General features: G+C 44.3%; 1 long non-coding RNA gene across 1 annotated transcript; it reads right to left on the bottom strand.

Moving 5' to 3' along the window:
* Positions 1-11195: 11195 nt before the first annotated feature.
* On the bottom strand, positions 11196-19167 carry LOC147664997 (uncharacterized). The gene is made up of 3 exons (XR_015305070.1): positions 19083-19167; positions 13153-13206; positions 11196-11210 (listed from the first exon to the last, which is right to left on the bottom strand). It is a non-coding gene; the product is annotated as an uncharacterized LOC147664997 (long non-coding RNA).
* Positions 19168-72089: the final 52922 nt, after the last annotated feature.

Below are 72089 nucleotides of genomic sequence, written 5' to 3' on the forward strand. Positions count from 1 at the left end.
GGGCATCAGATGGGGAAGGATGCGTTTGGATAATACAGGCGGACCAGCAGCACGGGTCTAACACACCTGGTTGGCCATCTTCCTGGGCTGTGCCTCATATCAAACTTTACTATGGGGCCCATTAAGATGTCGGGCGGATTGCCTCCACCAGGGTAGCGGTGGCCACTGCCACCCTGGCGGAGGCAATCCGCCCGACATCCTTCCCTGCATTCCTCCCCCGCCATATTACGATGGCGGAGGGGACCGCAGCGGCGGGAAACATCGCCCGCCTGTTTTCCGCTCCAGTCGCCTTGCGGCCGGGGCGGAAAAGGGATAACATGGTGGCGGCGTCTATCAGACACCGCCAGCCATATTAGAATAGGCATTTTTCAATGCCTGTCCGTGGCAGCAATGCCGCCACGGAAAGGCATGCGGTGTGTACTCTGGGGGGCCCCTGTGGGCCTCCAGAGTGACGGCCAAAGGGGGGTGGCACATGGGGGGGTACCTGTGGTACCCCCCTGCATTTGCATAATCGCAGTGGCAGGCAACATGCGGTGCCTGCCGCTGCGATTATGCAAATGTGTGCATTTGTTTTTAACATAGTGGCGGGCGGTGCAGTGAGCACCGCCAGCCACAATGTTAATTTGAGGAATGCGCCCGCTACTGTGGCGGGCTCATCCTAATGCCAATGTCGGGACCCCCGCCCTTTAGGTGGGCGGTCCCGATCTCCGTTAGGGTGGTGGGGGGACTTTTTCCGCCCGCCATCCTAATGGACCCCTATTTTGAACTATTTTAAATTAATTTAATTTAACATTATTTAATATGGGGTTTTTATGTCCCTATTGCCATTATTTTCTGTGGGAGTGTGCTACAATGTCAGTGGTAGGCCATGATTGGTGCTGGACTAACAACTGATTGGTTTTGCCTGTATGAACTGGTGCAAGGACAGCATATCGAGTAATAAATATCAAATTGCACATATATTGTATAAAAAATATCTTGGGTCAGGAATATCGATAGACAAATTCTCGTGGTCAAGGATATTGATTTAAAAAATATTAGTGTTTCATATCATTTGCAAAATTGAAGTTGTTAAAAATTTTGATTTTTTTATTCATGTTATGTATTTTAGTCTATATTTTATATATGTGTGATGTATGTTTTTTTGTATAAGAATTGTTTGTATGATTATTATATGTGTTAACATTTTAGTAGATATTCATTTTTTTTATTTGAATTTTGCATTTTTAGTTCCGTAGTGGGTTGTGGGCTTATAGGGAAATAGGATGTGACGTAATTTAATTATATAAAATGTATTGATCATTTTTAGTAGTTAATTTTGTTTGTGTTTTTTTTTAGAATTTTGTGCTTTTAGTTCTGTAGCAGGTTGTGGGTTTATAGGGGAATAGAGTGGGATGTAATTTAATTATATTACATTTATTGAATGATTTGTATTTATTACTATCTATTCAATGGAGATGTTATAGCATTAAAGGTGTACATTAATGTATTATTCATTATTTAATAATTAATTGTTAATTGATTTCAATTAATCAATTAGCAAATAATGATTGTAATTGTGTAATTAATTTTAGGTGTGTGTTGCAGTGTTTAAAGGTAAAACTGGTGGGAAGGTTGGGAAGTAATATATTTTTAATTGATTAAGGAATAATTATTTGTTAATTTAAATTAATTAGTAATTAATAATGGTAATTGTGTAATAATTTTAGGTGTGTGTTGTGGTTTATATAGGTGTAAATGGTGGGAATGGTGTGAAGTAATTTTTTTAATTCAGTTTATTTTTATATTTAGTTAAATTGCATATTACATTTAATTTATTTTGCTAAAGAGAATCATATTTTATATATTTAATATATATTATTTTATTTATATTTTTAAATCGATTTTTTACATCTATATTTTTAACTTCTATATTTTAGAGTCAATATTTTTGTACTTACCTGTTTAAGTATATGGAGTCAATATGTTTGCATTCTATAATTCTTCATCTATGTTTTTGCTTTTGATATTTTGTCAGTGAACCGTAATAACTCGTACTCATAAATTTTGCTCCACTCCCTGTTTTAGGGTTTAGGGACCTCTAAGTCAAAACTTTTGTGTAATTTTAACCCTGTTAATATTTAAACTCTATGAAATCTGAATTATCATAAATCATTTACCATACTAATATATTCTCTGTGAAACAAATATTCTCATTGGATGACCGTTAAATATAATATTGACCAGAGTTGCATCTAGCCCTATATACTGCTTGTCAAACTGTGGACATATGGTGGTCGATTCCGATCCTGGAAAAAAAATGTCCGTAAGGTTTTCATCCTGAGCCATCGCCGTACGATTCGTACCCGTCTGTCCGAGTCTCGTAGTACAATCCGTATTCCGTCAATCCGTCCGAATCATCGGGATCCGTACGTATTGCAAGGCTGAAACAGTGAACCGTACGACTCGTACACATGCCGTACAACCCAACGAGTACGATTCGGACCGGGGTATGAGGACGCGATTCGTACGGTCCACGTCAGGTAAGGGCGATTCGTACGGAAAAGCACACAATCACTTACACACCATACGGTGCCTACAACCCATGATCTTTAGGAAGGTGAGTAACCCAATATACCCTTGCGGGCTCGGGCAGAGTTTAGTAAAATATGAATTGGCCAGCAAGGGATTTCATTCATATGAGTTTTCAGCACTAGTTTAGGACTTGTTGAAAAGCAAACAAAGTACCTAAAATTGAGTTCAATCAGCGGCTGTTCGAAAACATTTAAAAGTTTCTAACAATGAGAAAACACAGGATGTTACCACACTAACATCATAACTACAGTTAATGAATAATAAAACATGAAACCAGGATAGTTTTTTTGTCTGAGGAGTTATTATTTTTGAAATCAAGACAAAGAATAGTTCTGTACACAAAATCAACAGTAACATAAATCAGGGTACATACAAAGATATATAATGGATATTTAAGGTATTGGTTACTTTTCCTATAGTATATCCAAGAAAAACTGTCCAGACTGCTAAAAAGGTAACAACTTGATTTCTACTATCAATCAGGAGAAAATCAATAGTCGGTGTAAATCATACAGTGCAGAATTGGACTAAGTAGGTCGACGTTTCGGTCTTATCTTGATCATTTACAAGACCATCATCAGGACGGAATATTGATATATACAAGGTTGACCCTCAGAGGGTCAACCTTGTATATTCGACCTACTTAGTCCAATTCTGCACTGTATGATTTACACCGACTATTGATTTTCTCCTGATTGATAGTAGAAATCAAGTTGTTACCTTTTTAGCAGTCTGGACAGTTTTCCTTGGATATACTATAGGAAAAGTAACCAATACCTTAAATATCCATTATATATCTTTGTATGTACCCTGATTTATGTTACTGTTGATTTTGTGTACAGAACTATTCTTTGTCTTGATTTCAAAAATAATAACTCCTCAGACAAAAAAACTATCCTGGTTTCATGTTTTATTATTCATTAACTGTAGTTATGATGTTAGTGTGGTAACATCCTGTGTTTTCTCATTGTTAGAAACTTTTAAATGTTTTCGAACAGCCGCTGATTGAACTCAATTTTAGGTACTTTGTTTGCTTTTCAACAAGTCCTAAACTAGTGCTGAAAACTCATATGAATGAAATCCCTTGCTGGCCAATTCATATTTTACTACAACCCATGATAGCAGGGTTATGGTGCGTACCCCTGCGATCTTGGGGTGTATGCACCGTACACCCAGCGAACATGGGGTACGGTGTGTACACTCCAAGATCGCGGGGTATGGTGCATACACCCCGTGATCGCAGGGGTACGGTGCGTACACCCCGTGATCGCAGGGGTACACACTGTACCCCTGCAATCATGGAGTGTTTGCACCGTACCCGGGGGGGGGGGCGTTCCGTACCTGTTTCGGGGCGAACTCTGCTTTTATGGCTGTTTTCAGCTCCCTTAGAAAAAGGGTTGTACGGTGCGTACCCGACACGAATCGTACTTGCCGGTTTGGAAAAAGCAGCCGCGAACCATACAGATGTCACGTACAGCGGGTTTCGAGGGAGATTTATATGAGGATTTGATTCGTACTGTCTCTGTACGATTCGTACGGAGTCCAGCTCCTGGAACGAATCGCACTTCGTCGTAAGTACGGGGGGCGTTGCAGGGTACGATTCGAACCAGAAAAAACGCTCCGAATGGCTATTCGGAGCGTTTTTTCCCAGATTCGGAATCGACCCCCTTGTAGGGCCATAAAAGAGTTATCAACCATCGTTTCATAAGGTCAGCGAATTTAGGACAGAGTGTGGATAATTAATTTATTTTTCCTGGGTAGAATTGTTACTATCACACTGTATTCACCATTCTCCAACCTAAGGGTGGGCCTATGCATCTAAATTTACAACTCAATTCTGCTCTAGATCTTAATATTTCTTCTAATTAACATTGTCTATTACATAAAGTTTTACACTAGAAATAGATAACTTTCACAGCTCTTTGACACCAGTAAAAGGGAATGTGTCCACAGCCATTCTGAGAAGAGAAGTGTCAACCTGCATATCACTTTCTTATGTAGATCAGTTGTCCTTCTCAGGTCAGAGAATTTAAGTTAGGCATAAGATATTTCAAGTGGCACATGGCAGGTATTCAGGGTTTACCAATATATTACCGCTTCTTGAATAACAGAGTTCTCTCTCGTTTTCTAGGCTGAGCCATATCCGAAAAACATGACTGGTTTAAAAGCTTTCCAATTATATGTGCCCCTTAACCCAAGTTATGCATCCAAAGGTATGCTTGGAGTTTCTTGAAGAATGCTTGAAAGCATTCTGAAATCTCAACATTCAATCACTGCCAGAACAGAGACACCCCATGCCCCTCCCTAAAGCTCAGCTGCATAAAGTGCAGCTGGAATTAAATTTGCTTTGTGTGTCTCAGTAATGCAGATATAAATGTCCTACTGAAAAACGCTAATTCTCTGGTGTTATGAATCAGCACTCTTCTCTTCAGCTGCTGTGCCTGATTTACAAAGAAATTCCCAAATTGATGTAATGGAGAAACTGTTTCATTCTCATGCCAGCCAGCTCATGGTTCATCTGTAAAAGTTGGCGTAGATTTGGATCAATTAATTAAAAGTCTTATTTCAGCCTGGCCTGACAGTGCTTCTGTCTGCACTACCTAGGGGCCGTCCGCCCGCCATCCCGACGTAAAATGGAACCGCCGCCATAAAGCCGGCGGTCCTCTGGGTCCATTAGGATGCGCCCGCCACACTGGCGGGCACATCCTGCATTTTTAACATTTCAGCACCGCCTGCTGCAATGCTAAAAATGCACATTGTGCACTTCAATGCACAATGTGACAGGCACTGCGTGGTGCCTGCCACGTTGTACAGTGAAGGATTGCCCGACATCCTAATGGGGCCCCTAGTGTTATTGAGGGGGTCATTAGGAAGTCCGCCCGCCATCCTTACGTGGAATGGGATCGCCCGCCATTGGTGTGTGGCTCCCGTTGGTGATATTAGGATGCGCCCGCCAATCTGGCGGCCGCATCCTGCATTTTTGTCATTGCGGCGGGCGGTGCTCTCAGCACCACCCGCCGTAATGCCAAAAAGGTATGTTGTGCAGTTCCATGCACAACGTGGCAGGCACCTTGCGATGCCTGCCATGTTGTGCATAGAACTGTAGCGGAGTACCATTGGTACCCCCCATGTGCACCTCTCACCCCCCAGAATCCCTGCGGGCCCGCTACGGGCCCCAATTGCAAGAACTGCCTGCCTTTCCGTGGCGGAAAGGGATGTCCCCACAGATATGCTAATATGGTTGGCGGTGTCTCCCAGACACCGCCACCATGTTAACAACTTTTCTGCTCTGGTAGACTCTTCGACTGGGTGGAAAACTTGCAGACAGTCTTTCCTTCCAGCGGGGTCCCCCCCACCATGGTAATGTGGCGGGGGAAATCTCTTTGCTGGTGGTGGTTTTTGGCGGGCGGATCGCCACCCCCATACTGGCGGTGGCGATCCGCTCGGTATTTTAATGGCCCCCTAAGTCTTTATGAATATACATGGGTTTTGGCTCTGCCCATAGAAATACTTCTTTCTCACCTCCTACTATGGGCCGCGTGATAAATTATTCCACCTCGTTTGTAGTTATTGCATGGCAATGCACGATGGAATTTTTTACATATCAAAAGTACCCTGAATCATAACACACAATTGTATTGTATAGGAAAATGCATTTGCTTTTGGTTTTGTGATATTTTTGCCAAAACTCAGAATGCAAACCAGATCTATTGGCTTTTTTATAGTCTAGTCTGCATACTTGCCATAATGACTACATCATGTACCTAAAACAGAACTGGAAATTGAATTCTATACAGTGCGGGTAAATTGGCTGTAATATCATGTTAAAAGTTTAGTACTTATTATTATGAAATGTATACATTGAGGGGAGGGCAATAGCAACCTGGCAAACCCTCTTGGGTTACAATATAGTTCAGTCAGCCCCCCTCCTCCATCAAAGCTCACATGAGAATTAACATCAGTGACAGTGTCATATTGAATATATATTCTTATGGAAAGTAGGGCGGCCTGAATGAGATCAATTCTCACTCTTACAGGGTGCATCTGTTTAAACATTGTCTTGAAATCCAAGCAGGGCAGAAGGAAGAATCTTGTAATACTATTAAATTGTTTTTATAAATACTTCATCTTACAGGAAAGATTTGCTCTGCAGTTCCTTTGGAATCAAGAGGAAAGAAGTCACCTCCGGCCATGCTATTAATCTATGGAAGCAATCAACTAAATAGTTTTTCTCAGTCACAACCTAATTGGTTGCCATAGCCATCATATCGAACTTCTTCAATTACTGCGACAATAAGGCTTTACATTCTGAGTTTGGAACTTCATTTGATATTGGCAGAATAAAAGGTGCCCTTTTTTGGAAACTTAGGTAGAAAACCAAGCCAGGCAGGAAACAAATCCAATTACTAATACATAGTATCACAAATATTCTGGTATAGCCCACTTTGCTGTGAAACAGTTACCACCTGTGGGCTCAAAACCAAACCCACCATCTCCCCACACCTGCTCACATTCAGATCTTCGTGAGTCTCCCCTTCTGCGCTTTTTCAATTCACCAGACCATATAGACGGCTTGCAGGGCTAAGCGTAGTAGCTGCTTTTCAGCAGCATGTTGTGCTACCTCAAAAGATGAACAATGAAATGATGGACACAGTAGGTCATGAAGTGAGAAGTTTAACAGAAAACACAAAGGTGATGGTTGCAATTCTGAGGGCTTGATTCCAGGCCATTATTTTTCAACCCCTACGCAAATTCAGACACAGATCAGTTGTAAGCTAGTCATCCTTGATCTAGTTCCAGTAGGAACAGTTCAGCCCAAACTGAAAGGCGAGGTCCCGTCCAAATGGGAACACAAGCAAACCCAAATTGTTTTTGGCAATACTTAGGCCTCCCTAGTGAGGTATAATCTGAGTGCGGGCCATTTTCCAGGATATCTTTTCTTGTCCACTCTGTCACTCCAGACATTGACTAGCTATAAATAAATCAGTTTTAGTCATGCTCCAATCAGATACACCTTCCATCCCAGTAAAATACATGGCATTAGGTTTTACTGACGATGTTCGCCAGCTACACAACCTCCCTTTGTCTGGAGATTACACACTTCTCTTTTCTCCTCAACATTGCTCTTTTTCCCACCATCACATATTGTATTGTTTATTCAGATGTGATATTAAGTGTCCACAACATGGTGGAAGGTCATAAGGCAACAATTCAGAGGGTCTTAAATTTGCTACAAATGTGGGAACAATAGGCAGATAAGTGGTTAAACTTCAACTATTTGGCATCAAATAAAATGCTTGCACCAAAAGTGTTATAATAATCACTCATTGAAACTCTTTTTTTCACAATTGCAACTGTACAGTTTGGCTTGAAAGATATAATAAAAACATTGAAAATTAGATTAGGCACTTACCCCTTTGGCTTAATATATATCTCAACTGAAAAAGAACACAATTCCTGTTAGTTGCAGAATGACATCTTCTTTGTTGCAACAGCTATTGTTAGTGTGGTGAGGCAAGATTTTTGTTCCTGCTAAAAGTTAGGTGCATGTTTTTTGTCTTATACATTTTGGAGGAAGCAGAAATCATTTCTGACACAGCTCACACAACACTGTTTTGGAGGAACAATTACACATCTCCTGCATAAATGAACAAACATAGGCAGAAGACAAGGAATTAGCAAGAATACTCACTCTGCACAATAAGTAAATGGAAGGTGAAAACAAAATAATCTCTGAAGCTAAAAAGTGAGTGTTTTCAAGTGTGAAATGTCTATGCAAGATGTTTTTTATTCTTTTGCAAAAAATGAAATAAACCAGATCTTTGCTGTGTGTAGATTGCTCTTTACAGTAGATGTATTCCCTTTTTACACAACACTTCACTTAAGAACAGAAGTACTTTAGGGCTGATTCCGATGTTGGACGGACTCAGGTCCATCCGACATCGATCAGGAGCCGTAACCAACCGACCTGCTGTGCTCGGTTACAGCCCGGCAAGTACGATGCGACCAAACCCTGTTCGGTCGCACTCGTATACTTCGCAATGGGAGCATGAATTCCGAGCGGAATGCATGCCTCCATTGTGAAATTCAGGGGTGCAGTTTATCCCTGCACCCTGTGGCTGGCACCCCAAGGTGCCTGCCACAGGGTGCAGGGATCAACGGAGGGGCAGCATAGGTGACTGCCTTTTTGTGCCGGACACACCGGCACAAAAAGGCAGTGAAAAACTGCCTTCGTACTCCCTTGGTCGTAAAGAGGCAACCGGGGGAGTACTGAAGGATTTCCGGAAGACAGACGGGCTCTCTGAGCCAGTCGTAAGCCATCCGGAAATCCGAGTCGGATTCTATTCCAACCAAGCCCATCAGAATGGCTTGGTCGAAAAGGAATTCGGCCGACACGTTCTGCTTCAGTCGGAAGGGCTCCGAACATGGTTCGGAGCCCTTCCGACTGGAATCGGAATCGACCTCTAAGTAAGAATCGATTTATAGAACACGGTCGGAAAATATGCACAGAATTTGTAGACCGACCTATGCACTAGGGGTGCAGTGAAAATATAAGGAGCCGTAGTGAGTCAAATTACACTGTCCCTAATGAATATTCATTAGACAGCTCACGATTTGCAGTTTACTATGATTGGCTACAATTACAGTGATGGTGTTCTTCCAGAAATTGCTTCTCACAACGATTATTTTTAAAGCATTCTGACTTCCTTTAAAGAAACAGGGCTGCTTTCCAAAATATTTTCTGTGAGTTGGTCCCTTGTTCCACCTACTTCTGTCCCCCGAATTTTGTATTCAGACTCACAAAGGGAAGGAGCTCCAAAGATGACCCCCTCCCTTTTACAAATAAGTTATCACCCCTGTTTAGGAGTCAATAACCTATGAATGATATACAACCAGATTACATTGGTTTGGAAGGGATGCTTAAAAAGACCTCTTCCACACAGTGATTCATAAACCAATTCTGATCTCATTTAAAAAACTGGTAAAACTTTTCTGAAAATTATTTGAGCAAATAGATAAAAACTTTTTGGGTGTTGCAAACCCGCACATTTTGTGAATTTGAGGATTTACCACTGTTCAAAAGCTTTGTACATCTTGCCCTGTACACGTCTATTACTTATTAACCCTGTTCAGATGAAAAACAATCTAATGAAACCCATTTTTAATCACAAACCAGTCTTGTTTTTACAGCACTCGATGTTGTGATGTCCTCGGTGATCTGCACTCCCACTTTGCACACAGTAAAACAAAAGGATTTAGATAAGAATTCACCTGCTGCATTATGTCCATCTTCATTCTATTCAGATGTTCCAGCTGGAGTATTCAAAAAGTGAGAACAGAACTTTATCAAAATGTGTTGAATATGGTTGGACTTCACACACACACACACACACACACACACACACACATGCATGCATGTATACACATAAACACACAGACGTGCGCTCATAATTAGTATTCATATACCAGCCATCCATATCAATGGAATAGGCCCTGCTAAGGATGTGATCCATAGGTCATGCCATAGCCCTCGCCATATATCTACTGGACCAGCCCTCACCTCATCAACGCTCTTCTCAGACCACAACTTATTTCAATACATCACCCTAGGAAAGTCAAACTCAAACTGAGGACAACAAAATTTTAAGAGTCCACTGTCCAACTCAAATATGCAATGTGTTCCCTAAGAGTATACTTATATATTTCCTCACCATGAATAGCTCCCAGTACATATTCAGTAAAGGCTCATGCTGTTCACCTTACAAAGAATCATAACAACTGTTTTTATGCCCTTTAATTAATATTACATCTGTGCAAAATATAGGACCTAGTGAATGAAATATTTCATAGTCATATCTTCAGTTCATGTCCAGGTTATCAACAAGAAATGCCTGTCTACAAGAGATGTGTGTACAGCTTGAACTTTCGAACAAAAAGAGCCACATTAGGTCATGTGATAAGGAATCCAGGGGCTGGCCATATGCTTCCTATCATTGCCAAATTTCATGTTTAGATGTACGTTTCTGTTCTTTTAGCAAGCCTCATCATGTAGGAAGTGTGGGCCTGCTGTTTGATACCCATTCTGGTATGGTAGGTTAAAATTCTTGGACCTTTTTCCACAGTGAGAACTCCAGAATATTTATAAGAGCCTTGTCATACACTTTTAATAAAACATTTTCAATATCTTTTGAGCTACAACCTGTTTATTTAGGAAAAATTCCTCACACATTGTCACATCTCCATTATGTAACAATGTAGGCATTAGGAGAGCAATTAGGTCTTGCTCTTCTATATACAATGTACACATAGAGAGTCTGAGCACAGTATGCACAGTCGCTCTGTCCAGCAGACAATATAAGCACAAAACAGAGCTTTATCGTATTTTGGGGGATCTTTTCCCTCCAACCTCGAGAGATCTCCGTCACTCTGCTCAGCAAACCTTCATTTAACATATGGAATGTTTGACAAGAGAAAACTTAAGGTTTAGTTGTCCTATGTGATCTATGGAAGTGGGGGAGGTATGAAACCCAGAGAAATCGCAGCGAGACCTGTACCAGATCCCACAAAACCACAAGAAATTTACAAAGACTCACCCTCTGGTCCAAATAACAGATATCTTCCTGCAGCATGCCGATCTGTAGGTGTGGAGAATGGAGAAATGCTAGACATAAACAGCGGTAGCACCAATCTAGATTTACAGAGGTATGGCATCCAAAGTAAGTCCAGGAGGTCCAGATCCATACCAGATTTTGAGGATCACCGTTGACTATATATATATCCATATCTATCTATCTATCTATCTATCTATCTATCTATCTATCTATCTATCTATCTATCTATCTATCTATCTATCTATCTATCTATCTATCTATCTATCTATCTATCTATCTATCTACATATATATATATATATATACATATATATACACATATACACACACACACACACATATATATTATATATATATATACATATATATACACATATACACACACACACACACACACACACACATATATATATATATATATATATATATATATATATATATATATATATATATATATATATATATATACACACACACACAAGCTCCCTTCAGATTCATTGGATTTAATTTGATCACATTTGTATCCATTTTGATACCTTGTAAATCTGACATGGATCCCATCAATGATTATATATGCTGGGCATCCAATTTATATTTAGGGTACGCCAGGTTAGGAGATAAATCCTAATCAATCAAAATTTGGCTTGCACTATATAATCTGTTTGTTAAGAATTCCAAATCCCTACATTTTCTTCCATGTTGGATCTAGACTTTCTTTTATAAAATTCTTCAAACAGAGATTTAGATGATGGACTATTTCACAACATCAGGCAGTCTGTGACTTTGATTGTGCTGAATTTATTTACATACTGCCTTATTCATAACAACAGGTCAAAAACATAGAGGACAACAGAGAAATAAAAAATATCTGCCTTTTCCGCAATTACATAATACAGAATTATGAAACAGATAACTGCAACTTGTGCCAAAGTTCTAAGTAGCTATGTGCCATGTGAACCTTGGAAACAATGAGTGGGCCCCCTTTGAACAAAGTCAATATTAACACTGGTGATCTGGAAATGATGCTCATTTGATTGACAAATATACCAAGAAATGAAAAGACAGATCAGAGGAGTGTAAAGAAGAACTAGAAAAGGTAAAAGGATTGACAAGGCAGGCAGACAATGCCCAGCCTTCTCCTTTTAGAAACAAAATGTATTGATATAAATGGACCACCCTCCCACTCATTGTGGCAATGAGAGGTTTAGATAGTAATTTGAGGTAGGGCAGTTGATGAGTGGGACAGAGGAGTTTTGGTGTATGGATTGGATTGAGATTCTTTCCGTATATCTGTAAGGCATATTGAAGTTGTGGAGCTGGCTGCACAGGTAGCAGGCTATGAATTTGTTCTGAAATTGGTGGGGCTATGTTTAGTTAGGTGAATAGCCACATTAGAGGAGGGTCTGATAGTCATGTATGTGTCGCTACAAATCAGGCACTTCAGGGTGACAACCATCAGGAATAGAGGGGGGAAAGAATTCATGAGTCTCAACAGACTACTGGTAGATGATGGAGAAAGTGAGCTGATAGGCCAGACACGTGATTCTATTGGGAAGAGGGCTGATGAGTCTATTGGTGAAGAGGCTGTGGAGGAGCTAGGTTGGGATATGGCAATAGTTGAATTTATATATAAGATGCTGAGGGGATTTAGGTTTGAGTTATGACAGGCTAAGGGAAGAAGGGGAAGAACTTTATCTGGACAGCAAGAGCACCATAGAAGACCATAGCAGAAATAGTGCTGTGTGGAAGAGATGCACAAGTGAAATATCAAAAAAGACCACCTAAGGAGCTGTGCTATATATAAGAGATGTGCCTGACGGAAATTCAGTGAGGATGGAAAATGTATTGAATATTTTTACAAAGAGAAGCCCGGTGTAAATACTGATCGCCTGAAACGTATGTTTTAATGGCAAAGCAGCAAATGCAAAAATATACCTCACTTCCCCAGAGTGTCATGTATAGCATACCTCACTTTCAAGCATCCTCCTTTCTTCATCCGGAGTGTACAGCTTAGGTTTTTGCTTTAAAAAAAGGAGGCAAAAGAGTTATTAAACACTGCACAACACTGAAGATTGCAACTAATTGGTGAGCTGAAAATCTAAGAAACTGTTACTCTACAGCCCAAGTTACTGTTGGGGCAGAAACAATGCTCAATTTGCCGCACCCTGCATATATTCTGAGTCCACAGGGATCAGAATTTATCAGGTGAGATAAATAGCACCCAATTGCGATTCGCTCATGAAAATGGGGCATAACATGCAGATTTCTGTGCTACTTGCACCAAAATCCTCACATTCCATTATCTATCTGGTTAAATTACAGGGGTAGGTTGCTAACTGCTGAACCTGTAGAGTTACTGGACTTATTGGAATTAGTTGGGGCATACATGTGAGCTTTCAAGCTCTACATCCCTCTGCATTTTCTCAGAGGCCCTTTGAAAAGAAAGGACAAATCAGAAAAACTCAGGTGCTGAGGTTGGCAGTAATATTAATAACCATACCAAAAATAATAAAATAATGATAATAACAATAGTAATAATCATAATAGAAGGAAGACGTACAAGAAGAAGAAGAAAAAATGTTAACTCTTACTAAAACCCGACTTAGTGGTATGATCGGTAGTCAGTCTTGCAGCCTCTCCCAGTCACCTAGTCCTCCACAATTGATGTTGGGCAAACCCAGGAGGCACTGCATCCCCAAGAAATAGCCTGACCTTTGAGAACCTTTTTTGGAATAACACTTTAGTCTCCAATCACTTCAACTGTCACAATCGCCTTTGCTTTCAAATCCCAGCTAGAAACTTGGGTTCAGCCACGACATGGCATTGAGAGAGGCCACTTACAGGGACTAAACTATTTATCTAGCACCCCTCAAACTACCTTAAACAATAATGTAATGGACTTACAGACAAAACTGTGCAAACTGATTATCACCACTCCTGCCTCCTGTCTTGATTTCAACTATTCCTCATTTGAAGATATATCTTAAATGTTCCTCCCTGAACATTAACCCTCTCTATTGCCTAATAGTTCTCTCTAACAAACAGAGCATTGATGAATCCATCATCCTCTTAGAACCCTTTCTCCCAGCTTGTTCTTTTCACTGTATGCTGATTTCAACCTGGCCAACAACTGTCATGCCCAAGATCCATCGTTTGTTGCCCTCCTACATGACCTCTCGGGTACTCGGACACTCTTTACCTGATTGCAAGAAACTTCAAGGCCCACTCATGATAATAACTCAATAGCTATTATCACCTGTTGTTATAACTCTTCCACCTCGAATACAAATGTATCTGCATCATCTGCATGAACCCAGATTTTGTATCCACTACAAAGTATAAGTCCTCCTTTCAATCTATTTCATTCTGCCCCTCTTCCTCCTGCCCATAAGCATTTAATGCAGTCAGCAGTGATCTTGTCCCCCATTCTTCATAGTCCTGGAATACTGCCACTCCCTCCACACTCTGCACCTGGCCATGGACCACCCCTCCAATCCACACTATGAAAACTAAAATCCATACCACTTTCCCCCATCCAAGATTGATGGGAATCAAGCACCACTGAGATTCTATTCAACTACAAATATTCCCTCTCCTTCCTTCCCTCTGACTGTGAACGTGCTGTATGCAAAAGGGCATCAACATGATTAAAACTGGATAAGGGAGATGAGAGACATTAATTGTTAAATAATATAACCAAAAGACCAAAAGCAGCAGACAAGGTCAAGCACAACGGATCTTAATGTTCTTTGAAGTTAAGGTGGTGCAATCACTTCCAACACCCGCTGCTGTAGGATGTGCTATTTACCAAAATGCAAAGAAACAAAATGGAAGGTGCACTCAAACAAAGTCAGTAACAAAAGTAATTTATAATTATCTTCTTCTTTATTCAAAGGGTATTCATGAAGCAAAGGCACAGCCAACGCGTTTCGTTCCCATTTGCCTTAAGGAACTTCGTCAGGGCGAGTTAATATTCCTAAGGGGCAGTATTCGTAAGTCAACCGAAAATGAGCCGGAAGTGACAGCGTGCTCACTAGGTCATGGTTAGTAACCTTGAAAGGGAAAATGCAGCCCTAGTGTGGAAGGTCACGAGTAGTTCCAGTTGGTGCGGTAAGTTCAGAATGTTGCAAATACTATTATAAGCCCCAAGTAGGAAACAATCCAAGAAGGACGGATCGTGGCATCTTAGTTCTCGTTCTAAGACGACAGCCCGATGTAAATAGTCCAAGAATAGACGCCTCTTTAGCTGACGGTACTTGGAGCCGAGACCCTATCACAGGTGCGGCATCGCTTCTTCAACTTCTGACTTGGGTCATTACCTGACCCTTAGCATTTTATTCTACGTTAGCGGGACACATACTATGAACTTCTGTTAAACTTGGACTATTTACATCGGGCTGTCGTCTTAGAACGAGAATTAAGACGCCACGATCCGTCCTTCTTGGATTGTTTCCTACTTGGGGCTTATAATAGTATTTGCAACATTCTGAACATACCGCACCAACTGGAACTACTCGTGACCTTCCACACTAGGGCTGCATTTTCCCTTTCAAGGTTACGAACCATGACCTAGTGAGCACGCTGTCACTTCGGGCTCATTTTCGGTTGACTTACGAATACTGCCCCTTATAAATATTAAATCGCCCTGACGAAGTTCCTTAAGGCAAATGGGAACGAAACGCGTTGGCTGTGCCTTTGCTTCATGAATACCCTTTGAATAAAGAAGAAGATAATTATAAATTACTTGTTAAATGATCAAAGGCAAAACATTGTACAAAAAAGGGAAAAGTAATGTAATGTCTCAGGGCTCGGTTGGTAGGAACCTAGGTGTGATTTCAAGCTGACCACAAACAGCAGGGTTGTCTCACTGGTCAGCTTATGTACTGTTAGCCTGTTCTATGACCATGAGGTGTGCCCTCAAAGAAAGAATAGGCTCGCTGTCCATGCCCTAAGTAAGTCACATAAAGAAGTGGTGGCAGCAAACTGAGTTTTGTGAATCATTAGTATGACAAGGCCTTTTTCTCTGCCTCTACACATACTCTCATGTAAGGTTCTGCTGTTGGGTTATGTGAACCCCATATTTTGTGCTGGTATTTCATTTGTGTGTCGAGTGCACATGTATGCAGTGAGTATGTAGCATATGGTATGAAGACTGTGTAGTGTAAGTCTGAGTGCTGGTTCTTGTGAGGTCTAATTTGATAGCACATGGTTTAGCCTGGTGCAAGATTGAGCACGAATACCTCTTCCCCAGACAGTGAAAGTGCATTGTCTGTGGTCCTGTCACTGGAAGATGGAGTATCAGACACAGAACGGAAGGAGGGTTGAGAAAAAGAATCCCTTAGAAATTCAATCAGTTCCTTGTTAGCAAAAGGCTGCAGATTACTTCTCCCTGAGTACTGCTATGTACCTCGAATAGGTCGGTCGTAGGCTCCAGTTTCTGCTTTCAAGATGATGAGGTTTCTTGGCCAGGCCTGCCATTTTGTCTGTCACTGATTACTGCTTCAGGAAGGCTGATTACTTTCGGGCAAAAATATAACACTTCATTCTGTCCTTATTTAAGATGCATCTGCTTGAATCCAGAATACTTTTTACGTGCTTTAACCAATAATCATACTTTTAATAAAAATAATTTGGCCTAGCGCCAAGAAACCTATCTAGGTGAATGCTGCACTTTATAAATGCCATAGCTCTAGGAATCATCACCTTGCACAAAGGATGTGTCTTAGGAGCTGTAAAAAATTACTTTTGAAAGAGAACCAACTAACATCAGTTCTGAAACTGCAGACAATAGATCCACATCCCTTGACCGAAAAATGTATATAAAAGTATAATGATATCCACTCCACTGTGTTCCAGTTCTAAGGTCTTCTTAACTAAGGGAGAGAATTCTCAGCAGTGTACATGGACTGCTGTGTGACCAGCGCTGGCGTATGCATGACAGCCAGTCTCCAGAGATGAGAACACCAGAAGTTTGCACATTCTGCTTCAATAGCTGAGGCTCTACCTAAACTTAGAAGCCCATTCGCCTGTTGAGAGAGGGGATGAGTGTGCCTCACCCTGCAGGAAGAGGGATCCTTTAGGAGAGAGGCTGAGTGTGTTCCAGTCTGAGGAACAACTACGGACAGTGAACTGCTACAAGGGAGCAAATTCATGAGCAGGAGTGCAAACCCGTGTCCAGCAGCCTCCCTGAGCTATTCTTGCCATGAACTGCACTAAGATTTTGAAGTTGCCAAGCAACATGTATTTGGCATCCTCCTGTGTGCCCGGGAGACTGACGCTTATGACAATGTCATAGATTCTTTCTCGTCAAAGAAGTAAGAGCCTTATCAGCTAGGAGACTGCAACAGTCATGCACCAACCTACTGACAACCAGCACAGAGGCTGCAAACGTTATCCAAGGATACCTTATCCAAGAATACGACCATCCACACTTTGAGTATTTTGAGTGAACTGCACCTGTGCCCAGTCAGTGCCTAGCTGATAAACACCACTAGGAAACTGCTTTAGTGGGGCAAGGGTTAACAAAAGGGTGTATTGCCTCACTGAATTTTAGAAACAGGATTTCAAGGCTCTGTCTGTTGTTTGACTGTTGTTTCCTGAGCGCTTGTGCTCCACATTACCTCACTGACAAAGCTTTGACCACTTGTCCTTGCTACCCTGGGAGGCATGTGCAGAAAACACCCGTGGTAACTAACTTTTTAGATGCCCAGAATTATAAATAGAAATAGATGAATCCCTCTGTTTCCCAAAGGCTCCATATATGGACCCTCCCTTCCCCGAAAAGGGTGTCAGGGGCACGCTGGAAGTTGGAAATACTGAATACTGTGAATATCAGGACACAGGGGAATCAAAAAGGGGGTGTAACTTCAATGCAGTAGTAAAGCTTTGGAACAAAAAGAAGAGTAAGAAACCTACTGGTATCTGATAGGTGGAAACAGAATATCTGAACATTTCTTTAATGGGACCCTACATTTTCCGCTGTGATATGACGACAATAGTAGTTCCTGTGACAGATTCTACTCTAACACACTACTGCAAGATAGGATTTAGAAATCGTTCCACAAAACAGATGAGTTTCCATTACCTCCCAATATGCCCCATTTCATGAGCAGTTTAGAGTATGAAAATGCTCAGCCAATCAGATGTATTCGGATAATATATCATTCTGATTGTGTGGTTGAATTTCAAAGTGATACACAGTCGGACAGAAAGGCGTTGTTCAAAAATGTAACTGTTTCCTCTCAGTACTGAGGTACATTGCAAGAATTGTTTTTAAATCCATTTATTGAAAACAATAATTTCCTACAAAACACTTGCTGACATTTGTGAAGTGATTGCACCACAGACTAAAAGTAAAAGCAGACCAAAGAGTGAATGCACTTCCACTGAATAAATAACTCACATGTGTCCAAAAAACACCCAAAATAATGTGCTGATATATATGCTAAAGTACCCTCAGTTATTGAGCTGTCAGGGTATTGCAACTCACTGAGGGGTTCAGTGACCATATACCAAGCCATGAGAGCACGAACCATTATAAGCTTAAGATAGTGCAGTGAAAACATATTGTGCAGAACACACATGACAGCCTTGGCAGAAATCGACTGTTGCTCTTTAGTCAGATTTCTTTTTGTGAAGTTGTTAGACTGGAGAAGTAGCCATGGGTTTCTTCTTAGGAGAGTGAGCTCCTCACACTAGCTTCAGATGTGCATCTCTTAGCTAAAGAAGACATAAATGCTACATAGACCATGTCCTGAGTCAACCCTTGGTGTCTATGTAATGAGGACTCTGGTTGCTTGTGCAGCAATAAGGAAGGTAGGTGGATCTGGCTTTAAATATTTACTAATAATGTGATAAACATTTCCTCTGAGGTCTTATCCGACATAACAACATTTACCTGGGCAAAAGCTTTCTGCAGAGGATTCCTCTTTGATGGGCTTGGGCAACCCTGCATGTTCTTTCCGTCCTTCAGATGGTCCCTGTATTTGGTGAAATGTGTAGAACAAACATGCAGATCATGTGCATTATTATTAGATAGGAATATCATCAAATCCACACATAACTCTTCCCGGTTTACTTGTGTAAATGGTCAACATTATAACCCACAGCGTTGAGGTCCTTGTGTTTCCTTTAGTGCGTGGTATGCTACCACTTGGAAGACATTGCAAAATTTCAGGATTGGGAGACCAAGCAAGGCTTCTAGAGTGGGAGAATTTACAAGGTATTCAGAGCGCTAGAATTCACAAGGCTTCCAGGGGGAGAGAACCAGTAAAGATTTTAAATTAGGAGAATTTGAAAGGTTTTAGATTGGGAGATGTTATAAAGTTTACGATTGAAAGAATGTGCAAGGCTTTCTGACTAAGAGAGTCTATGAGGTTTTCTGAATGGCAGCTCTTGTGAGGCTTCCAGAATGGTAGAAATTTGCAGGTTTTTGGATTGGGAGAATTTGCTAAACTTTCAGAAAGGGAGAACTTGTGAGGCTTTTAGATTGGCAGAACTTGTAATGCTTCCAGATTGTGAAAATTTAAAAGGATTCAGATTGTGAGAACTTAAAAGGATTCAGATTGGGAGAACTTGCAAGACTTTCAAATTGAGAGAACTCGCAAGGCTTTCACATTGGGAGTGTTTGCATGGTTTTCCAACTGGCACAGCAAATATGGCTCCTAAATTGAAAGGATATCATTAGGTCCATCAATTGAGCCATTGTTTGATTAGTAGGAAGTTGAACAGTTTCATCGTGTGCAGTGACCATTTATTTAAAGTTTGAACTGATCCTGTGATGTAATCTTTTGTGCCAACCTACTTGGGGCTTCCTTGATTCATTTTTTAAGTGGCAATGGCTCAGGTGTGTCACTGGCTGCCACATAGGAATATAGGCGTAGAGAAACAGGTTAATAATTGTAGGGACTTCAAGGCTACGCGCAGTGATTTCCCTCAGCTATGTTCCCTCCATCAAATGCAGACCATGAGAAACTTCCATCTGATATGAAAAAGGAATGTTTATCTTTAATTGGAGGAAGTGTGACACAGGAAGAAGGGTGAGGCCACTAGCATTATGGGCACAAGATTGCTAATTCTCCAAACCAGAGTGTAGACCGCGTGTCTGCCTAGTTCTCAAAGGGTCAAGACAAGTAATATGAACTGGGTAAATTATGATTAAGGCTCCAAGGTTTCCGTTTTTACTGATTTCTACCGATATATATAGACACACCCTTCTATATTTCTGTCTATTTCAATTTTAAATGCAAATTGTCTCAAATGACTGTATTGTACTGTAAATGGCTAAACCCCACTGGCTATTCAAGTACATGTAAACATTTGTTGATTAAATAAATGTGTACATATACCCATTGCAGATTCATTTTTTACACTAAGCGCAAAATAAATATCGAGAAAAAAACAAAATTGAAATGTGAAAAACGAAATTACCATATAATCAGGAGCAAATTCGATTACTTAGCAGAACTTCATGAATACAAGCCACTCCAACTACCCCAAATTACCCCAAGCATCTTCTAACATTAAACTACAACACACTGCTCCATTCACTGAACTTGCAAGCAATCACAAGTCCACATCTCTTTGAAGGTATTACATTCTAACATTTTATATAGCCTTCCTGAACACAGAACATTGACATTCCACGTCACTTCAAATCTCGATGAGAATTGCCCAATCACACCTTCCTCATAACGAACATGAAGGCACAAACGAGAAATAACAACTTCCATCATTATGACATCTTCCCTCCTAATCATGCTCGTAATATGAAGATGTGCGTGCCAGACTAATTTGCTTGTGCTAAGCAAAAAGATCTTGTTTTGTTTCCCACACAGTGAGTTTGATGAGATTGTCATTCACTTGGTGTAGCTAAGTATCAAGTCCAAGAACATTCATTGGTTTAGGGTTTTTTAAGGACTATGAGTTTTTTGGAGGACCAGAGATGCTAGCTCTTACGATTCAGCTATCACACCCATACCTACCTACCCACAGTATTTGCTCATGTCTTTGCACACAGTCCACACAAATATGACTTCCCCACCGTACCTCTTTCTTGCTGATTCAAGTGGCGGCATATTATTGTGTTTGTGTTAGATTCTTAGGGCCTATTTTATGAGGTTTTGACATAGGGCAGGGCCGGAAGACATCTTGCAAAGCTGCCCTATATCAAAACAAAAGAGCAAGAATGCACTGTATCTATGAAATACGGTGCATTCCTGTCCTTTTCCCCAGTGCTGGCTCACAATGGGCTGCCATGAGCAAACACAGGCATCCTTGGGTGCCTGCGTTTTAGGGGTGATGGTTTTAGAGCAGGAAGGACACCTTCCTGCACAAAATCAATCAGTTTAGGTAATTTCTACTTTTTGTGTGTGCTGCATAATGCAACACACATAGAAAAAGGAAAAATCGAGGAGAAATGAAAAATGTCTCTTTGTTGGGCCTCCCTAACGCCACACCAGGGGTTGCAATAGATTTGGACTCATTCCCAGGTTTTACGATTTCTCCAACAGTGTTGCGTGGGACCATACACAGCAACACCCATGGAATGCCTCTTTCATGCAGTGTTCTGGCGGTGTAAAATTGCTCATAAATGAGGCCCTTAGTTTGTGTTATTTATTGATGTGACAGCATCAACATAATAACACAAAGTATTCTCATAGGGGCCAGACATACTAAACATTTTTCAGCTCGCAAATGTCACAATTCTCAGAATTAGGACTTTTGTGACTTGAACAAAGCATATTAAATGTACAAAGCCCTATTTGCGATTCAGTAAGCTATTACCAAATCGCAAATTGGGTTTGCGAGTCGCTATTAGAAAGGAGCCTGTCAAGAGCGTCCCTTTCTAATAATGAGACACAGGGGCATTTATGCAGTTAGAGACTTGCACAATCAAATGGTTGTACATCTGGCCTCTAGAGTCCTACCTAGAGGTTTCAGTCATCCTCAAGACTATGACAGCCAAGTGTCCTTTCTTTTTATTTGCATGAGGTATTTCTATTTCATTTTAGTGTTTGTCAAATATTATCATACTGGCCCAGTCTTTCATGGTTTTGACCAGGGCTTGTAAGTTTATGTAAGCTTAGCTTGCATTTTATGACTAAGCAATCTATTTCTACCTGGATGTGGATGATAGACCTGTGCAATATCTGTGTTTTCAGAATATTTTGTTGAACCAAGCCCTTGAACCTCAGCCTCTGCTAACACTTTCACAATTGGCCGGAACATAATTCCAATTCCGCTTCCGTACAGTGTTGGCAGATTCCAGGGCTAGTTGCCCTTCGATGTCCTGCGGCCTGATTAACGCAAGGTCGCTTAGCTGCCATAAGCACGATGTATATGACCTCCTCACTGATAAACATCCCGATTTGCTGTTTATCACTGAAACATGGTTGGAGGCAAACTCCGATCCCGATATTGTTCAGGCCTTACCAGACGACTACCAGATGGTGCGCCTGGACAGACCTGTAGGCAGAGGAGGAGGAATTGCGATTGCCTTTAAACAGCAATGGGCTTGTAAACTTGAACCAATCAATCTGGCAGGATGTGAGGCGGGTGTTTTCTACCATAAAGATTCATGGGAGCATGACTATAAAGGGACTACTAGTCTACCGCCCACCAGGACCTATGTCCAGATTCAAAGGCAGTCTTTTAGAGTGCGTCACAGAAACTGCGATCAGGAGGGACAAGTTCCTGCTGCTAGGTGACTTAAATACACACCTGGAAGACTTATCAGATAAAGGAGCGGTGGAGTTCCCCGATGAACTTCACACCCTACAGTTAGAGCTGAAGGGGCAGCTTCCTACACACAATCATGGGCACTTGCTAGACCCAATATTTGCTAACTGGGAGGATGTCTTAGTTGCTCCCCCAGTGCCCCTGCCCTGGACAGATCACTTTTATGTTCCATTTATTATCTATCTGCCCAAATATAAAGCTATCGTCCCTACCCCACTCAACTATTCTCGACGCAGGTGGGCAAAATTCTCCCTGCAAGAGTTTAACAAGGCTCTTACTGTGGAAGGACCCCCAGGAGGCAATGACGTGGCGATGGCAAATAAATTGGTCAATGACCGCATCACGGCTGCCCTCGATTGCACAGCCCCATTGGGTCGGCCAACAAAAGGTGTCCACAGACAAAGAACAGCTCCCTGGTTTAGTGAGGCGCTGCGCTGCGCCAAAAGAGACTGCAAACATGCAGAAATACAGTGGAGAGTGGCGTATGATGTCCGGATGAAAGAGGTCTATCTCGCAAAGAGACGTACTTACCACAATAAGATCCGGACAGAGAAGGCCACATACTATGCCGACTGAATCCAAGAGGCAGAGAACTCCGCCAGGGAACTGTTTAGCATATATAAATCCCTGGCCACCCCAAAAACCTCCACTCAAGGTGAAGATCACTCAGTAGCAGCATGCAATCGAATTGCCAACTACTTTGGGGACAAAGTGTCGAAGATTTACTCTGCTTTTCCCAATATACCACCTGCAGTGGTAGTGCCAGCAGAGTCTTCAAGAGATGAAGCCGATCAAAATCTGTTACTCAATTTCACCACCCCCTCATCGGTGGACTTAGTTAAAATATGCAGATCTGTCAAATCTGGCTCTCCTCGAGATCCCGCCTCCCCAAAAAGGTTGGGAGACAGTCTGGAAACACTTGAACCCTACATCAGACACCTGATGGATATCTCCTTCTGCTCCAGCTCCATACCTGAGGATTGGAAACAGGCTGCGGTGCTTCCCCTCCGTAAGAAGCCCAACATTAGTTGTGAGAAGCTAGACAACCTTCGCCCCATCTCCTTGCTGCCTTATTTCTCTAAGGTAGCGTAGAAGGTGATAAATAAACAACTAATGAAATTTGTGGAAGAAAGCAACCTTCTTCATCCTACCCAATTCGGGTTCCGGCCCCGTCACTCCACGGAGTCTGCCCTTCTTAGGGCTACCGAAACCCTTAGGCAAGGGGCTGATGAGGGACAAACAATGGCCTTAATCCTCTTAGACCTCAGCGCAGCGTTCGACACTGTAGCACACTCCATCTTGCTAAAGTGTCTGAACAAAGGCGGGGTGAGAGGGGCAGCGCTGAAATGGATTTACTCATTTCTCACAGGCCGAAGTTTCCAAGTGAGGCAAGGTGATCATTATTCGGAGCGAATCTCTTTGGATCAGGGGGTGCCGCAGGGCTCGTCCCTGAGTCCGACACTTTTTAATCTTTATGTTGCCCCGATTGCCACCTTAGTAGAGAGTTACGGCCTCCGAATGGTGTCTTATGCCGACGACACGCAGTTGGTCATCTCCCTGTCGCGTGCGCCCGGTCCTTCGGCGGACATCTTCAGAGCTTGCATGCAAGATCTTGCTGCCTGGATGTCCGCCAATTGCCTCAAGCTCAATGGAGGCAAGACCGAGGTGCTGGTAGTGGGGGGAGGCCAATCGGCGTGGACGTCGGCATGGTGGCCGCCTTGCTTAGGTCCAACACCCATCCCTTGCCAGAAAGCAAAGAACTTGGGCATTTGGTTTGATTCCGACCTTACCTTTGGCCCCCAGATTAATCAGGTGGTTGGATCATGCTTCGGGACTCTCAAAAGTCTTAGGAAGGTATTGAAGTTCTTACCTATCAGAGCCCGTCAAACCCTGGTACATGCACTAGTCACGTCAAAAATGGACTACGGCAATCTTCTCTACTTAGGGACCCTGGAGAAGAATCTGAGTCGTCCACAGGTTCTACAGAATGCCGCGGCCCGACTAGTGCTCAGACTACCCAGAAGAGCTGCGTCCATAGCGGCCCTCCGGTCTTTGCACTGGCTCCCGATTAGAAGCTGGGTATAATTCAAGGCACTATGTACGTGTCACCGGATTATCCATGGGAGGTCTCCTCTCCCGCTAAAAGGGCTGCTGACATCCTACGAGCCATCCCGCTCCCTAAGATCTTCCTGCTCAGGACTCCTAGTCGTTCCTAAGGTGTCCAGAGCTCGGATGGGCGGAAGATCCTTCAGGCACCTTGCAGCTGTTAGATGGAATAGGCTACCTACGGCGTTGCGATTGGAATCATCAGAACAACTCTTTAGAGCTAAGCTCAAAACTACATTATTCGCACAGTAAGGTGTCCCGCATGTGTAAGTTCCAGTAAATTCTGCTCCTCAGCGCGGGGACACGCCGCTGTGCGTCACCAAGCGCTTTATAAAACCCCCTAAATAGAAAAAAATAGAAATAAGCTAATGTTTAGCTGTACATGTTGAACTCTTTGAACAGGCACACCTTATTCCATCCGCCTCCCGCTTCAATAACAGCTGAATGGGCAGAAGCCCAGATGTTTTATGAGGGCATTCCATTATGGACTTTGATTTCTAAGGTCTAGTTAGTGCAATACCCATGCAAGGCTGTAGTGAGCTTGTGTTTATACAAATATATGTTTACAGAGTCTTATCTCCCTTCTGTCCTCATCCCACGAATTCTTGGTAATATGCCTATCACAAAAAAGCTTATATTGCAGAAAGAAGGCAATAAAATAAGGCCGACCATAGTCCAACTCTTCTATCACAGAAATGTATCTAGGGACAGACGTACTAAGCATTTTGACAGGTGCTAGCACTGTGAATCAGAGTTTTCTACTGAATATAATTTTTCTTTTGAATGAGTTCCATTTTAGAAGCCAATAAACCTTTATTGACTTCTAAAATGCAATTGCGACCACATTCCAACTTGGTGTTTGAAAGTAGAGTGTTGAAGGTGTCCTTTCCAACAGATGAATTGGCATGATATGAATTATTGTTTTGCAAGGGAAATTCTGTCTCAGAACATTGAAAATGTTCAACCCCGAGTTGGCTCGGTAATGCAAAAGGGATACCCTCCTCTTTGGTAATACCAAAAAATATGTTAATTGGGATGGTAAGCAGTAGTCTAGGGGACAACTATAAACTCTCAAACAAACTTTTTATTTAACCGCTTAACCGCGGCAGCAATTCCGACACAGTGCGGGGGTTTAGCGGAGTGGGGGGGGGGGCTGCGTCGGCCAACAGACGTGCACAGCACTTCGGAGGATGGCCGACGAAGACAGTGAAGGGGCTAAAAGCAGCCCCATCTCCTTTCAGGACAATGAGATGCAATAAAAAAAATACTTTCTACTTTCCTTGTGATGGGCTAAGATTATCATAAGTTGCAATTTGTGAGCTACCGCATTGATATTCATGAGGCATTGGTGTATTACGACCCACGCTAATTGTGAATTTTATAAACCAACCTATTAGTTCATTTGAAACCTTCATTTCAGCTCGAGGCCATAAAAAACACAAGTAAACAATAATAAAACAATAATATTCAGAATTCTATATATACATATATTAAATACATATATTAAAAGCAAATACACCTAAAAACAGTACCAAAACTGTCATGTGTACAGAGAAAAAGGGATCAAAATAACAAATTAAGAATGTACATTTTGTAGCATTTATGCACATTAACACAATAACACCAGGTATTTAACCTTTAGTGGTACTACATTTGTCCCTGGCTTTCCACATTGTCAACCGATAGTGGGAGAGTGCAAAAACCAGTGGTTTACTAAGGTTGGTTTTTAATATCCTTAGGAAAAACCTATGCTCTCTAATCTCCAAATTCTGACAAAGTTGTAAAATCCAGCACTGCCTACTAGTTGAGTAGGCTGGGCAGAAAAACAATACATATCTCCTTAAAAGCTCTAGACGCTGGGCACAGCTGTTCATCCTCCACAGGCGATTAGGCTCATGTGGCATTAAAAGTACAGAGAGGAAAGGTCCCATTGCAAAATAACAAGAAGAAGCGCCTCGCTTGAGGGGTTCAATCTCATCCAGAAAATCTTCTCTAATGAATGAGCCTTTGACCAAAAGAAAGTTTAAAAAAAACAAGGGCGCCCAGAGAAGTCAACAACAGTGGTCCCTAGAACAAGGATTAATTTCTTAAATGAAAATAGACTCAATAGCAACTATATTTTGGGGACATGTCCAGCCGGACAGAGCTCTAATTTTTACTTGATCAATAATATTAGACTGTTTTAACAAAACAATACATAAAGTGGGACACAAGTCTGTGTCCTAGTTAGCAATATACAAACAGGGAGGGAGGGTACAAACAGGGGGTTCAGGCACAGCTGAATGTTTGTTACACAAGGAAATGCACAATGACACAACAAAGCAACAAATCGAGGGTTAAACCTTTACACTTTCAATGAACCATTGTTTTGACATGTATAAGGAACTTTTTAGGTGTCTACTGTGTTTTGATCCATCCATGAGGATATCTGGATCATCATCAGGACATGGGATACATGCCTATAATTGTATTAGCCTGTTTATTCTGAAGAGGGATAACATACAATTAGGGAAGTCACATAAAAAGTTAAAGGGTAAAGGAAAAGCTTATTTGAGCGGACTCAGAGAACATACAGTTGAGGAGGTTGCATAAAAGGTTAAGAGGTAAAGGAAACGCTTATTTGAACGGACTCAGAGGGCTACATGCTTAGGTGCATTTACAACAGCGTGTTGAACTACGGAGTATTTTACAATTGGCAGTGAGTAGGAGGGGGGCAATTAGATACTGGTGCAAGAATAGAGAGAACATGCATCGAGAATAATCATGAGGCAACATAATCAGGTTGCATGGCATAGGTCAGGCGGTTAGGGTACGTTTGAGGGGGTGAAGTGTTCATGCAGCAACGGTCGCAAGGATTAAAGGAGTACGGCTACTGGTGCAATAGAGTATGCCGTGATGTATTTTGTGAAGGATTAAACGAAAGTTGGCTCGTTGTAGAAAACCATTATCGGTGGCAAAAGGGATACGTTCTTGTTTGCAGTGGGCCTGAAGGTATTAGTCATAGTCGGTAATGAGAAGCCCGAAGAATTTTAAGCAGGGCCAATGATACATTACGATAAAAACATTCAGATAGCACAATATTATGTTCACGCTATGATTTAATTAAAACAGCTAAATAGACTATGAATTGCACCCATAGTGGGTTAAAATCACAATGCAAACATTACATCCTTAATTGGTTCATACAACAATGCGACGATTGCGGCGCAGTGAGACGGTGCCAGGGGAGACCAACATGAGAAATATTCTTGGTCATAAAGGTCAATTGGTGACATAAGGTGTAATTTCTTTTTAATTAACTGCGCAGTGTCAAGATGATACCAATAAGAGAAAGATTGGTCCAGGTCACCCATGAAAATTGATGACATAAGGTGTAAGTTACTTTTAAAACAACTGCCCAGTGTCAGATTGTGTGGAGGCAGAGAAGAAAAGGTCTTACCCAAAGATTAAGGGGTTATAGGTACGCTCATGGGCAGAAATTAAGGGGCTGTCCAGCCTAGGGAAGGTGTTCTAGGTAGATAAGAAAGGAGTGTTAGGTGAAAGAATACAAGTGAATTTCCTAGTATGTCAGTTAAGCATTGGGGTGCTCACAAGAGTAGTATACAGGGCCGATTTCCAGGGCGCAATGGCAATGGTTTAATCAACGGTGTTCCAGCTGTAGGCTTGGATAGGGCAGGTGTGGAGGGAGCCTAGAAGGGGGTAAGAGGTAAAGACAATTTGTTGTTGGTTAGACCGTCACAAAGCGGGAGGCTCAGAGGCTGGAGAGGAGTAACCCCATAAGAAATTAATCCTTGTTCTAATTATTTATTTATTTAATTTGTATAGCGTGTTATAACCACCGGGGTCTCTAAGCGCTGTTTGTCCAGATTACGTAGTGGGGTTCGGTATTTACTTGATCTTAACACAACGCCTAGAGGCTGCTCCATGCTTGCTTGAACAGTACAGTTTTTAACTTTTTTCTAAAGGATAACAGATTGCATTCCTTCCTTAGTTCTGGGGCCAGTTTGTTCCACAAAGCTGGGAGTGTGTTGGAGAAAGCACGTCCCCCCACCGTGGCCAGTTTAAAACGGGATTGGGACAAGAGGGTAGCGTCCGACGAGCGCAAAGTCCTGCTCGGTGTAGGGACCACTGTTGTTTAAAATTTTGACCAAAAGAAAGGCATCAGTCAAAGAGCATTGCCCAGCTTTGGAGTATATTAGCCCCTTCCATGCTCATGACGAGCTCAGCTCGTCATGAGGCACAGTGGAGCTGTGCTGATGACGAGCTGAGCTCGTCATGAACAGTGGAGTTCTTCATAATTCAGCACAGGAGGGGAAAATGTGTAGCAGCGATGTGGTTAAGGACTCATGGTTCTGCCAATATGCTAATTTAAACTTACTCTTGGGAATTTACCTAGTCTCTCTCGGGGCGCTCCACAATGATATTAACCCAATCTCTCCCATGGTGGCTTTAATGTACTTAATCCAGTGTATGTTACTAGAGCCCACCAGCCTGAGAATTTCTTCTAAACCATCTTGATATGATCAGAATCTACGGTGGCCTAGATCCCTCTCCAAAAGAGGATGGAAGGAAGATCTGTCTTATCTGAAATAGGTCTCAACCCAAGATCAAGCCTGAGAGGCAGCAAGAAAATGTCCAGATGACCCCACAGTTCCACACCACACGTGGCCGTCCCCAGGGCTTGGTGGTAGTAAACCTGTAGTGCCGGCTGTGCCAATCAGAAAACAGAATTGTGGGCCAGCTTTGTAATACTTCCGTCTACTTGCTCTAATCTTAGTCTGCGCCGCATAATATGTTTCAGCCATACCTCCTGCTCTGTTAATGTAATACCCAGACAAGTAAATGTCTGCACTCTCTCAAGGGGTTTCTTGGCCAGTGTTGGATTTGCCCTGATGTACGGTACTGGTTTATTACCATAATTTGGTTTTTAGCCACATTTATTTTGAGGTACCATGTTTTGCAAACATTTTCAAAGTGGTCCAGTAATTTTTAAAGGCCCATAGAAAGGAGTAGATTGTCATCGGCAAACATGAGAGAAGGGATCATCATCCTTGCCAGTTTAAGGAGCATTATTATAATCCTGTTCTAAATGCTATATGCGGCCATTGATGTATAGTGAGAATAGCTTGGGTGCAAGTACGCAACCCTGCCTAAGCCCTCTACTGACAGAATATGGGTCTGTTAGCTCATTCACCTCCCCACACCTGATCTGCGCATAGTTATTATTATGCAGCCTGACTATAATATCTTGCAGATAGTTAAGACACCCCCAACTCTTGCAGAACCTGCCATAAAGTTGTACTAGGGACTAAATCAAAGGCGGACGGAGGTCCACAAATTCGCTGTTCAGTCAACCTTCCCCCGAGAGACAACTTTCCAGATGAGCATCCAGAGTCGGAACACCTGGCCAATCCTGCAGTCTGCCAAGTAAAATACTTAGAAATAGCTGTTGAGAGCCATTGAGGAGACTAATAGGTCTGTAGTTCATAGGAAGTTCACAAGGGCCCTTTTAGTAAATAGGGGACAATTTCTACCCCATCCCACGTCGGGAACTAAGGTGCCCCTTTCAAAAAAGCTTTAAACAGCAGTGAAATGTAGGTTTTTATCCAATCCTGGTGCTTTATTAGAAACAATGTCCTTGATGGCTGCACAAGATTCCGCCACAGATATACAGACCTAAAAACAGGAATGGGTTTGCATTTATACAGCACTTGGTACCCTTGATGAGGCATGAAAGCACTTCGGCGAGCATCACGCTACTCCGGATCCGACAAAGGATGAGTGGTGAATTACTAGTGGGAAAAATTATATAAATTTGAGCCGATTAATTAGTATAGGAAAATATGAAATTAATTCGAGCACTGCATGAGTCTGTTAGCTGCATTGAGAAGGATGGTGGAGGGACAGAAGAGGGAAGGGTCTAGAATGTGTTTATTTGGAGATAATAGCAGCAGGAGGAGGTTTTGGATGAGTAGGGGGAGAGTCAGAGGGAAGGGTTTAAAAAGGCTTGTTTGGGACACACAGCTACTTGGAAAACTCACTGAGAAATACGAAAGGTTTCCGACAATGGGACCTAATAGGTATCTCAAAAGTGGGAGATATCTGGAAAAAGGGGGCAGGCATTCCATTCAACCAGCTACAAGAAACACATGGATTAGTGCAGACAGAACGGTATAGATACCTACACATAAAGCACGCACTACAGAAGATCATGCCTCGTGACACACAGCTGCCGGAAGCCTCGCCACTTGAGGATAGGCTTCTCACAGACTACTTACACAAAAAAGCTATTTCCCTAGTGTACTGGAAGATAGTAAATAACCAACAAGATCCCACAATCATTCTTAAAGAACGGTGGGAGGAGGATTTGGGGCCCCTGGAGGAGGCACACTGGCAAGAAGCATTAGCATCTCCAAGGGAGGTATCAATCCCTTCAAAGCTGCGGTTACTACAATCAAAAATCCTACATAGAACATATTATACAAATACACTCCAACATAAATTGGGAAATGCCAGCACACCACTATGCCTACGGCAATGCGGCCTCCCAGGGAAGTTTATACACACCATATAAGGGATGCCCCATCATTCAGTCCTACTGGGAAGCAATAATGTGCACAATCTCGCAGGTCACCGAGATAGAGACCCTCCAGGAACCAAAATGCAGCCTTATTATTATTTGGGAACCTACAGAGCTCAATCATTCGGACCAGGACTGTGTAACTCTCGGCCTGACAATATCAAAACCCAATATAGCTCTAAACTGGGGGTCCGGGCAGTCCTCAACCCTGCGGAAATTATGCCAAGATATGGATACTACAATTTTAATTGAGAAAGAACTATACGTCCCTAGGGGTTGCCCCAAAAAGTGGACACACATCTGGGGGAAATGGAACGCACATCGTGGAAATATATGTGAGCCCCCCGAGAGGACGCTGGATCTGATACTAGCGACTAAATAGAGTCTAAAATGGACAGATGGTAGGCTGTGTAACAAACCAATTGGGGATTGTGCTCTATTGATACTCTGATAACAAACATAATGACATTTGTAGAAGAATTGTGAGTGTGTGCAAATGTGTTGGCAGTATTAATTGTGTGATTTGATTACCAACATAACCATCTACAATGTTCTTATACGTTGCAAAATAAAATAAAAAGAATTATAAAAAAAAGAAAGGCTTGTTTGGGAGAAATGAATAATAAAAGAGGTTTGAGATGACACAAGGGAGGGGTAGAAGAGGGAAGAGTCTAGAAAGGGTTACTTTAGGGATCATAGTAAGGGTAGAGTAGGGAAGAGTATGGAAAGGGTTATTTTGGGGATCATAGTAGTCAGAGTGCGGAGGCACAGTTTCAGCTAAGGCATCCAAGTCAGGGTTTGAAAGAGGTTACAAGATTTATATATAATGCTTAGCTATTGATCATCCCCCTTTTAGTCAAGGCCCAAAAAACCATACAGCCCGACAGATCCCTCCCTAGCTTTTCGTTCATGACATCAGTGTTTTTTGTAATGTGAACTTCTCCCCGCAAAATTCTTTGTCATGCTTTTTCAATGCATTCCATCAATACCTGAGCTGTGTTTCAGGTTGTCACCCATAGCAACTAAGCAAAGCCGCCCCACTGGCAAAAGATCCATGCCACTGCAGACAAACGAAAAATGACAAACGCCACCAACTACTCACACAGGTGCCAGCTCCTAAGGTAATGAAGCACTACAAAATCAAATAAAAAAGATGTGTCCACAGATAGGAGCCTACACCTGTTTTCCCTGCAACCCGTTTCCCTTGAAATAAAGGACTCTTGTGAGGAGGTATATAGCAATGAGGGTTGCAGTGATATGCCCAGGAAACTGTGGGCACCAACCTACTCATTCAGTTCATGTCATGTGAGTCGGTGGAAGTGTGTGTGTGTGAGCGTGTGGTGACACACACACACTTCCACCGACTCACTCAAAGTGCAACAGTCCTGTGCTTTTCTATCTTTCATTAACACCTCTACTCCCAACCTTGCCCCCCTTCTGCTGGCATCCTTGATCTGACAGCGATGCTTTTGAGCAGCAAGGCTTCTGCCCCTGGGGTGAGTACGGGAAACCCTGCTCTGTTCTATGCAATAACAAAAGCAATCATCCTCTGCAGCTACTACGAACCCTGTGATGATGGAGTGGGTGCTTTTAAGGGATGTATGACAGTACATCACCAACCGTTACAGCACGCGCTCTTAGCACGCAGCCTCCTCATCGCAATGACTCTTACTTCGCACTTTTTTTCACCGCGTGGCATTTCAACGCCAATGTTGTTTAGCCTATAGCAAATTCCATTAGGACGCATACCGAAAGATCGCACGCCATCACAACGTGTAATGGTTTCTCGTTTTTGCTCGTAAACTCCCTGTAATGAGTTTGAAAGTGAACTAAACTCAGATAAGAGAAAAAAGGGCAAAATACTTCAAGCAACCGGTGTGATTAATTTGGAATCACTGAAGCCCAAACATTTATCTAAGGCGGTTTGACAGGATGACTGAAAAATACACAAGCCGGTTTTATTTCAGTGCAGCTATCAGAACTGCTAAACTTTGTGACCTCTGGATAATGGTTTACCGGTCCCAAGGGCTAAATGTTTATTTGTATAACTTTAGGACCACAAGAAGCCGACAAGCGGTACCAAAATAACAGTAGAAAAGCTGCAATTTAGTTGTCTCCTATACGGAACGTTTAGCAAAGCACAGATGTGTTCAGCAACCACACGACATTCTTATTTTTGAATTGAAATGTTTAAACGGCTTAACCAATCCATTTATCATACACAAGTGAATAATTAGTCAAAAAAACGTAACCGCATTTCATGAATAGAAATCATTTGATAATTATGCAAATTGTAATTGCTCCTAAAATTTAAGATCTGGTTTATTTGCTAATTGACATTAGAATAACTATACTGCATGTTTTGTTGACTAGTGTCTTTAAATACAGCGTTATATTTACCTGAAACCATCAACAGTAGCTATCCTTTTTGTGGGATTTGGTTTAACAGAAGATATATACTCCAGTTTAATGCAAGTTAACCAGCAAAATAAATACATGATTTATCATTGCACATTCTGACAGAATAACACATCAATAAGTGATTGGAGTTTACTTGATGAGATGGGAGTGCGATAGCTCTGCAACGCCATGTCTACAGTTAACATTTAGTTTATGGATTTATTTAACATTTTCATATTGCACTTTGACAGCCGGACATGTATTAACGTGCTTTACCCAGAACTGAAGAGTTTTACATGAACATGGGTTAGGAATGAGGGGAGAAGAGTCAGGGAGGAAGGGGAGAGCAGGGAAAGGGGTGGAACCGATGGGCAAAAAAGAGCAGCAGCTGAATGAACAGTAAACAAAAATGTGTTTACAGTTCCCTTTTAATTGCAATTTGCTCGTATTCGCCATGTGTGCATGAGGTGTGGTAATAACCCTTGTAACTAGCAATGTATATAATTTAGTGTTTTTTATTTTCTCTCAAGCTTTGCGAAGGGAATCAAAATTCGATATCTGTCCCTGATAAGCTTCCAATGCTTTATAGTCTTTCCACCCATCCATCATGAATCCATCCACCCATCCATCCACCCATCCACCATGCATCCACCCATCATGAATCCATCCACCCACCCATCCACCCATCCATTCACTAATCCACTCATCCATCCACTAATCCAGCCATCCATCATGCATCCATGCACACATCCACCATGCTCCGATCCATCCACCCACCCATCCATCCACTAATCCACCCATGCATCTACCCATCCACCATCCACCCACCCATCCACCCACCCATCCATCATGCATCCATCCATGCATCCATCCACCCATCCATCCATCAACCCCCATCCAGCACCCATCCATGCATCCATCCACCCATACACCCATCCATAGATCCAACCAGACACCCATCCGCCATCATGCACCCATCCACACTTTTATCCATCCATCCATACATCCACCTACCCATACATTCATCCATGCATCCATCCACCCATCCATCCATCCACCCCCATCCAGCCACCCACACATCATGCACCCATCCACACTTTTATCCATCCATCCATACATCCACTCACCCATACATCCATCCATGCACCCATCCACCCACACATCATGCACTCATCCATCCATCCATCCATCCACCCACCCACCCACCACACACACATCATACGGTCTCAGCATCTCAGGTTTCTGTAGCCAGTTTGCACGAGGCCTGTAAAGCTGGTTGTCGAGGACAAAGAGTTGGAAGAAAAGGTGATAGCAGTGAGCCTTCATACGTGACAGTCTGCACTTTTTGTTTGCGATGCTCTGCTGACAAGGAAGAGGTGTCTCTCCCAACGAGTAGGGCCTTTCTTTTAGATTGTAGCCAGTTTTGGTTGCGCTGATGTTTGCAGGTGACATCAAAAGCAGCTGAATAAAAAATGAAGTTAGGGAGCTTATTTTGCCGTGATACACATTTGCACGGGGCCTGTAAAGCTGCAATTAACATCGCATGCGTTGTAATTGCATGCGATGTTTATAGCATCGCACCGTTGTAGCATGGGCAGTAAAAGTATGCGATGTCAACGATCCTGTGATGTAAAAGTCGCGGTGCGATGGCACCACAATGTATTGACATCGATGTAATGGGTGTTTCCCCTTTTAAGTGACTAAACTGAAAACGTTACCTCACAAAGAGTGTAATATTCATGGCATCAAGTAGTGACCACTCCACCTCCACAGAAGGCACTATGGTAGTGGTGCATATAATTGCAGACCAAAATGAGAATTAACTTAAAATGCACATACGGAATATGACGACTGCACTGCTTTCATCCTTATGTAAATGCGCCAAGACGGTGACTTGCGCCTGCCTTCACGGTGCTGTGAGGACATCGCACTGGCAGCGTGTTTAGTTGTATTTCTCATACGTGGAAGTCTGTGAAAGGTTGCGTCCCGGTCCTAAGTTACAACTGAACGTTTAATAAGAAACTATGCACTAAACACTAATCAGTTCAAACAGACCAACACACTTCACTGCCCTTCATCTACATGTGTTCCCAATAAAGGGGGGTGATTAGGATGGCAGGCGGACTTAAGTTCGCCTGCCACGCTAGCGGTAACAGGACCACCCGCCAGCCATGCGGCGGTCTCAACACAACAATCATGATGCGACCGCTACCGCGGTGGCCGCATGAGGCTTTTCAACTATGCAACGGGTGCAACACCCACCGCAATGATTAAATGCCATGTTGTGCATTGCCATGCACAACATGGCAGGCACCGCGTGGTGCCTGCCACCTTGTGCATCGGAATGGGGGCCCGCAACGGGCCCCTAAAGTAGATCCCTGCCAGCATTTCCATGGCGGCATCGCCACCATAGAAAGGCCTTGAAAGCCACACATCCTAATATGGATGGCGGTGCTTGCTAGGCACCGCCATCATATTGAGGCTCAAGTAGGCCCAGCCAGCAATCGGAACGATTGCCGACTGGTGGAAAAGCGGTGGACGCACTTTGTATCCGCCTCGATACCCCTGCCATTATAATAGGGTGGGGTACATCGGTTTGTGATCCGGCCGCCATCCTAATCAATCCCATAGTGTTTTAAGTTTATATCAACGTGGTAGCACAGTGGAAATGCATTTAGCACACTTGGACAATAAAATGAGCTTCCAATCCCTTAGGCACACCGCCCCTCCCTCCTTCAGATTGTGTCCCTCCTCTTTGCCCTAGGCCACCGTTTTTTACAAGTGGTTTCTGAACATAAATAAACAGGGATGCAGCTGATGGAGAGACAGATGGACGTGGATTTCCACAGAGCACCCAACAAGGGCACAGAATTACAAGAGGGGTCATTTCAGTGAGATGGGGGAGAAGGCTCGGACAACATGAGAGGGGGCGGGGGAGAGAAGACACAGACAACAGGAGGGGGGTGGGCAGGGGTGAGAAGGCACAGACAACGGGAGGCGGGCAGGCGGGGGTAGAGGAAAAGGCACAGACAACAGGAGGGTGGGCAGTGGTGTGAGAAGTCACGAACAACAGGAGAGAGGGCGAGGGGAAAAGAAGGCACGACAACAGGAGGGAGGGGGGAGGAAAGAAGGCACCATAGCATTTTGGGCCTGCAGTAGGAGAACCTCATTAAAGAAAATACTGCTCACAGACTAAATAACAGCACCGTATAACAACCGAAGTAAAGGGGACAGGCGCCATAGGAGGTGACAAATGAAGAGGAGGCGGTACTAAGGAGGGACTAACAAGCCTATTGGTGAATCAAAAGGTAGCATTTAGGATGGACAATGAAAAAAGCCAATGGCAAATATGGGCAGAGAGTGGGCGGGGCTTCTATTCCCTACTCCTCTACAATAAGTCTTGCAGAGCAGCGCATGCGCGCTGGCTCTAGACTCGACCTAAAAAGTTATGCTAGGCTGTTTTGGATAGCACCCCGCAGCTGATCCATAGTAGTCTGCCAACAATTATACTCTCCCTCCATTCCCTGTTCTCCATGCATTTGTGTTTGGTTCTCCTGACTTCTTACAAGGCGTGTGCGCGAGCACGGCATGATGGCAGGGGGAGGTCTCTCCGGTCTATGATGGGGCACCATCATTTGCTCCTATTAGTAATTAGGCTGGTTCGTGAAATTCTTTACAGGTTGCAAAAATCCCAATCACAAAATCTGATTCTTACTATATCTGGACCTTAGTTCATTAGATCTGTGTCAATGGGTCTGCAGTTTTAGTAATGCTCGTAACGGGCTTTGTTGGGTTCAACACTATTACAAGGACTTTTTTTTTACATGAGCAAGACAGTTTGTAAGAGCCTTCTCTTGCCCAACATTATGAAAATCCAAGGTTGCCAAAGAAGGTATCAATGCACATTGTTGCCTTGTGAGGAGGTTTTTGTCTTAAGTTTGAAAGGTCATTATGTGATGAGGTTTGTAGTGCCTCCTAGGCAGAGGCACTGAAATTATGTGATTCTACAACCACAGTGTTTTCCACCTAATTATGGATTTGACACATTTGTTTCATAAGCCATCAGGGCAATCATTGCCGAAGGGCGTCTTGTCACTTAATGCACTTTAGCTACTACAGAGGTAAAGAAATTAGGGTCAATTGGACAGTCAGGTCTTAAGATGTCTTCTTAATTAGTGCAGTAGATGCAGTAACAACTGATCCAGTGATGTTAACATCCCACTGCACCCCAGCTATGATTATTTACTGCCCAACTGGGTACAATTTGTGCTCATTTTATTTGCTTGTACTAGGACCCATGGCACCCTAGCTACGCCACTGTGTTCCTCCAAGGTTAATGGGAAGTGTCACATATGGTAATTGACAGTTGGTTAAAGAATGAAAATGTTAGCTATGTGGCACACTATGCAAGGGGTTTCATTAGTAGAAGGGATTTTGGTATTGATATGTTTTGTGGAAGGATATATTCATTTTAAAAATGGAGATAACCTCTGTCTGGAATGCAGACTGCCGCAAGTCTAGGGAAAGCATGGTTAGTGGTTCAGTATGTCACTGACTTGGCCATTATTCTGGAAACTGCGATTTGATGTATAAACTGTGCCAGAATGTGATTATTTGGAGGCTTGATACAATCTCAGTAAATGTATTGTATTTATCTAAGGTCTTTTTTAAATTTGGCATTAGATAAGACCTTTTGATTTTACTAATATTATATGTGTAATACACTTATTTACATAGGTATTCGGAGAGCCCTCCTCATTGATTGGTTTTTTGTTGTGTGATTCACATTTTTCATCCACCCACTACAGCATACAGCTGGGGTGCAATGGGTCAGTCCACTATAGCCATTGGAAAACTTCAGTGTGAGTGGGGGGATTCAGCTCTTTTGCAAGGAGCTCATTTACAAGCCAATTATTTCTCTTCATTCCTCTATGGCAATGGGTGCTTTTGAGAAAAGAAAATATTTTAGCTTTTAGCCCATGTTTTTCTTTTTAGAGGGCATGGCGGTTTCCCCAACAAAGTTTTGGAAAAACTATGTCAAAACAAAACAAGCAATGGCAAGGCCAAATGTTTGTTCCAAACGTAAATAGTTTTATTTATGAAAACACAACATAATAAAATATTTATGTTATGTTATGTTAGGAATTTGTAGAGCGCATGGCTGCCGAGGGCTTCCTAGCGCTAAAAGTAATGTTTACAGCCTCTATCCATAAGGTGTCTACAAGGGGAACAGGAACGTTTTGAGATGTTTCCTGAAAACGGTTTCGTTGGGTAGAATTCCTTTTTTATATTGGGGGCATTCCACATCTTTGGTACCAGGTGGGAAAATGATCTGCCCCCCTCCACCTGGCTCTCATTGTCCTGAGAAGCTGTTGCTGTGCTGATCTTAGATGCCTGGCCGAGATATACCTGACATCATTTGTTTCAGTTTTGTGGGCCTTTTTTGTTCACAGCTTAGGCATAGGGACTTAAAACTTTATTCTTGTTTCAATAGGGAGCCAGTGTAGCTGTTTCACTGCTTCTTTAGTCGAAGTGCGTTTGGGGATTTTTAGAAGGAATCCTGCTGCCGAATTTTAAACTACCTGTAGTCTCTTTGCCACATATTTAGCCGCCACATAAAGTGAGTTTCTATAGTCTGAGCGCAAGATTATAAGAGACTGGATGACAGTTCTTTCAGATGTTCCGGGATCACTTCAATAATCTTTGTTACTATTTTAAGCAGAGAATACATATTCCTGACAGTTTCCTGGATTGGCAATCCATTGTGAGTGTGTTCTCCATCCAGACCCCCAAGTTTTTTATAACTAGTTTGAGTATAGGTGGGTTTCCTTCCACACCAGTTCAGACTTGGCCATGTGCAAATCAGTCTGACCCCGTGCCTCATGGGAACAGTCCAGCCCGAACTGCCAAGCCATGTCTTCCCTGGACCGGAAGCAAGCATCCTGGGACTAGTTTCTGGCTAATCAGCCGCCATCTGCCAGGCTAGCTTGAATCCAGTGGTAAAGTGAGCAAGGGGCCCACATCTGGGCATACCCTGCCAACTTAGAGCAAACAAAGCAAAACAAAAGGGGATGAAGGATGGAGTGTTGAACATTGCAAGCACTCACCCCCAGTCAACTAATCTGGGTTTAATCCATCATAATTTTTTAGCTCACTCCGCCACCCCAGTTCAGACACGGCCATATGCAAATCAGTCTGACCCTGTGCCTCCTGGGAACAGTCCAGCCTGAACTGCCAAGCCATGTCTTCCCTGGACTGGAAACAAGCATCATGGGACAGGTTTCTGGCTAATCAGCCGTCATCGGCCAGGCTAGCTTGAATCCAGTGGCAAAGTGAGCAAGGGACCCATGTCCAAGCATACCCTGCGAACTTAGGGCGAACAAAGCAAAACCAAAGGGGATGATGGACGGGTATGTTGAGCATTGCAAGCACTCACCCCAGTCAAATAATCTGGGTTTAATCCATCATCATTCTTTAGCTCACTCCACCATCTCAGTTCAGACATGGCCATATGCAAATCAGTCTGACCCTGTGCCTCATGGGAACTGTCCAGCCCGAACTGCCAAGCCATGTCTTCCCTGAATCAGAAACAAGCATCCTAGGACTGGTTTCTGGCAAATCACTTAGGCTAGCTTGAATCCAGTGGCTAAGTGAGCAAGGTACCCACGTCTGGGCATACTTTTGCCAACTTAGGGTGAACAAAGCAAAACCAAAGGGGATGATGGACGGAGTGATGAACATTGCAAGCACTCACCCCCAGTCAACTGGTCTGGGTTTAATCCATCATCATTCTTTAGATCACTGCGCCATCCCAGTTTATACATGGTCAAATGCAAATCAGTCTGAACCTGTGCCTCATGGGAACAGTCCAGCCCGAACTGCCAAGCCATGTCTTCCCCAGACCGGAAACAAGCATCCTGGGACCATTTTCTGGCTAATCAGCCATCATCAGTCAGGCTAGATTGAATCCACTGGCAAAGTGAGCAAGGAACCCACATCTGGGCATACTCTGCCAACTTAGGGCGAACAAAGCAAAACCAAAGAGGATGATGGAGGGAGTGCTGAACATTATAAGCACTCACCCCTAGTCAACTGATCTGGGTTTAATCCATCATCATTCTTTAGCGCGCTCCGTCACCCCAGTTCAGACATGGCCATATGCAAATCAGTCTCACCCTGTGCGTCATGGGAACAGTCCAGCCTGAACTGCCAAGCCATGTCTTCCCTGGACCGGAAACAAGACTCCTGGGGCCGGTTTCTGGCTAATCAGCCGTCATCACCCAGGCTAGCTTGAATTCAGTTGCAAAGTGAGCAAGGGACCCACGTCTGGGCCTACCCTGCCAACTTAGGGCAAACCAAGCAAAACCAAAGGGGATGATCGAAGGAGTGTTGGACATTGGAAGCACTCCCCCCAGTCAACTGATCTGGGTTTAATCCATCATCATTCTTTAGCTCACTCTGCCATCTCAGTTCAGACATGGCCATATGCAAATCAGTCTGACCATGTGTCTCATGGGAACAGTCCAGCCCGAACTGCCAAGCCATATCTTCCATGGACCAGAAACAAGCATCCTGGGACCAGTGTCTGCCAATCAACCGTCATCAGCCAGGCTAGCTTGATTCCAGTGGCAAAGTGAGAAAGGACCCAGGTCTAGGCATACGTCTGGGCCACGTCTGAGCATACCCTGCCAACTTAGGGAGAACAAAGCAAAACCAATGGGAATGATGGACGGAGTGTTGAACATTGCAAGCACTCACACCCAGTTCCCCATGAAGGAAGTGGCAATGAGGCACTGCACCCATCTGCAGAGGGATCTCTGAGGAGTGCTTGTTTTCAAGGGGAGCCTCATGTGTTCCACTGCCTGTGCACCACGTCTTTGTGGCACAAAGTGAGTGAGCCTCTAAACTAATCCTTTGCACCTGTACCAGCATGTGTAACACAGCACAGATGCAGAAAGAAAGAGTTCTCTCATTTGCATGGGTCCCCTTACAAATGACTGAATGCCCTATTGAGATTGCACTTGCTCTATATGTGCAAACACACAATCTGTATTACAGAAGGCGTCACACAGGCATCTACGACACCCTCTGAAATTCCAAAGTACGCAGACGGAGTACAAAATAGTTGCATACAAAATGAAGCTCTAACTCAGAGAACTATTGGGTTGAAGGAAATCATTTTGTATACTACAGGCACATAAAAAAGGCGTCGGGCACCTCGCTGAGGTATTAGAGCTCATCAAGATGTGGTGTCATGTGTGTTTTGGGTTTGTTTCATCAATCAGATGGAATTTTTACCACTCAGTGCAGCGAGCAAGAGAACCAGTTTCTGGTCTGGACAAATCCAATCCACTTTAGGAAACTCAACAAATAACAAACATGGGGATATAAACATTTGAGCTAAGGCTTCTAAACCAAAGTCTTGAATGAAAATGCTTCCACTGGTGCTATAAAGCAGAGCTACGATGTGTAGACCCTTCTCTAAGTCTGTGCACTCTCAGTCACAATGCTGGGCCAGGTAGGCAGCCCTCGGCTAGTCTTTCTAGGCCTGTGGCACACCAGACCTTTACCAGCTAGCTTCAGAAGTTGTGAATGACTGAGTGAAACCCAGGAACATGAGTTGCAGCATACAGGAAGGCATCATTGCACTGTTATTTACATGATACAGAAGGGGTAGATTGAGAGGGAATGCAGTCTGAGGGGTGGCTTGGGGGAGCTGAAATTATATAGGCCCAGTGAAAGGAACAGGCGAGAAGTTGGATAGCTGCAGAGGAAGGGGTCAGACTAAGAAGGGGGTCATAGGATGAGTGGGAGTCAGGTTGAGTGTGGGCAATTCATGGGTGGACTCGTAGAGGGTCTGGTTGAGAGGACAAGCAAAAATGTGTGATTTAGAATGAAGAAGGGCAGGTGGGAGGAAGGGGTGATGCCTAGTTCTGATATCAGTTAAATATCTGCTGCAGCACTCTGAGGAGGTCACTCTAAGGACCGATGTTGAGTGGTGGTTGAGTGCATACAGAATGATAAGGAGGCTGGAAGAAAGGGCTGTTCATGAAAGTTAGGCAGACAGGAAGGGAATACTATGTGCATCATCATGCTGAAAAGTGGGGAAAAGAGGAAGGTAGGCTGTGAGGAGGGACAGAATTATAATAGGGTCGACAAAGTGGTGGCGAGACGGACACAACTTAGCAAGCTCATGGGGCTCTTGAGAAGAGGCCAGAACACAAGCGGATTAACCTTAAAATAAAGGGTGGCAGGCTGAAAAGAACAGGTTGGGGGCAGATTGAGCAAGGGCACACTGATGGAAAGACTGTGAAAGGATATTCTGATTGGTCAGACTAGCATTAGGTGAAGGTGAGTATATTGATATATTGAGATTGGGGGTGGTGGGCCCAGGCTAGGCAGAAAAGGCAGGTTGAAGTATGGCAGGCTGAGAGGAGTTATGCTTCAAGGAGGAAGGATGAATCAGGGACAGTGTATCATGATTAAGGCTATACTCCCAGAGCAAAACATGCATAGGCTCCCTATCAGTGGCATAAGATCCCTGCCCTTCTCAAGTTAGGTTTCCATAGTACAACCCTTAGAAAACGTGGATGGTTTTAAAAATGCACATTGGATTTTTCTTTTAATAAGAACAACTGCAGCAGTTATCTCCTAGTATTACTGCCTTGGGCAATAATCAACAGGGTGAAAGTATGGGCAACAGCAAGACAAACGTTCATGTCAATTTAAAAACAAACAGATTATCAACGTGGATTTCTAAAACACACAAGAAATGGTTATGTTATGTTATGATGTGTTATGGTGTGTTATGTTAATGATACTTGATTACTGTTCACCTCCCTCAAAATGACATGTTATCAATATGGGTTGATGTATTTAGATTATTTAACGGAATTTGGTTCTGTTCACATAGCAATAATGTTTTGTTCTAGTGAGTGGTTTGTGTATCTATGATTGGCTGAACAGGAAGAGGTGAGGTAGCATGAGAAGTGGGTCAAATGGTTTATATACAGCCACTCATCTTTTTGCCAATAAAGGCAGCTAATATGTAAGGCACTGTGGAGTATGTAAAGTAGTACTTCTGTAGTACTCTTATTTTATCTTACATGACTTTGTGAATTGGCCAACAAATATCTAAAATTAGAGAAAAAAGGAATACATTTGGGGAATACCCATATACAGATAGTAGACGTAGAAAGAGTTCTATATTTTGGGCCAAACACAGGTAAGAGTGCATAAAATAATACTGTTTGTTCTCTTACATCGTCTGTGAATCAAAAACAAAGTCATCATTTGAATTTAAATATAAGGATCCTTCTTTGTACCTATCACACACCCTGGGCTGAATATAGCAGATCACTGGGATCATCCATGTCAAGCATGTGTCATAAGGTAGGTCTGGTTTTAGGGCCCTTAACTGAGACATATTGTGGTCCCTAGTTTTGATGTACTATGAAATTCTATGGAGCTATTAAAGATTGCGGGGTGGAGACCACCCATCTGTGAGTGAGATTCAAGACCATTGAGAGATTCACACAAATTGTGGAATTCTGTACCATCCTGCCAGCGATATTCACCCCTCCATTGAAAGATTGCCACTCATACTGAGACTTTGGGACACATATATTTGAGATTTATGCCTAATGAGAGTTTCACACTGCTGGGGACTGAAACTGCATCATCCTTCTGTGAGTGAGATGTTTGCCTAGTGGCTGACAGACTCACACTGATTGAGAGTCAGTGCCACTCTTGTGTGAGTGAGATCCACACCTAGGGGGAGAGTCACAGTGATTAAAACTAGGTACCACTTGTTTACAATGGATATTTGTGCCCAATGAAAGCATCACACTGATAATGGGTAAGAATGAGTACCATTTTTCTATGCATCAGATTTCATCCTAGTGGGAGCTTCACTCTCTCAATGAATGAGACTCAATGCCGCCGTTTATGAGTGAGATTTACATCCAGTGAGAGTTTCACACCCTTTGGGAGTGAGTTGCTGCACTCTCTTGTCTGATGAGATTCACACCCTGTGACAGTTTCACAGTTCAAGTTAGTAGGATTCTGTACCACACTTTAGTGATTAATATTCACTCCCTGTGAGCAATTCACAATCATGAAGAGAGAGACTTAGCGCTATTCTATGAGTGAGATTTCCACCCAGTGGGAAATCCACACTTTCGATGAGTGAGAGTCAATGAAACTGTTTTATGAGTGATGCGAACAAATGATGGACGGAATGCTGAATAAATCATACATTCACCCCCAGTCAAGAGATCAGAGTTAAATCAATTGTTCTTTTGCTCACCATGCCACCCCAGTTTAGACCCAGTCATATGCAAATCAGTCTTGACCCTGTGCTTAATCGAATTGCCGAATTGCCAAGCTAGGTCCTCCCTAGACCGGAAACAATTCAAAGGAGTGAGACCATATATCACCTTCCTGTGAGTGAGTTTCACTCCCACTGAGAGAGTAACACTACCTGTGAGTGAAACTCAATTTTATTTATTGTTCCATGTGTGAGATTTACACCCACACGCAGGGATTCACACTTTCGACGACTGAGACAGAGTGCAAACGTTTTATAAGTGACATTAATGCACAGTGAGAGATTTACACTGATGGTTTGTGAAAATTCGTACCATCCTTTCATGAATGAGATCCATGCCACTGGTAAGGACTTGTCCAGTGAGACCAGTGGGGCTCAAGCACAGTCACAAAGGGGAAGATTAATGAAAGCATTTATGAGCACTTGAAATAGAACTATAGGAGTATTCCTTTATATACTGCTGCAGGCTTTTGTGATCTGGACACGCTCCCAATTAGTAGAGTCACAAAATAGGGACAGTCCTTTCTATTTGTACTTCCCATTTTGTTCCCATTTTAGATGTATGGGGGCTAATTCACAGTGGCATGTAAGAGTATGTGAAAGAGTACTACAGGAGTACTATTTTAGGTCCTGCAAAATGGTTTTGTGAAAAGGTCCCAAGGTATCAAAGTAAATATTTTAACAAAGTAAGGCATTCCCTTATGCTTTCCAAAAAGGGTGGGTGAAGTTGTGCCAATGAGCGAAGGGGCATATGGTGAGGGGTAACTTTGTCATGTGCTAAATTACCATCACACAGGATTCACAAGCAGTCACATCCTTAACCCATTCCGTGCTGGCATCGGCCAATGGCCGACGCTAGCACTACCTTCTGGGTGCTGCGCACGACCGTTGTCCGACGCCGCCCCGCCCACTCCGTAGAACACTTGCCCCACGGTGGAATGTCCGCTGCGGTAAATGGGTTAACCAATTTGCAAGTATTCACAGATTGCCATAAAACCATGGCCAACAAGAAAGACAGCCTGACTCCAGGTGAATAATCTTCAAGTACAATGGAGCAGAGTCTGACAAAAGCCAAAAAGCAGAGCCCTGATATGAAACCTGCCTGTCCACTTTTGAGGTATCTTAGATGGACAACCGAAAGGGGGAGCTCTCACACCTTCCATTTTCAAGAGCTGACCATTCACTACTAGAGTGAAAGGGTTAATTAAAAAGCAAACAAGCAGTGTTTTAAGTTGGATAAAAAGTAGAAGGGTCTGTAAAAGAGGACTGGCTGAAGGTGTAAATCGGAATCTTTTTAAGGAGCATGCCTTATGTAGTTAAGGGGTATATTCATGAAAGAGTTGCGCTGCCCTTGCACCACTCACTGAGGTGCAAGAGCGATGCAACTCTTAAGTTTGATTTATCAAGCCATGCAAGGCCACCTTTATTGCACCTGCATGACTTGGTAAATCTAGAGTAAAGCAACGCAGTGCAATTCACTGCGTTGTATCACTCTGTCGCGAGGAGGCATTCCATGGGTGGAGATTGGGTGTTCCCATGCATCCAGCCATGGAGTTTGGCACATTCCCAGAGATACCAACACTTGTAAACCAGAGAATGTGTCAAAACCCCATGGAAGTCGTACCTAGGAGAAATATCTTTGTTTCTCCTCATTACGTCCTCTTTCTATGTGCCCTGCATTCTGCAGAACACATAGAAAGAGGCAATGCCTTAGAGGATTGATTTTGTGCTGGAAGGCGGCCCTTCCTGCACAAAAACAGTCCTGCTTACAATGCAGGCACCCTTTCACCATGGTGCCAGGTTGCCTGTGTTGGAGCTAGGCAGCCAAATGGGTGCCAGTGCAATAAAAGGACAGGAATGTGTTGTATTATGTTAAATACAACACATTCATTCCCTTTCCCTTTCATGCAGCCGGCGCAGCAAGGTAGCTGAAAGGTACATAAATATGCCGCTAAGTGTGTAGTTTAAAACATGTAAAAGAAAATCCTACTCTTTACACAACATGCCATCTGAACAGTGTTTAAACCTTACTAACGTCTGTGGAAGCAGCAGTGGCCCTCTTAGTGTCTCAGACTCACCCCCTCACAGCACTTTCTTCTACAGTTTCCCACTGATAACCACTTGCATCTTTCTCCCACTACCTCTTTCCCAAATCCTCCATATACAGATCTCACAGTTTCCCACACATACGATTGGTACAAAGGTGACAATCGCTCTGTGCGCTCGACAGCGAGGCTAAGGATTGGATGTACATGTAGTATGCACGTTCTTTGTGACCCGCTGACAGGCACTGTGAGAAACTCGCACTGCCTTTTCAAAAATATTCTGAGCTTTCAACTGTCCCCCTTATAACCTCCACCCAACAACCTGAACATACTCAGACACCTGAGGCGACACAGTGCAAATAATACACTATACAAGAATCCTATGTTGCATGAAAAAAACTACAAGCACATACTGAAGAAATACAAACAGGAATTGCATTGCTGGCATGGTTTACAGTAAGGCTTTTTAAACTTCTTTTAAAATTGATCAGTGTTTTTGCAAATACAGTTAAGGACATGAATACAGAGCCCAGATAGCGAGCTTCTTCGAAGCCAGTTTTTAGGTTTTACCTGCACAGTTCTTGTGCTGTGTTGTAAAATATATTGTAGTTAATATATATTAAAAGTGGCTTCTCTTATCAGTTCCCAAGGCCAAAGTACTCATCCAAATCTGCTTTAGTGGGTGTATCTTTATTTCTTACATTAAGGCTGTACAGCATGCATTGTTTACAGATACTTATCTTCCCCTGGCTGCTTGCATGTAAAAAACATATCTTCTACTAAAGCTATTCACTGTCCAGACTTCAGGGACTGATAAACTATAAGATAAGGGGACATATTACCAAGCAATAGCGATAATTATCGCTATTGCTTGGTTTGAGACAAAAATTTACCGCTGAGCTGCGGCGATTTTTACCGCAAATAAACCTTCGTATTACCAAGGTTTATCGCAAATGCAATAAAAATCGCCGCGATGCATGAATATCGCTGAAAAGTCAGCGATAATCATGCATTACCGAGCTAATGCTCTTAGCCATGTTATCCACCTCCCATTGGATAACATGGCTAAGAACTGCTCAGGGCAGGTGTTATCTTTTGGAGATATCCGCGCTTAGCGCGAATATCTCCAAAAGTTGGTAATAGGAGATAGCGATGTTAGCGACTGTTTTCAGTCGCTAACATCTTGGCACGCCCACTTTGCATGTCATTAGTGATAAATATCACTGACATGCAAAGTGGGGCCCAAGATGGTCGCTATCTCCTACTAGCTGTCGCTAACTGGTGTTAGCGACAGCTAGGTAATAGGGAGATAATTTTATCTCCGCTTTATTGGCTTTTAAAGCCAAAAAGCGGAGATAAACCCCCTTGATAATATGCCCCAAGATCTCTTCCCAGGGAAAAGGCAAACAGCTTCTAGCAGTATGCGGGAATGCTTGCTTTTTTTTAACTTTGTTATGTAAAGGAGATGCTTTCGCCTTAGAAGGTTTGTGGCATTTCCTATCCTTGCATCAGTACCTTTGTATGCATTATCAGATCAATGTTACCACTATACAGGCAGTCACAATTGCAGTTAAAAGGTGCTTGATTTAAATGGCACAGCAGGTGCAGTGGCACCTGGGCCAAAAGTTATCATAACTCCACTAAACACCAAATATCACTATATTTTACTACTAAACAGGCAGTCATAAGTGCAGTTATCTAGCAGACACTAGGGATATTAATTCAATAGTGCAGCAAGTGTAGTGGCACTGAGATCAAAAGCTCTAGGCACCCCACCAAACACCGATTATTGCTATATTTTACAACTAAAAAGGCAGTTTCCAGTGCAATTATCTTTCAGGCACTAGGGTTATGATTTGAATGGTGCAGGAGGTGCAGTGACACCAGCCCCAAACATCGTCAGAACTCCTCTAAACATTTAATATTGATAATTGTAATACTAAACAGGCAGTCACAATTGCAGTGACTTTCATTTAAAAGGGGCATAATTTGAATGGTGCAGCAGGTGCAGTGTCACTGGGGCCAAAAGCTCTAGGTGTCCCACTAAACACAGATTATTGCAAAATTTTACTACTGAACAACTCAGTCACAAGTCCAGTTATCTAGCAGGTTACAGGGTTATAATTTCAATGGTGCAGCAGGTGCAATGACACCAGGACCAATGTTTTAGGCACACCATTAAACACCTAGTGTTGCAATGGAGCCAAAAGCTCTTAGTGCCCCATTGAACACCGATTATTGCTATATTTTAAAACTAAACAGGCAGTCACAAGTGCAGTCACCTTGCAGACAACAGGGTCATGATTTTAATTGTGAAGCAGGTGCAGTGGCACCGGGTCAAAAGTTGTCATAACTCAAGTAAACACCTAATATTGCACTGGAACCAAAAGCTCTAAGCACCCCACTGAACACCGATTATTGTTATATTTTACAGCTAAACAGGCAGTCACAAGTGCAGTAAGCTTGCAGGCAACATGATTATTATTTAATTGGTGCAGCAGGTGCAGTGGTCCCAGGCCCACAAGTTGTCAGATCTCCTCTTAATACCTAATATTGCTCTATTTTACACCTAATCAGGCCCTCATAAGGGCAGTTATCTAGCAAGCACTAAGGTCATGATTTCAATATTGCGGCAGGTGCAGTTTCACTGGGACCAAAAGCTGCAGTCACCCCACTAAACACCAGTTATTGCTATGTGATAAATAGGCAGTCACACCTGCAGTTATATTCAGGTACTGGGGTCATTAATTGAGGGGTGCAGCTGGTGCAGTAGCACCGGGCTGAAACGTTGTCAGAACTTTTCTAAACACATAATTGCTATACTTTACTACTAAACAGGCAGCCACAATTGCAGTTACCTTGCCATTAAAAGGAGCATAATTTGAATGGTGCAGCTGGTGCAGTGGCACTAGGGCCAGAAGCTCTAGGGATCTCACTAAACACAGATTATTGCTACATTTTACTAATAAACAAGACAGTCACAAGCATGGTTATCTAGCAGGCAATAGGGTCCTAATTTCAATGGTGCAGCAGGTCCAGTGGTCCAAAAGCTCTAGCCACTGCACTAAACAGCTAATATTGTCATACTCTTCTACTAAATCGGCAGACACAAGGGAAGTTACCTTGCAGACAACAGAATTATGATTTGAATGGTGCACCAGGTGCAGTCCCACCGGGGTCAAACATTGTCACAACTCCACTAAGCACCAAATATCGCTATATTTGACTCCTAAACAGGCAGGCATACATGCAGTTATCCAGCAGGCACTGGGGACATGATTTCAATAGTGCAGTAAGCACAGTGACACTGGGACCCAAAAATATAGACATACCACTAAACACTGATTATTACTATAATTTACAATTAAACAGACAATCACAAGTGCAGGTATCTTGCGGCAAGAGGGTCATTATTTGAATGGTGCAGCAGGTGCAATAGCACCAGGCCCATATGTTTTCAGAAGTCCTTTAAACACCAAATATTGCTATATTTTACAACTAAAGAGGCAGTCGTAAGTGCAATTATCTAGCAAGCACTAGTGTTAGGATTTCAATAGTGCTGCAGGTGCAGTGGCACGAGGACCAAAAGCTCCAGGCACCCCACTAAACACTGATTATTGCTTTATTTTACAATGAAACAGGCAGCCACAAAGGACGTTATCTTGCAGGCAACAGGCTCATTATTTGAATGGTATGACAGGTGCAGTGGCACCGGGCCCACATGTTGTCAGAACGCCTCTAAAGACTTAATTATTGCTATATTTTATTACAGGCAGTCATCATCATCTTCATAATAACTTTATTCAGTTATATACAAACCATCAAAGTATACATTAATGATAAATAACAATCAAATATTAAAGTAAATGCTTTCATAAATTCCAGATAAAATACAACCTAAATATAAAATCTCCATAGAACTATTTAAGACAACTATAGACAATATTCTCACAAATAATTAATGTGCTCTGTGTGTTATATGAATAATATATTAAATGAATGTAGAGAGTTCTCTCACAGGGCAAACATCTGCTTTATTATTGGTTTTAGTACAACCCTAATGATGAAAAATGATGAAAAAAAAGAAACCTCTTCGCCAATCTAGGTCATAAACTTCTGTCACCTAAACCAGATATTGAATAAAAAGCTGCTCACAGGAAAGACAATAGGATTGGTTGTATTGGTCCTCCGAATCCTGACAGCAACCCAATAATGACTGGATGACAGATTTTGACTAATTGGTCAGTTCTACCTTCTTAGAGTGAACTGGTATTCAGTACAAAAGAACAAAATGTGTTTGTCGGTCTCTGGGGCTGTACCACACACAGGGCAAACAACTGAAACTTTTTCGGGGACCCTTGTACTATTACATCTTAATGATAAACAACTGAAACGAAATCTCAAGTACAGAAGTTTTGCTAGTGGAGACAACTCCGATCTAAAAAAAGGTTCAAACCTTGGTTATGACTTAAAACTGAGGACCTGAGTGACTGACTAGGCACCCAACGGTAGTACTCGTGGCATGCCAATCAGCCACATAAGCCCAGTACTTAGCTTTTACGCTTACTATACCTTTTTACTACTCCTCTGGGGACAGTCCCAAAGGCTGGTCAATCCCAAAGATCTACACCAAGTTGCAACATAAAGAAGCCATGGGACCCATTTAGCACCACTGCTCTTTAGGACTTCATTCTGTAGTCACTTAGCTCCGGCTGTCACAATTGCAGTTACCTTGCAGTTAAAAGCGGCTTGCTTTGAATGGCGCAACAGGTGCAGCGACACCAGTGCCACAAGCTTTAGGGACCCCACTAAACTCAGAATATTGCTAACTTTTACTACTAAACAGACAGTCAAAAGTGCAGTTACCTTACAGGCAAAATGGTCATGATTTGAATATTGAAGCAGGTGCAGTGGCACCTGGCCAAAAGTTGTCATAGTTCTTACTAAACAGGCAGTCACAAATGTAGTTTTCTTGCAGGCATAGGGTCATGATTTGAATGGTGTAGCAGTTGCCTTGGCAACAAGCACAAAAGTTATCATAACTCCTCTAAAGACATAATATTGCTATTACATCAATTAATTCTATTATTTCTCTATTTCCTTAAATTTTTCAACAAATTGCTATTACTTACCCCCACTTTACCTCTAGTAACAGCGCAATATATCAATTTTTTGTACGTAAACAAGTCATAACACTTTAACAGGCATTCTGTAACATATATTGTACAAGTATTTAACAAGTTTAACTTACAACTTCCATAGCAAACTTGCAACAAATTGAATCCATCCCCACAGATCCCTACAGGGAACCTAGGCCTAACACCAGAACCTTAAATGAGAACAACCCCACGCGAGTCACCACCACGCTCCAATACTACGCGCTCCAACAGACGCCATCATTAGTCTCAAATGCATGCTCCTAAAATGAGGTTCAGCAGCTAAACATGCCGCGGACATTGCCAACCTCACGCTGGCGCAGTATCTTGGTCTTATAATTTTGACGCAAACCTGGGTAAATGACTCAGCTTCCCCCTTCCTAGTCCTTTTAATACCTCCCAACTATGATATCATTAGGCTTGACAGTTATGTTATGTTATGTTATGTTAAAATAAGCTTATAAAGCGCATGGCTACTCTAAAAGAGTGTCCCGGCGCTTTCCACAGGCGGCTCAGTGTGGGATAACATAACAAGGAAAACAAATACAGGAAAGAAAAAAGACCCACCAAAAGAACAGCTAGACATTAAAAAGCAAAGTCTTCAGGCTCTTCCTAAATTGAAGCAGATTAGGGATACTGCGTAACGCCAGTGGCAGAGAATTCCACAACTGGGGCGCCTTGAAGCTGAAGGAACGGTCCCCAGTGCGGGCCTTCCGCACACGTGGAACCACAGCAGTAAAAAGAGATTCGGACCGCAGTGAGCGGGCTGGATGATAGAAGGCCAACCTACGCCATAGATACCCGGCCCCTGAGCCAAACAAGGCTTTGTGCATCAACGTAAGGGATTTAAACATGATCCGCTTACGGATAGGCAGGCAATGGAGCTTCTGCAGCAACCCAGACGCTCGTGAACGCCTATGCAAGCCAAAGATGGCGCGGGCAGCAGAGTTTTGTGCCACCTGTAGGCGTTGGACCAGGTAATCAGGGAGGCCAAGAAAGAGGGCATTGGCGTAATCAAGCCTAGACCCAATAAGCGCCTGCACGGTAATCCGCCTGTGCTCCGCAGAAAGCAGTGGGAGAAACTTGCGGAGCATCTTCAAGATGCCGAAGCAGGTTCCGGCCAGACCAAGGACATGAGCTCTCAGTGACAGCTTATTGTCGAGTTTGACACCGAGATTTTTGGCAACCGAAGATGACTGTGCGGGAGGACTCATTTCGGACGACCACCATTGCCGCCACTCAGGGTCTGTGACACAGCCGAAGAATAGGACCTCCGACTTACTAGAGTTGGCTTTCAGGTTGTTGTGCTGGAACCAATCGAATACCATGCCCAAACAGCCCGAATACTCTCTCCGTCAAATGGTTGATCTTTACCGCATGTGAAGAGGAGTTGCGTGTCATCAGCGTAGGACACGATCTGGGCCCCGTAAGCCTCCACCGCCGCCGCCAGAGGGGACATAAAGATGTTAAACAACGATGGGCTCAGCACAGAGCCCTGTGGAACCCCAACCCCCAAAGGCGGCATCTCGGCGGAGCTCTGGGAGACCCAGATCGTCTGGCGGCGGCCTTCAAGAAAGGATGTGAGCCATTTGAACACCGTCCCCCTAATGCCGATGACATGGAGCCTGGCGAGGAGCGCCGCATGGGGGACTGTATCAAAGGCCGCCGACAGGTCCAACATGACTAACATGGCCTTGCCACCAACATCCAAGGTCTCCCTGATGATCTCCGAGACCTCCAACAACGCCGTTTCAGTGCTAAAGTTGGGACGGAATCCGGATTGGGAAGGATGGAGCAGATGGTTGGTTTCTAAAAAGCTCGACAAGACACCATGGACATGTTTCTCGGTGATCTTGGCAGGAGCCGGGAGAAGTGAAATTGGCCTATAATTGGCCAAGACCTCGGCATCAAGACCCGGCTTTTTCAAGAGCGGGATAACCATCGCCCTCTTCCAGGTGCTAGGCACCCTCCCCTCCCTCAGGGAGGCATTGAGGATGGGATTAACCAGGGGGTTCACCACCGCCGCCATCCCAGCCAAAAATTTGGCAGGGCAGGGGTCAAGTGGCGAGCCTGATTTGAGGCTGGCAAGCAGCACCCGCGACGCCTCGCTAGTGACAGCAGGAAAATCTGTCAGCACTGCGACAGGCGTGGGCGATAGCTCGAGTCCAGCCCCGGGGCCACAGCCACCCTCCTCAACGCTCTCCGAGAAGGAGGCCTGAATCGCCTTGATCTTGTTGGTGAAAAAGCTGGCGAGATCACACGCCCACGCATCCAATGATACTGGTGGGGGTGAGTGGGAACTGGGGGTCGTGAACTCCTTCACCACTGTGAAGATCTCCTTACAGGAGTTCGCCGCCACCTCAATCCTCCTAGCAAGGTATTCTTTCTTGGCACCTAAGATGTCCCGGTGATAGGCCTTTATAGCCGCCCTGTAAGCGAGTTTGGCCTCCCCATTGTACTGAAAGCACCAGGCCCGCTCAGCAACCTTGCACTGGCTGCGAGCCACCCGCAGCGCCTCTGTGAACCACGGCGCAGATTGCCGTAATGCCGTGGACCGAGGGGCTGCCAGTGGGGCAAGATCGTCCAGCCTTTCAATCAGCCACGACTGCAGAGCCTCCGTGTCTCTTTCCAGATCACCCGAGAGGTGGCAGGGATGTTCCGCGAGCGCCTGCTCTAGCATATCAGATGTCACTCTATGCAACGCTCTCGAGGCTGGTCTAGGTAGCATGGGAGCAATGTTATCCGGCCGCCCATTCTCAAGCACAGAAAACCTGATCAGCCTATGATCCGTCTAGAGCACTGGCAGAGTTTCTACATCAGCAATCGGAACTGATGAGAACACTTGATCGAGGGTATGCCCTCTCTCATGCGTAGGACCTGACACAAACGGTGCAAGGCCCAGCGGAGATGTAATGTCCAGCAGTTTGATAGTGTCCGGGTCGCCTGTCACATCAAGGTGGAAGTTAAAGTCGCCAGCCACTACACAGTGCTGTGTAGTCAGCGCCAGCTCAGAAATCGCTGTCTGCAGATCCTCCAAGAAGGAGCCCATAGGGCCTGGCGACCTATAGACCAACAGCCCCTTAAATGCTTGGGCCGGGGACAGTCTGAGCGTTAAAGCAATGGACTCCGAGCCCCCAATGGGATTCAGAGGGAGAACAGAGCAGGAGACGTTCTTCCTCACCACCACTGCTACTCCACCGCCCCTACCCTTCCCTCTATCCTGCCGGAAGATGTTATAAGCCGGGGGGATAGCAGCGAAAATATCCGGATTCGACGCTTCTCCCAGCCAGGTTTCGGTTAGGAGAAGACACAAGGGGTTTTCCCTCACAAGGAGATCATACAAGTGCAGGGCATGACAACCCAGCGACCTCGTATTCAGCAGCAAACAAAGGTGCTTAACACGAGCCTCTACAGGCCTGCACACGTTGACCGGTGTCCAAATGGGCGACCAGCCGCAGGCCGGACAGCGACGTTTACCCTTGAAGCGCCCTGGAAAGACCGAGCGACAAGAGTAGGAGTAGGTCTGCATGGCACGCAGCATCGCCGAGGTGTATGTGATCATCCTCCCCCTCGTCGGACCGGGCCGTAGTCTACCGCCGCCCCGGCGCCTCCGGGACGCTGACGGGCGCAGACGGGCAGGACTCCGGCACGACTCAGGCTAAGCGAGGGCGTCCTCCTGCGCGTCCCGCTGCGCGTGATGGAGCAACTTTAAGTAGGCTCCCCCGTCATCCCTTCGCGCGCGAGTCCGCTCAAAGATGGCGGCCGCCGCCGGATGAAGTGCCCCAAACCAATATGGCGCCCGAAGTAGATCCCCAGGACCCGGACCCACCAAAGTGGTGGTGCTTTAGAGGCACAAAGTGCACTTTTTAAATGCAGTAAGGGGGCAAAGGGGAGCGCGCTGGAAGCAGCAAGTTAAAAGCAAGGGTAAGTGAAAATAAAGATACAAACCCAAATACAAAACTAGGAGGACAGATCCTGTGGACAAGGTGGAGGCATCGCAGGTTTACATAGGAGCAATCTTACAGTGAAGGTAGTACAGACTGCCCTTCTGCCTTCCTGTGAATACCTATGCATTGAAGTGACTGGTGGCAACAATCACTCCTGCAAACTGCACACATTTTACCATCCCCCTAGCAACAACCTTCCCTTCACAGATCAGATCATGGACATTATTTTGGCCAATGCAGACTTCCATGGCACTCAGATCTTCCTGGGAGATTTCATCCTCCTTAAATCCGTCCTTCTTGACCTCAACCTAATCCAAATCTGTGATAGCCCTACTCATATCAAAGGAGCTACCTTAGATCTTGTCATTGGTAAGCCCAACTCCATCCTCCTTGATTCGATCATCCCATGTGATTGGACAGACCTCTATTGCATCACCTTCCATATCCTGGAATTAGTAAGATCAAGTAAAGGCCAACCCAAGAACCCACAACAGTTGCAAAGATTCCTAAAGAACACCAACCCTCATGATCTAACGGCTCTCAGTGATAACATCCTGCCCCCCCCCCACCGAACATGTCGGACGTCCCCGACCTTATGGCCCACTATAATCACGCAATGCTGAACGTACTATACAAGGTTGCTCCACTACAGCTTAAAATAATCTCCTCTAAACTCTCCAAACCATGGTTTACTGATAGTCTTAATTCAGAAAGAAGAAACTTAAGACATACTGAAAGGTTGTAGCGGTCCTATCCCTCCCTTGAGCATCTTTACCACCTAAGATCCCTGAGAAGCATATATAACAAAAGCATCAGATGCTCGAAGGGCACTTTTTCAGATCTCAGCTAGACCAAGCAAAAAACTGTCCCAAACAATTGTTCGAACTCATCAAGTCCCACGCCAATAGTCATCCGAACTCCGCACCTCTGGGTCGAGGGACATTGCCTAATAGCAAAGAATTCACAGATTTCATCACAGATAAGACCAGTAAGATTGAAACTGAATCTCGATCTGCCCGTGACCACCTGTCATTCAGGCAACTGACCTCCCTCTGTCAACCTGGTAGGGATTTTATGGGCCCGTCGCAACTCCACCTCCCCAAAAACAATGCACGCAGTCGACTCTGAAACCTTCCAACTACTACAATGACCCGATTCCATCAAACCTTTTCCCGGAAGCGAGATCCTCCTTACTAACATTGTGGACCACGATCGTCAATGCATCACTTCGGCAAGATGCTTTTCCAGATTGCCTTAAATCGGGTCAAGTAACCCCGATTTTAAAGAAACCTACTGCTGATCCTACGGACCTTTTTAACTTTTGCCCAATCTCCAACATCCTAACCTTAGCAAAGCTCCTGGAGAAATGTGTGCTTGCCCAACTTTGCAACCACATCGACCATTTCAAACTCCTGGACCAATGCCAATCTGGTTTCCGCTCGGGCCATAGCACAGTGTTGGCTCTAACGCACATTGTTGATGATGCGTTAAGAATGCTGGGCCACGATGAGTCGTGCCTACTGATCCTTCTTGAGCTCTCGTCAGCATTTGACACTGTCAAACACGATAACCTAATTGACCTCTTAGAACACAGTATGGGGTTGTCTGGGCATGTGCCTACATGGTTCTCTTCGTTCCTCCTGAATAGATCCCAACAATCCCTTTGCCATCCAGCACCACTTACGCTGGGGGTTCCACAAGGTACAGCACTCTCTCCCACGCTCTTTAACATGTTCATGGAGCCTCTAACAGAAATGTTGAGTGGTGCATGGATGAGTCTTTCTGTGGGGTCTCTTTAATGTAAACATCATGGAGGGCATGGATGGCATTGGATTGTGGTGATTTGTGTGTGTTTTTCGATTTTTTGGGGTGTTGATGGGGCATGGCCATGTGGATGGGGGCCATTTTGAGGACTGGTACAGGCAGGGCCTGGCCATGTGGTGGGGGTCAAGGGGCCATTTTGAAGCCAGGCAGTGTGCTTTTTGCCATAGGCCTGCATCCAATGTGCCTTGCTTTCATCCATTATGCCCAGGGTTACTCAGTGGTGCATGGGCCTCGTTTTTCTGTGGGGTGTCTTGAATGTAAACATCATTGAGGGCATGGATGGCATTGGATTGTGGAGATTTTTATGTGTTTTTAGATTTTTGGGGGTGGTGTTGGGGCCTGTCGATGTGGGTGGGGGCCATTTTGAGGCCTGGTCCAGGCAGGGCCTGGCCATGTGGGTGGGGGTCTAGGGGCCATTTTGAAGCCAGGCAGTATGCTTTGTTGAGCCATAGGCCTGCACCCAGTCTGCCATGTTTTCATCCATTATGCCCAGGGGTACTCAGTGGTGCATGGACCGAGTCTTTCTGTGGGGTGTCTTGAATTTCAATTATTTAGGGCATGGATGGCATTGGATTGTGGGGATTTTTGTGTGTTTTTCGATTTTTTGGCTGTTGTTGGGGCCTTTTGCCCAGGGGTACTCAGTGGTGCTTGGACTGAGTCTTTCTGTGGGGTCTCTTTAATGTAAACATCATGGAGAGCATGGATGGCATTGGATTGTGGTGATTTTTGTGTGTTTTTCGATTTTTTGGCTGTTGTTGAGGCCTTTTGCCCAGGGGTACTCAGTGGTGCATGGACTGAGTCTTTCTGTGGGGTCTCTTTAATGTAAACATCATGGAGGGCATGGATGGCATTGGATTGTGGTGATTTTTGTGTGTTTTTCGATTTTTTGCGGTGTTGATGGGGCAAGGACATGTGGGTGGGGCCATTTTGAGGACTGGTACAGGCAGGGCCTGGCCATGTGGTGGGGGTCAAGGGGCCATTTTGAAGCCAGGCAGTGTGCTTTGTGTCATAGGCCTGCATCCAATGTGCCTTGCTTTCATCCATTATGCCCAGGGTTACTCAGTGGTGCATGGGCCTAGTCTTTCTGTGGGGTGTCTTGAATGTAAACATCATTGAGGGCATGGATGGCATTGGATTGTGGTGATTTTTATGTGTTTTTCGATTTTTTGGGGTGGTGTTGGGGCCTGTCCATGTGGGTGGGGGCCATTTTGAGGACTGGTACAGGCAGGGCCTGGCCATGTGGTGGGGGTCAAGGGGCCATTTTGAAGCCTGGCAGTGTGCTTTGTGCCATAGGCCTGCATCCAATGTGCCTTGCTTTCATCCATTATGCCCAGGGTTACTCAGTGGTGCATGGGCCTAGTCTTTCTGTGGGGTGTCTTGAATGTAAACATCATTGAGGGCATGGATGGCATTGGATTGTGGTGACTTTTATGTGTTTTTAGATATTTGGAGGTGGTGTTTGGGCCTGTCCATGTGGGTTGTGGCCATTTTGAGGCCTGGTCCAGGCAGGGCCTGGCCATGTGGGTGGGGGTCTAGGGGCCATTTTAAAGCCGGGCAGTGTGCTTTGTTGTGCCACAGGCCTGCACCCAGTCTGCCATGCTTTCATCCATTATGCCCAGGGGTACTCAGTGGTACATGGACCGAGTCTTTCTGTGGGGTGTCTTGAATTAAAATGAATTAGGGCATGGATGGCATTGGATTGTGGGGATTTTTGTGTGTTTTTCGATTGTTTGGCTGTTGTTGGGGCCTTTTGCCCAGGGGTACTCAGTGGTGCACGGACTGAGTCTTTCTGTGGGGTCTCTTTAATGTAAACATCATGGAGGGCATGGATGGCATTGGATTGTGGTGATTTTTGTGTGTTTTTCGATTTTTTGGCTGTTGTTGGGGCCTTTTGCCCAGGGATACTCAGTGGTGCATGGACTGAGTCTTTCTGTGGGGTCTCTTTAATGTAAACATCATGGAGGGCATGGATGGCATTGGATTGTGGTGATTTTTGTGTGTTTTTCCATTTTTTTGGGGTGTTGATGGGGCATGGCCATGTGGATGGGGGCCATTTTGAGGACTGGTACAGGCAGGGCCTGGCCATGTGGTGGGGGTCAAGGGGCCATTTTGAAGCCAGGCAGTGTGCTTTGTGCCATACGCCTGCATCCAATGTGCCTTGCTTTCATCCATTATGCCCAGGGTTACTCAGTGGTGCATGGACTGAGTCTTTCTGTGGGGTCTCTTTAATGTAAACATCATGGAGGGCATGGATGGCATTGGATTGTGGTGATTTTTATGTGTTTTTCGATTTTTGGGGTGGTGTTGGGGCCTGTCCATGTGGGTGGGGGCCATTTTGAGGCCTGGTACAGGCAGGGCCTGGCCATGTGGGTGGGTGTCTAGGGGCCATTTTGAAGCCAGTGAGACATGTTTTGCAGTGCTACTTTAGTGGGGAGGAGGGCACAATGAGTGCTGCAAAGCACTAGTAGCATTTAATTTCCAAGCCCTGGGTATATTTAGTACCATATAATAGGGTCTTACAAGTAAAGTAAATGTAACCAATCAGACAAACGCCATCTTTACCCTGTTTGCAAGGGAGACCATAATTTGTTTACCACAATTTAGCAGCCCTAAAAGCCATCGAAAACGAGTTCAGCAAATGAAGAAAAACATGGTGTATGACCTTGCATAAAGGGCCAGGTTGAACACCACCTCATTCCGTTCCTGTTTAAAATATCTAGGAATCATATTACCAGCTCACTGACTAGTAATATTTTGTGAGGTTGTAAGGCTGATCAACAGATTTAAAAACATCACCACTGACATTGATTAGATGCAAATATATTTCATAAGCATTTATTCTTTATTACTATTTGATAGGTTGACAAGCCTAGCTCGAATGTAAACATATGGTAGATATCTCTAGGTGGTGAATAGTGTTTGAACAGAAGACAAGTAATCCTTCTTCCTTTTCACCACAGCCTCCTCTATGTTTTCCTCTTGTTTTGTACCACTACCCAGGATCATAACATGGATGTGCAACCTGACAGCCCTCAAACACAAGACCCACATTTAAAGATGGAAGGAACAGCAGTGTTTAATTGCAACAACTCTGGCCCAAAAGAGCTGCAAAAAACAAAAAATACTAGAAAACCTAAATGTGCGCAATAGCAAAGCAAAAATAGAGATGCCTATAGAATTTTGAGGACAATAAAATACCGCAAAAAAATTATTTTAGAAAATCAACTTTGAAGCACTAAGGAAATGTTTGACAATGAAAGAATTTCACAAATTAGGTAAGGCGTAACATTTACAGACTAGAGCTCCTAACACTTAAACCACTTTATACTCAATTACCACATTTCTAGATGTTTTAAACATAAATCAATCACCAAAGAAGATTAAAAATGTAAATATAAATCATAATCTTTTTACTAAGCAAGAAATAATCTAAGCAGGTACATGGTGCACAAATATCTTTGGGTACTTAATTGAAAGCCAAGAACATGTTTGCCATGGAAAACATTATAGATAGCAATAAAATAACATACTCAAATGTGTGTGTGTGTGAGTATTTATTTTCTTACCTTGATAATTCACACTGTTTACTGAGAAATAGATCCAGTTATTTTGCTACACTTCCAACTGAATTTCCAGGAAAGTCATGTGTGTTTCATTGAAGTAAATTGAGTGCAATGTTACAGTGAAAAGTGAAAATGCATATTTTTCATACAGATGGGCTAAAAATTCCCAAGACACTCATTACCATAGCATAGCAGTAAAGTCTCATAATTTGTCCTCAGTATGTGTTTGTGTTTGTGTAAGTGTGCATGGATTCGGAAAATACATAGGCCTGTAAAGATAGAACAATGTCTAAATTCTATTTAAGTTAAATATTAACATAATGGTTTAGATTCAAATCATAAGAGATATCCCATCCATCTTATTCCAAGTGTATTTATAGTCTAAGGCACTTGTAATATGGCGGAAGAAGTATATGTCACATTTTGATTGAGTATCCCATCCACCTTACTGAAAAAAAGCCTCTCAGACAAGCAATCTAACACATAAATTAACTTACCAGTGGTAGAAGTAGACAAGCTCACTAATAAGTATCAATCTTTAAAGAAATGGCACTTCTCCTGAGCTAGCACAGCTTCAACCTCCTCCTTCCAAGTCTCCAAGGAAAGTGACCACTGTGCCTGAGATCTAGAACTTTCAGCCTCGGTGTCCTAGGCAACACTAATGGATCCATTATGACACTATCAACAAGCATCTGCTTGTTATGTTTCTATTTTTGCTACCTGGCAATGCTGATGATGTCACAGACACAGAATTTGCAGAGGGTGGAGGATGAGTTGAGAATCCTGGTGTGAGGGAAATTCCAACAAACAACTGAAGCAGGATTTCCCTTAAAGAAAATGCAGAAAATGTCACAGTTCTTTAATAAAGGAATGCCCACAAGATTTCCAATCCACTTTAGCTTTATTCCTGCGGCACAGTGTCACAGAACCCACGCCTGGCATACAGTGTGTCATGAGAACCAAGCTATACCTGTCTGATGACCCCTTCTAGTGTGAAACCAGTCTTGGGTGAAGACTGATTTGATTTTGACTTGGCCCAAACTGAGGCGGCATAGTATGGAAGACACAGACCTTAAACATAGTAAAAGAAAAGAAAATGCTAGGAGCAGGACGCTTCACAAATCTGGATGACTCAAAAGATACATTGTCAGTTGGGCCCAGAAATCTTTGGGACGAGAGGATTCAGCCAGATCCTCTGCATAGGTCTCCAGTTGTTCCCTGCAATAAGTTAGATCCAAAACCCATTTTCAAATTGTAAGGAGACTCTTTCCACCCCAGCATTGTGCCAAAGCCCGCTTGGCCAGTAAGGTTGCTACTGCAACCAAACGCCTGTTACTTCTCCCAGCAGACACACCTCTGGCACACACCGCACTCGCTTCATCACCACCTTGGTCAACACAGTCGCTACTTTAACCCAGAAGGCAGCCACCCCTGCACACTGCCATGCTAAATGCAGAAAATCGGCATCAGCCTGCCCGCACCTCACACAGCAGGCAGAGTCACGCATGTCAAATTTCTTTAATTGCAGAGGTGTAGAATCGCACTGATGGAAGAATTTGAAATGGATAATTTGTAAATTACAATTGGCGGTAAGGCGCCCCGTCAATGTACACCAGAACTGCCAATGTTCAAGTGGGAAAGTGTGCCCTAAGGTTGTGTTCCATTTAAGATATGAATAGTGTTTTTCCGGGTTATTCTCACGTTGAGATGCAGTGTATAGACTAGTGATCAAATGCTTACTTTCCTCCCCAGACAGCACTGTCTGCAGCGTGCACTATGGCTGTGGTTCTATTGGAGAATCAGGGTAGATTGCCCTAATGCCTGTTGCACCCTGACACATGTGAAGCACGGAATAAACACATAGTATCCCAACTGGTATTATTGAAAGACAATTAGAATAGATATGCAATAAACATTATCAGCAAGGAAATAAGGAGACTCATTGAATATTTCAAATGTGTTCATGGCATCATATTTATCTAGAAACGGTAGGGCAAAATACACGTGTGGCAGCACTGTAGGTAAACAAATAATACAACCCTAATTGTACTTGGTGCTCAAGATGTGCATGTGAAGAACCAGGTGTCGACGCAAGTGACAATGTGATCAGCATAAACGCTGCATAGTGAGTGGTGCTTAGATGTATAGAGTGAGTAAATGAAACAATGTGGCTCCGGATGAATTGTGAAGCTTGGGTTCTAATTTAGGTTGATTGTAGTTAGGATGAACCACATTGTGGGCTGCAGCTCTTTTTGCGCTGAGTGGTCGACGGCAATTCGATCCTCATTATTTGGAATCATCTTCAGGACTGGGTTGAAGTGAAAACGGTGCTGTACAGGGGGGAAAAGGTATGGTAAGGGGTGGAAAAAGGGGAAGTGAAAGCGCAAGCGTTGCGGAGAGGTGGTAGAGCGCAGCACTAAGCTGATTAATTGTTCCCAGACCCACTGCGCTCTGCCACCCTTCCTAGGACCCCTTCACCCTCCCAGGTTCCACCGTGGCTCGCAAGCCGCCAGTTGCTCCATCTCACAATTGGTCTCCTTTAGTCACACCATAATCAGGTTATCTGTTCCCATACCCGCCACGTTCTGCCACCCTTCTTAGGACCCCTTCACCCGCCCAGGTTCCGCGGTTGCTCACCAGCCGCCAGCTACTACTTTTAGCAATGGGTCTCCCGATTCCACGACCCACGTGCATTTGCTTTTCTCCTTCGCATTAGTCCTTTCCGGATCATGCTGGTGTTATTTGTTCCCATACCCGCCGCGCTTTGCCACCCTCCTTTATCCCTCCCCACCCGCCCAGGTTCCTTGGGTGCTCGCCAGCTGCCACATCTCGCAATTGGTCTCCCGACTCCAAGACCCACACGCAATTGCTCTTCTCCTTCGCATTAGTCAAATCCGGATCATGGTGGCTTTCGATCCCTGGCCCTATATCCGATGTACATCTATGTCTATGAAGCGTCTCCAACACCAATCATTACGCTGTGCTTCAAATTCGAACCACACACGCCCCCATGCCGGGCACCTTCCTGACTTGGCCTTACCATAGCCATCCTCCCTGCGCTCTACCACCTCCCCGCAACACTTGCGCTTTCACTTCCCCTTCTTCCATCCCCTTTCCCCCCTGTGCAGCACCGTTTTCACTTCAACCCAGTTCTGAAGATGATCCCAAATAATGAGGATTGAAACACCGTAGACCACTCAGAGCAATAAGAGGCGCAGCCCACAATGTGGTTCATCCTAACTACAATCTACCTAAATTAGAACAATTCATCCGGAGCCACATTGTTTCATTTACTCACAGTATATATCTAAGCACCACTCACTATGCGTCATTTATGTTGATCACTTTGTCACTTGCGTCGCCACCTTGTTTTTCACATGCACATCTTGAGCACCAAGTACAATTAGGGTTGTATTATTTGTTTACCTACAGTGCTGCTACAACTGCATTTTGCCCTACCTTTCCTAGATAAATATGATGCCATGAGCACATTTGAAATATTCAATGAGTCTCCTTATTTCCTTGCTGATAATGTTTATTGCATATCCATTCTAATTGTCTTTCAATAATACCAGTTGGGATACTATATGTTTATTCCGATTATCCACCCCAATCCCAACGTGGTTGATGGGTTTTTGCTCCTGTGTTTTATACAAGACTTGTGAAGCACAGCATCAGGTGGAAGCCTGACCCACCTGAATATCTTGTAGTGAGCGGACCGGGCCATGTTTGTATAGGTCGCCCATCTTCACCACCCCAACCGCATGTAGCGCACATAGGGCAGAATGCTCCTGCGCTGCAGAGATATCCGGATGAGCCGCAACAGGCAGCTTTGGGGCATAAAGGTAATCTAGCTGTGCTCTGCGGGCAGGGGCCCGCCAGGCCCTGGCGGTACATAGCACGGTATTAATCTCTGCCTGAAGACCTACGTCACCGCCTGAAAGGGTAGCTGCGGCAAGAACTTTTTCCCTGTTTAGTGTTTTTCCCATCACCTCACTCAGGCCATCCTCTGCCGCAGATAAACGTTAGTCCCCTTCACCCATACGTGTGCCCTGTTTTTCTATTTGTGACGACATGTGGTCGAGGGGTTGATGAACTGCAGTCATGTTGCCTTCTATGGACTGGAGGCTGCGTTCCATGGCTAGTAGCGTTGTCTCTAGCGTGTAGGGACCCCCGTCTTGGGCATCCGCTTCTGAGTCAGAGGCAGCTTTTTGTTGGCTCTTAGATGTCTTACGCGCCTCAAACGTGAGGCGGGGTTGAGATTCATCAGTCCTCCCAATCCTGTCAGCATAGTGAGTCTCACCACCGAGGAGATGTTAGATTGGGTGCTCCTGATATGCAATGTGGTAGGATCCTGGCAGGGGAGACAGCAACCCCAGGGGGCACTCAAGCACACCACACAGCTGGTCACTTAGGACACTTAGGCTAGAGCCTGCCCCACACCGCGTGACATGTCCCACAAGGTACACTCCCTGGGTTAAACAGCAAAGTTAGGCAACAAGGGCCCGATTCACAGAACTAACTTAAGACAAAATCCTAAACTTACTACTTTTTGTATTCACAGAAGTTAGGATTTTGTCTTAAGTTTGTCTTAAGACAAACTTAAGACAGACTTAAGACAGACTTAAGTTAGGATTTTGTCTTAAGTCTATCTTAAGTCTGTCTTAAGTCTGTCTTAAGACAAACTTAAGACAAACTTAAGACAAAATCCTAAGTTCTGTGTATATCAAAAGTAGTAAGTTTAGGATTTTGTCTTAAGTTAGTTCTCTGAATCAGCCCCCAAGTCCCCACAGCTCAACCTGCGATGGAGAGAAGCACCACATAAAACGGCAGATGCACAACCCCCCTAAGGAACAAGATAGACGTACTTCTGATCAGCCAGGCACATCTGCCGGGCCTAACAACAGACGCAGATGCAGGGCAAGTGCAGCAATTACGGGAGATAGGCCAGCGGCCAGCAGTCAAATCTCAACGAGGCATGGGCAGTTCAAAAAAGGCAGGAAGGCCTAATTACCGGTCAGTGGAGACCCATCACAGCTCTGCAATGCAGACGCCAGCCAGGCGACGCAGCAGAGACCCTCAGAATACTGAAAGCGCTCCGGCAGGATCGGGTCCCCAGCAACAACAAGACAGGCAGGGCGCATGGTGCAGGCGCACTCCAGGGCCTGCTGCGGAGATCCCCTTCGCCCTGACGGCCCAGACTCAGCGGTTCCGCAGGTGTTCACAATGCAGTACAATCCGGACGGCCGCAGCAACGAGCGCCCACCTGCCCCGGCCACAGCTCGCAGGCCACGGCTCGCTCCCCGGCCCGCCCCAGCCTCCACAGTCACCAGCCAGTTATGAGCCGCACACCACTCACTGCAGCCAGTGCAGGCGGCATTTCACTCTCCCAGGCTGACTTGTGACCCACCTCCGTTCAGCCAGCTCCGCAGACGCCCGCATACCACGGCCTGGTTGGTGCTCCCCTGGCCTCCGGGAAGGTCGCACACCTCTGTGCAGTACTCCACTCTGCAGCCGTCACCGGAAACATTTAGGCAGCTTCACACTTCTCCTGAGCTCCGCAACTCCAGGCACAAGTGCTGAAACAGCAGCAGGCAGGTTCTGCACTCTGGGCCCAGCAGGGGCCGCCATGTTGTGGAAGCACCGCCAGGGTTGATCCGCTCGGCGTATAGTGTGTTGTCATGTTCTCTTGCACCCCAAACTGGCACAGGATATCCCAGAGGAGCTTGAAAATCAGGTCCACCACGTTAGTGGTGTGGATGCAGCAGTTAACAGGCTGAAATTAGTCGGATTGGCGCTAAGCCGGACAGAGCCTCACTAGAGTGCGGCCATTTTGCTGTGCGCCCTCTAGCGTCATCCTCAACCTCCTTCCAGTTAGTGGTAGAAATGGGTGTGAAGGCAATAATGGATCCCAGAAAGCTATACATTTCTGAAAAGTAGACCAAATTCTGAATTCAGCAAGAGGTAATTTGTGTAGATCCTTCAATGTTGTTTTATAGAAACTAACAGTTGAAAATATATTGAAATTGTGTTAAAAAAAGCAGCCATTGGTGCCAACGTTTTCACCTGTAACTTCTTCTAAGTTGGACATATTTTTTGAAGCAATATATTGTTACATCTGCTGGACCCTTCTGGTTGTGGGAATATATAGGACTTGTAGGTTCACCAAGAACCCGAGGTATCCAAAGCCAATAACTGAGCTGTATCTGGCAATGATTTTTCTTTCTGTACCGGGTATATAGCAATTCATTTGGCAAAATTTAAAGAGTGAAAAACAGGTACCAAAGAAACCGATATATTTCTGACATGGCACCAAAATAAAGAATTTACAAGCATTGGTTATTTATACATCTCCAAAATTGTGGGTACCCATATCAGCATGTAAATTAGAGGTCATTTTTCAAAATACCGTCTTTTTTTTTTTACAAATTGTCTCACATTTGGAAGGCAGAAATCAATTGGTAAAAATACTTGTTCTACTATTCTGTGTTCTCCTAAGTCTCTTGATAAAAAATGCTACCTCACTTGTGTGGGTAGGCCTAGTGCCTACGTCACGAAACGGCCCAACAGGCAACGTGGACGCAACGTGGACACATCACATTTTTCCAGTAAAAATTCACTCTTTTTATGCAATGTGCCTAGCTGTGGATTTTGAACCCTAGCTCTGCCGGCACCCAGGGAAACCTTTCCAAATAATAAAAAAAAATTCAACTAGACATTGAGGGAAATCCAGAGGCCTCTCTTGGAGGAGAAACGCGTTGGGTTTATTTGGACCTGTACAGCTTTCATTATAAAATTAAAAGCACCTTTTGAACCAGCAGCAGGGTGTCAGTGTTCCCTCCTTTAAAGACAAGTTTGGTTTCGTGAAAATTTTCTACGAGGGAGCCCTGGTACCGTTGCACTGACCCACCCTGCAGAGTCTGTGGCTCATGCACCGGGGCAACGTTTGTGGCATTAATTATCCATGAGCCCAGCTCACCAAGCATCCTGCAAGATTAAACACGGAGATTTGCCAAAAGAAAATCGAAAAGGAATGCTGGTAAGGGAGCAAGATGTCGTTTTTTCACTTGCTGGCTGTGGTAATGAGGGTGCTGCATATGAAAGCATATAAAAAGACAGTTTCAAAACGAACTTGCAGTCACAGACAGTCCCTATTGTGAGACATTTGGCAGCATGTTGGTAAAGTGAACAATAACGTTTTCACATGCTGCAGAGAAAATAAAGGACACACCTGCCTGTAATTGCACTCTGCGAGAAAACCAAGCTGCAGTGTAAAACCACGAGGCAAGGAGGAAGCAGAGCTTTTACCCGTGATCAAGCCTCTCTTGGAGGAGAAACGCGTTGGGTTTATTTGGACCTGTACAGCTTTCATTATAAAATTAAAAGCACCTTTTGAACCAGCAGCAGGGTGTCAGTGTTCCCTCCTTGAAAGACAAGTTTGGTTTCGTGAACATTTTCTACGAGGGAGCCCTGGTACCGTTGCACTGACCCGCCCTGCAGAGTCTGTGGCTCATTCACCGGGGCAACGTTTGTGATATATATATATATATATATATATATATATATATATATGTATATTACCTACTGGCGATAGCCAGTAGGTATATATAGTTAGGATTTTTTCTCTATGGGACTTTTGAAAATTCTATGTCTAATAACTTTGGCGTTTGTGGACGGAATCGGCTGAAATTTTCAGGAAAATGGCACATTTTGTTTCTGAGCAGCCCCTAAAAATGTGGGGGGGTTTTGTCAAGGGGGGCTCGAGAAAAAAGGGGGGTCCCAAAACGCGTTTTTCCCATTCATTTTTCCATAGGGCGTTTGGCCTCACTTATAGCTTGAACGGCTGAATGGATTTGCACGAAACTTGGCAAAATTGTAGGGACTGTTAGCCCGATGTGCTTTTGCTAGGTCTCAAGATATGTGCTCTAGTGGATTTTGAGAAATTAACGTTTTAAAAAACAGATATATCTGTGACAGCGTCCCGGGTAGGGCTCCGGTTCGCGAACTTTTCGCGTAACGGAACTTTGCAAAGCGAAGCTGATTGGCTCTCCGGTGTCTGTCAACATTCTAAACAGTCCGGAATGGCCGCCATCTTGTCTCTCGGTAGGATCGAGAGACAAGAGGAGGAGAAAAACGAAGGGGGAATTTAATGAAAGGGGGCAAGGTAGACCCTTCTTGACCCCCTAGGAATGATGTGGGGGTTATTAAAGGGTCCCGTGGGGTAAATAAAAAAAAAATTGTTTTTTTGCGGTAGAAGCGCTTCCTGGTTCGCGAACCGGGTCACGAAACGGGAATTCGCCATTTTGTGTTTCGTTTTAATTAAATTACAAGATGGAGGAAAAACTATGTGAGAAGTGGGTATAAGGGGGTACGGGAGACGTTTCTTGACCCCGTATGTTTTCTGAGGGTGGCTAAGGATGCTCATATATGTTGATACTTGTCTTCCAGCGGCTGCGCGTGAGCATTTTTTTTTTTTTGCTGCGTGACGTCTGTTAATGTTCGATTCGAAGGAAATCAGGAAGTGTTGACCGCCATTTTGACACTGCGAGTAAATATATTGTTAAAAATAATTGTTATAACATAATCCGTATTGATAAACATTGTCTGCGCCATCTTGCTTTTTTTCCAATGCCACACTTTTGTCGTGCACGGCAGCCATTTTAGATGCCTTGACCAGACCCACTCTCTGCATGCCGCCAATCCTCAGCATGGCTCCCCACCCTCGCAAGCATCTCCCCCACGCACTGGTCACCCCCGCTCTCTCTCTCATGCATGGGCCATAAACCTCCCCCATCTGCGCTGCTCTTCCCTGAGAATCACACCCCGTGCCCGCCCGACACCTCCCTTTCACCCTATTCACTACCGCACCCTCTGACACTCCTCTTCCTCTGTGTCCGATTGTTCAGGCCGGTCCCAGGCTATCACCTAGCCCTGCGGAAGTAGTTTATGGCCCCAACTGTAAAGAATCACCCCTCTTCAAAGGAGTTACAGTAGATCAAGGCCCCCACCCCATGAGATCCGTCACACCACACACGTTCCTACTATCTGATAACGATCCTGTATTGTGATTGGGGAGGGGATTCTCACTGTGAGGGTGTGTGGGACCGAGCCTGAAGCGGAAGATTCCAGGGATGCCTTTTGTACATCAAAGTCTTCCCAATTATGTGTCACATTAAAAATATATAGCACTCCAACAAAGTAGTAGGATTATAACACTTTAATAACTTATAAATATATACAATGCTCCAACAAAGTAAACACGTTAAAATAAAAATTTAAAACAAAGCAACAATGGGCTGCTGTGAGATGGCGTCAGTAGCGGTCTGTTGTGCGAATAGTCCGAAGGCAGCACAACGCGCTGAGATCTGGACGGCACCCAGGTGATGTCCTTTACTTGCCGCACTGGTCTTGGCATCCTACAATGCTGCGCCGAAAAATGGCGTGGGGCGCCCCGGGGGGGGGGGGGGGGGGGGGGGAGGCTGCGTGAACGGGCCTCCCAGGTGGAGGCTCCTCTGCTGCAATGGGGCGCCCCTTTCGCGTTTCAGTTGCCATTCAGCGGTTTTCTGCCCGCTTTTGCTGCACTGTGCCTCGTCAGTAGCGGTCTGTTGTGCGAATAGTCCGAAGGCAGCACAACGCGCTGAGATATGGACCGCACCCAGGGGATGTCCTTTACTTGCCGCACTGGTCTTGGCATCCTACAATGCTGTGCCGAAAAATGGTGTGGGGCGCCCCGGGATGGGGGGGGAGGCGGCGTGAACGGGCCTCCCCAGGTGGAGGCTCCTCTGCTGCAATGGGGCGCCCCTTTAGCGTTTCAGTTGCCATTCAGCGGTTTTCCGCCCGCTTTTGCTGCACTGTGCCTCATCTGCCATTCAGCTGTTTACCGCCCACTCTTGCGGCTACAGCGTCTCGCCCACCATCCAGTTGAGTTGCGCCCGCTCTTGCGGCTACAGCATCTCGCTCACCATCTAGTTGAATTGCGCCCACTCTTGCGGTGCAGCGATAGGCGGCTGCAACAGGACTCTTAAAATGGCGGCCGGCTCTTCGGATTTGGGCCTGGTCCACTAAAATGGCCCTGGGACACCTTGGAACTCGGACGCTTGTCTGCTAGGGCTTGGGCCCCATTCTCGAAAGCGTCCCCTCAGCCTTGAAGATTCTACAAAAGTCTTGGGGGCCCCCGACTCCCGCAGGCTTCCGGTGGGGAGCGGCTGCCATGAT

This window comes from Lissotriton vulgaris, unplaced genomic scaffold (genome assembly GCF_964263255.1).
Source record: "Lissotriton vulgaris unplaced genomic scaffold, aLisVul1.2 SCAFFOLD_1194, whole genome shotgun sequence".
Lineage (NCBI taxonomy): Eukaryota > Metazoa > Chordata > Amphibia > Caudata > Salamandridae > Lissotriton > Lissotriton vulgaris.